This window comes from Stegostoma tigrinum, unplaced genomic scaffold (genome assembly GCF_030684315.1).
Source record: "Stegostoma tigrinum isolate sSteTig4 unplaced genomic scaffold, sSteTig4.hap1 scaffold_208, whole genome shotgun sequence".
Taxonomy (NCBI): Eukaryota; Metazoa; Chordata; class Chondrichthyes; order Orectolobiformes; family Stegostomatidae; genus Stegostoma; species Stegostoma tigrinum.
In genome coordinates, this window is record NW_026728146.1 from 390,752 (window position 1) to 456,608 (window position 65,857).

At 48.4% G+C, this 65,857-nt stretch overlaps 1 long non-coding RNA gene across 1 annotated transcript; it reads right to left on the bottom strand.

Moving 5' to 3' along the window:
- Positions 1-20,119: 20,119 nt before the first annotated feature.
- Positions 20,120-58,806, bottom strand: LOC132207923 (uncharacterized). The gene is made up of 4 exons (XR_009444003.1): positions 58,646-58,806; positions 35,800-35,936; positions 26,968-27,236; positions 20,120-21,642 (listed from the first exon to the last, which is right to left on the bottom strand). It is a non-coding gene; the product is annotated as an uncharacterized LOC132207923 (long non-coding RNA).
- Between the last annotated feature and the right edge of the window lie 7,051 nt (positions 58,807-65,857).

Below are 65,857 nucleotides of genomic sequence, written 5' to 3' on the forward strand. Positions count from 1 at the left end.
GGAACTCCCTCAATGCTGACCCTCTGACAGTGAGGTACTCCCACAGTACTGATTCTCTGACAGTGAGGTACTCCCTTAGTAGTGACCATCTGACAGTGAAGTACTCCCTCAGTACTGATTCTCTGACAGTGAGGTACTCCCTCAGTACTGACCGTCTGACAGTGACGTACTCCCTCAGTACTGATTCGCTGACAGTGAGGTACCCCCTCAGTACTGACCCTCTGACAGTGAGGTGCTCTCTCACTCCAGTACTCTCACAGTGCTGCAATAACCATCATCCAATGGTACTCCCTCAAATCTGACTCTTTGACAAAGAGGCCCTGCCTCAGAACTGACTTGCTGACTGAGGTACTAACTCAATCCGACTAATTCGCAGTGCTGCAGTGGGAGCTGTGTTTTTTCATGTTGATTTACAGTGGGCCTTCTGTTTTAGGCTTTATTAACTGGAGGTCCTGTGTTTTGGGGTTTGTTTACAGTCGCCTCTGCGAGTTTATTTGCAGGAGGCTTAGTTTAAGGGAGGATTTGCAGGGGGCACTGTGTTTCAGGATTTATTTACTCGGAGCTCTATGTTTTACACTTTATTTACAGGGACTCTGGCTTTTATGGTTTCTTTTACATTTTATTTCCTGAATGACCCTTCTTAGGATTTATTTAAAGGGGTGTCTGTGCTTGAGAGCATATTTACAGGGTTAACAAGGTGTAGAGCTGGATAAACACAGCAGGCCAAGCAGCAGCAAATGAGCAGGAAGGCTGGCGTTTTGGGCGAGACCCTTCTTCAGAAATGGTAGGGGGAGGGGGATCTGAAATAAATAGGGAGAGGGGGGGAGGCAGACAGAAAATGGATAGAGGAGAAGATCGGTGGAGAGGAGACAGACCAGCCAAAGAGGCAGGGATGGAGCCAGTACAGGTGAATGTAGGTGGGAGTTAGGGAGGAGATAGGTCAGCCCAGGGAGGATGGACAGGCCAAGGGGGCAGGATGAGGTTAGTAGGTAGGAGATGGGGCTGGGTTTTGAGGTGGGAGGAATGACAGGTTAGGGACCCTGTACCCCAATGGTGTCAATGTGGACTTGACAAACTTCAAAATCTCCCCTCCCCTGACCGCATTCCAAAACCAGCCCAGCTGGTCCCTGCCTCCCTAACCTGTCCTTCCTCCCACCTATCCCGTCCTCCCACTTAATTTCTCCTCTATCCGTCTTCTATCGGCCTCTCCTCTCTCCCTATTTATTTCACAACCCCCTTCCCCTCCCCCATTTCTGAAGAAGGCTCTCGGCCCGAAACGTCAGCTTTCCTGCTCCTCTGTTGCTGCTTTTCCTGCTGCGTTCATCCAGCTCTTCACCTTGTGACCACAGTCACAATGATCTTTAATTGTAAACTAATCTGTCATATTATTTGATCTGTTAAGGTTACAATGGTTCCCGTGCCTCCTATGGAATACACAGATGCTCTCCCTCAGCTCTGTCTCTGGGAATGCAAAGCTGCTTTCTTCTACGCTACCCTCAGAGATAACACCAGCTTTAAACCTAAGCCTAACCTCAGCCCTAATGTTCACACTTGCATAAACATGAAACCTAGCCTCAGCCCTAAATCTTATTTACTGGGGGCTGTGCGTTTATGGTTATGTACTTTATGTACTTGAGCTCTGTGCTTTAGGTTTTATCTAACGTGGGTTCTGTGTTTAATAAGAACCAAAAGAACTGTGGATGCTGTAAATCAGGAACAAAAACAAAGTTGCTGGAAAAGCTCAGCAGGTCTGGCAGCATCTGTGGAGGAGAAAAACGAGTTCACTTTTCAGGTCCAGCAACCCTTCCTCAGAATGGAAGGGTACCCAGGCTCGAAAAGTTAACTCATTTTTCTCCTCCACAGATGCTGTCAGACCTGCTGAGCTTTTCCAGCAACTTTGTTACTGTGTTTAATAGTTTATTTACAGAAGGTTCTGTGCTCTAGGTTTTATTTACAGGAGGTTCTGTGTTTTCGGGCTTTTTACAAGGGACTCTGTGTTTTAGGAAAATTTACGAGTGGCTCTTTGTTCTGAGTTTCTTTTTTACAGTGATCTCCGTGTTTTAGGGAATATTTACAGTGAGCTCTGATTTAGAGCTTGTTTACAGAGGGCACTGTGTTTTAGGGTTTATTTACAGCTAGCTTTGCGTTAGGGTTTACTTACAGGGAGCTCTCTGATTGAGGGTTTGTCGGTAGTGAGATCTGTGTTTAGGGTTAATTTACAGTGAGATCTGTGTTTTTAGAGTTTATTCACAGGGTTTTCTGTATTTCATGGTTTATTTACAGGGTTTTCTGTGTCTTTGGGTTTGTTTACAGTGATCTGTGTTTTAGGGTTTATTTACAGTGAACTCAGCGTTACAGGGCTTATCTTCAGGGCCCTCTCTTTTTTGGGCTGATTTACACGGTACTCTGTGTTTTAGGGCATATTTACCGGAAACTCTGTGTTTTAGGGTGTACATACATATGAGAGGGTCAGTATGGAGGGAGTGCCAGGCATCAGCCCTCACCCTAACCTCAGCCCAAACCCTCACCTTCACCATTGGCCTAACCCTAACCAGAACAGGAAAGAGCCTAAGGGGCCAAATTGTGGGTACGCACCCTTAAATGGAAGGAGAGGGGCACCTTCTTCCCCCTCTCCCCCAACCCGACCTACACCCCCACCCCCACCCCCACACCCTATCCCATCCCCCATCCCAAAACCCTATTCACACTCCCCCTCTACTTTTTATTCTAAAGAGGAATCCAAAATTAGCGGTGTGCACCCATAATCTCTATTTCTGCGGGTGCGGGAATGCTAGATAACCCCCAGATTAGGGTTGCGCCAAAATAAAAGCAGCCTCTGGCACCCTCTCGCCGTGCCCCCCCCACCCCGCAACCTGACCTTTCTGATAAGGGGTGGGTGCCTTCCGCCTTTAAAGGGTTGGTTTGTCGGGAGGGCGGAGATGGGGAACCGATGCTGCCTTTCGGGGACCGAGCCGGCAGATCGCAGCAAAGATGAGCACCACCACGGGCGGGCCGCCAGGGGGCTGCAGTCACAAGAAACAGCGCATGGGCCCAAGCTTTGCCTGCCTTTTTGTGGGTTGCATGGAACAGTCCCTCTTCCGTAGCGACACTGGCCCGAAACCCACCTCTTCCTCAATAACTTAACGACTGTATCGGCGTCGCCTCGTGCTCCCACCAGGAGCTTGAACAGTTCATCCACTTCACCAACACCTTCCACTCCAACCATAAGTTCACCTGGACTATTTCTAATACCTGTTCACCTGGACTATTTCTAATACCTGTTCACCTGGACTGTTTCTAATACCTGTTCACCTGGACTATTTCTAATACCTGTTCACCTGGACTGTTTCTAATACCTGTCTCACCTTCCTGAACCTCTCTGTTTCCATCGCCCGCAACCACCTAGAAACTGATATCTATTTCACCGATTCACACAGCTACCTAGAATACATCTCCTCCCACCCACCTTCCTGCAAAAATAACATCCCCTGTTCTCAATTCCTTCACCTCCACCACACCTGCTCCCAGGATGAGGCATTCCACTCCAATACATCTCAGGTTTCCTAATATTTCAAGGACCGCAAATCCTCCCCCCGACCCCCACAGTGGTCGAGAACGCCCTTGACCGCGTCTCCCACATTTCCCGTAATTCATGCCCCCTCTCCGCAATAACAACCAAAACACAATCCCCCTCATCCTCACGTACCATGCCACCAACCTCTGGATCTAACGTATCATCCTCCAACCATCATCTTCAATCCGACTCCACCAAAGACATATCTCCCTCCCCACCCTTATCTGCTTTCTGGAGGGACCACTGTCTCTGTGACTGCTTTGTCTGCTCCGCACTCCCCTCCAGCCCCAATACAGCTGGCACATTGTTCCCTGCAACTGCAAGAAGTGCTACACCTGCCCCTACACCACTCCCCTCACTCCCCATCCCAGGCCCTAAGAACACTTTCCACCTCAAGCAGATGTTCACTTGCACATCTGCCAATGTGGTCTCCTGCATCCACTGCTCGCGTTGTGGCATCCTCTACATTGGGGAAACCAAGTGGAGGCTTGGGGACCGCTTTGCAGAATACCTACACTTAGTTCGCACTGAAAACTGCGCCTCCCAGTCGCGAACTGTTTCAACACCCCCTCCCATTCCTCAGACGACATGTCCATCTTGAGCCTCCTGCAGTGCCACTACGATGTCTCCCAAAGGTTGCAGGAACAGCATCTCATATTCCGCTTGGGAACCCTGCGGCCCAATGGTGTCAATGTGGGCTTCATAAGCTTCAAAATCTCTCCTCCACCACCGCATCCCAAAACCAGCCCAGCTCTCCCTTGCCTCCCTACCCTTGTCCTTCCTCCTACCTCAAGCCCCAACCTCCGTCTCCTACCTACTAACCTCATCCCGCTCCCTTGACCTGTCCATCCTCCCTGGACTGACCCAGCTCCTTCCTACATCCCCATCTACCCTCACCTTTACTGGATCCATCCCCACCTCTTTGACCTGTCTGTCTCCTCTCCACCTATCTTCTCCTCTATGTATCTTCTATCTGTCTCCCCCTCTCTCTCGTTATCTCAGAACCTCCTTCCCCTTCCCAATTTCTGAAGAAGCATCTCGGCCTGAAACATCAATCTTCCTGCTCCTCTGATGCTTGACCTGCTGTGTTCATCCACCTCTACACCTTGTTATCTCAGATTCTCCAGCATCTGCTGTTCCTACTATCTCTGCTAATGCAGAAAACTTGTTTGATATCCTGCAAGCTATTCAAGTCCTGGGAGACGGTTGCTGAGGGCTGATTAATATTATGCTTCTTCAAACGATGACACGATGGTATTGTTCTGAATAGGTTAGAAAATTAACATGTACTCAGGGATAGACACTGATGTAGACACACGTTTTGCAGCTGTCAGCAAAATAAAGTCGTGAGGATTAAAACTGTGAAAGGGCTGTAAATGGGGTGGAAGGAGCATTTTAATTCAGTCTCCCTTTCATCGTGAAAGGTATGACAAGATGGCAATTTTATGAATGAAATGCGGTAATATTAAACAAGCTGTGCCAGTAAGAGGTCAGTAAAGTTATGAATGAATGAGAGCGTGAGAGCGCTAATATGTAGTGCTTGTGGGCGCATTGGTAAAGAGGACCTTTCGTACAACAGTATAGTAAAGAGGCTTGCACCAGTAATTATTTACCAAAATTCACTGGAATCTGGGCTGGTTCCCGCAGATTGTAAACTTCCTTTTTAAACAGTGGTGTCACATTGGCTGTTTTCCAAAAAGCACGTAACTATAGGTCAGTTAGCTTAATTTCGGTTGTTGGGAGAATGCGTGAATCCATCATTAAGGAAGATAATAGCAAGACAACTGGATATAAATTGTCTCATTGGGAACAGCCAGCATGGGCTCATGAAGGGGAGATCGTGTTTAATTACTTTGGTGGAATTCTTTGAGGACATACTTGCATGGTGGACAATGGGGAACCTGTGGATATCATGTATCTGGATTTCAAGAAGGCATTTGACTAGATGCCAAGGCTGCGACACGAGATAAAGTTGCATGACATTACAGGTAATGTATTGGCATGGACAGAGGATTGATTGACTAGCAGAAAACAAAGAGTAGGGGTAAATGGGTGTTTATCTGGTTGGCGGTCAGTGGCTCGTCGTGTGTCTCAGGGATCAGTGTTGGGACTGCAATTGTTTACAATTGATACATATGATTTATAGTCGGGGATGAAGTGCTGTGTGTCAACATTTGCAGATGACACTAAGATGAGCGGTAGAGCAAAGTGTGCAGAAGAACTGAAGGCCTGCAGATGGTTATACAGTCTAAGTGAGTGGGCAATGGTCTGGCAGATGGAGTTCAATGTCAATAAATGTGAGGTCATCCATTTTGATAGGAATAACAACAAAGTAGGCTATGGTTCAAATGGTAAAAACATTGCAGCATGTTACTGTGCAAAGTGACTTGGGTGTCGTTGTGCAGGAATCGCTCAAAGTAATATTGTAGCAGGTAATTATAAAGGCAAATAGAATTTTGTCTGTCATTGCGAGAAGGATGGAGTTTAAAAACAGGGAGGCTATGCTGCAGCTGTATAGGGTCCTGATGAAGCTCCACCTGGACTACTGTGTGCAGTTTTGGTCTCCTGAATTGAGAAGGGATATACTCTCACTGGAGGGGGCACAGAGGAGACTGACTTGGTTGATTCTAGACTTGAGAGGGTTGGAATATGAGGAGAGACTGAGTTGGCTGGGATGATACTCATTGGAATTCAGAAGAATGAGGGGAGAGTTTATAGAAACATACAAGATTATGAAGGGAATAGATAAGGTGGAGACAGGGAGGTTGTTTCCACTGGCAGGTGAAACGAGGAGGAGGCGGGTATAGCTCAAAATAAAAGGAAGCAGATGTCAGACTGAGGACAGGAGGAACTTCTTCACCCAAACGGTTGTGAATCTGTGGAATACCCTGCCCAGTGAAGCAGTTGAAACTACCTCGCTGAATGTGTTTAAGGCAAGACCAGATCACGTTATGAACATGAAAGGAATTTAGGTTGATGGTGAGCGAGTGGGTGAGTGGAGCTGAGTCTCAAAAAGATCAGCCAGGATCTTATTGAACAGCGGGGCAGTCTCGAGGGGCCGCATGGCCTACTCCTGCTTAGTTCTGATGTTTTTCTATTATAATGTTATAGAGCCTCACAGAAAAAGGATATTTTAAAGCAATTCACCCTGCATAACTGAAGACGCGCCAGCCAGAGGTTCTGAGGAAGGATCACCTGACCCAAAACGTTAACTCTTTCTTTTCCCTCACAGATGCTGTCAGACTTGCTGAGCTTTTCCAGCAACTTTGGATATTTTCCCTGATTTGCAGCATCCGCAGTTCTTCCGGTTTTTACTGTGTGTTTTGGTATTTATTTACAAGGGGCTCTTTACTTACAGCCAGCTCTGTCTTTTAGGGTTTATTTGTAAGGGGCCCTGTTTTACGGATAATGTACAGGTCGGCTCGATGTTGGGGTGTATTGACAGGTGCTCTGTGCCTTCGGCTTTGTTTCGAAGGAGCCCGGTATTTCACCTTTTACTTCCTGGGGGATATGTGTTCGTGTTCGTTTAAAGGGGTCTCTGTATTTGAGCGTATAATTACAGGGGGTGAAGTTGATATTGTAGAAGTTTGTTTAAACAGGACTCTGTGTTTTAGGGGTTATTTACAGTGAAGCCCGCTTTTTACGGATGAGAGAAAGGCGTTTGAGGGCCTCTGTGCAGGCGGCTCCGTGTGTGAGGGCGAGGAGTGCGGCTGAAGCTTGGTTTAGTTTGGGCCTGAGGCTCTGCTGAGTGCCGGATTGGGCTAGCGTGAGGGCTGAGCTTTTCCAGCAATTTTGTTTTTGTTCCTGATTTTACTGTATCCACAGTTCCTTTTAGTTTTTACTTTTTTTTAGTGTTTATCTACAGGGGGCTCTGAATGTCAGGGTTTATACACTGGGGTTCCTGTGTTTTCGGCTTTATTTCACGGGTGCTGCTTGTTTTAGGAGGCTCTATTCTTTAGTGTTCATTTACAGGGCCATCTGTGTTTGGGGTTTATTCACAGTGAGCTTCGTGTTTTAGGAGTAATTTCGTGGGTTCTGTGTGTTCGGACTTAGATACGGGGGCTCTGTTTTCGGGTTTAGTGAAAGGGGCCTTTTTTTTCAGGAGTTATTTACAGGGCGCTCCATGTTTTAGGGTTGGACATCAGCGACCATCTCACAATGATCACTCCCACAGATCTGACCCGCCGACAGTCCTGCAATCTGTTAGTCCTGAGCATCTAATCATGTAGCACTCCCATCAATTCTGACCCTCTGATAAAGAGGCACTTTCTCAGACCAACACAGTGACAATGCCACAATTCCTCACTACTGACAAAGTACGAACTTCTGACAGAGGTAATTCCTCAGTATTGAGCCTCCAATAGAAATGCAATACTTCCGTACTGACCTTGTGAATGTGTTGCTCACCATTAATTCTGAACCTGTTCCAATGAAGCTCCTCCTCTGTGATCAGTCTCTCATAATAATGCACTCTGGCTGTTCTGATCCTCTGACAATGCTGCAATTATGTATGAATTATTATCTTGTATTATCAGTACAGGACTCCCTCAATGCTTCCTCCATTACACTGAGGTCTATCCTTGAAATAGGCTCCAACAAACCTGCTCTTATTTAACGGGCCAGGCATTGCTTCACTTGTACAGATTTTGTCAAGTCCTGCTGATGTTTCTGGGAGGACTTTTTCTGACACCTCAGAATTGACCCCTGACAATGTTGCACTCCCCCCTCACGAATGACCGCACCTGAGCTGCAATACCTCGGGGCTAACCTCCTAATTATGTAGCACCCATGAATTCTAAGCCCCTAAAATGAGATGCTGCCTCAGTATTGACCCTCTGTTACTCATGCACCAAGTCAGAACAACCCTCCAGCAATGTGACCCTGCCTCAGAACTGACACTGAGAATGAGGCACTCCTTCAGCACTGCATCTTTAATCATACATTACATTGAGACATTCCTTGTGTACTGACCCTTTGAACAATCAGGCATTCCCTCAGTACTGACAGTCTGACGATTGTGCACTCCCTCGGTACTGGACCTCTAATAATGAGGCACTCCCGTAGTACTGACCTCTCATAGACCTGTAACACCTCAGCCCTTCTGCTCTGACAGTGCTGATCTCCTGACAATGAGGAGCTCCATCAGATTTGACCACCTGACAGAACTGCAAGACCTCAGTATTGCCCCCGTAATCAAGTGGCACTCCCTCAATTCTGACCCGATCACAATGAGGCTCTGCCTCGGTACGGAGTGCCTGAAAATGATGAAATCGCTCAGTGCAGACCCTGTGACAATGAGGCCCTCTCTCATTCTGACCATCTCACAATGCTGCAATACATCATTACTGATTGTGTAATGTGTGGGTCTCTCGCAATTCGAACCCATTTTTCATGAGGCACTGCGTCAGTTTTGACGCTGTGACAATAAAACAGCCCCACAGTTCTGATACGCTGACAGTGATTCAATACCTCCGTACTGACCCTCTGACAACGAGTCAGTGCCTCAGAACTGTCCCCCTGACAATAAGGGAAACCGTCATACTGACCCACTGCTTCTGAGGCCCTTCCTCCACACTGACATCCTAGTGAAAAACTATTTCAGTACTGGCCCTTGAAATGTGAGCAACTTCCTTAATTCTGTCCCCCTTAAATGGCAGCACTCCCTCAGCATTGACCCTTTGACAATAACGCACTCCCACATTTCTGACCCTGTGACAATGAGGCACTCCCTACCCCTGATGCTCAGACAGCGCTTCAATACCTCAGGACTGATACTCTGGCAATGAGGCACTCTGTCAGGACTGACCCCAGGATAGAACTGTAATATGTCACAACTGACTTGATAATTGTTTAGCAGCCTCTCAGTCTGACCCCACGACAATGAGGCACTGGATCAGTATGGATCGCCTCTGACAAATGCGCTCCATCAGAACGAAACCTCTCACAAAGAGGGACTGCCTCAAGACAATGCTGTGATTGAGTCAATCCCTCAGCCCTGAATCTCTGATCATGTGGCTCTGTCTCAGCTCTGTCACCATTACCTTGAGACTTACCCTCCGTAATGTTCCTCTAACAATGAGGCACTTCCTCAACACTGACCATCCAGCATGGAGTCACTGCCTCAGGACTGACCACTTGACAACGAGACACTGGTTAAGAACTGACCTGCTCACAGAGCTGCAATACCTCAGTTCTGACCCTCTCATCAAGGGACACTATCTGAATTCTGACACCTGCATAATGAGGCACTGCCTCAGCGTTCACCCTCTGGCAAACTCCTGAGGACCCCCTGTAAAGACTGACAGTCTCCCTGGACGTCCTATAAATACTGACAGTCTCTCCTGGACCCACAATGAACACTGACACACTCCCCAGGGACTCTTTGTAAATACCCACACACACACACACACACACACACACACACACATACACAGGGACACCCTGTAAATATTGACACACACACACAACCTGTGACACCCTGTAAATATTGACACACGACCTGGTAATCCCCTGTCAAGACCAACAGAGTCCCCGGGGACACACTGTCAATATTGACACATCTGTGTGACCCCCTGGAAATACTGACAAAGCCCCTGAAACTGACACACTCCGTGGGACCCCCTGTAAATATTGACACAGTCCCAGCAAATCCTGAAAATACTGACAGTCCCTGGGACCCTCTGCAAAGACTGACGCATTTCCCGGGGCCTCCTTTAAATACTGAAAAATTCCCGCGACCTACAGGGGTTCAGGGACTGTGTCAGTATTGACAGGGGCTCTTGGTGAGAGTGTCAGTATTTACAGGGTGTTCCGGGGAATTTGTAATTATTTACAGGTGCTCCCGGGAGTGTGTCAGTAGTTACAGGCGGTCCCATGGAGGGTCAGTATTTACAGGGCATCTCAGGGATTGTGTCAGGATTGACAGGGAGACTTGGGGAGAGCGTCAGTAGTTCCAGGGGGGCCCGTGGACTTTGTTTTTTCAGCGGGTGTTAGGGAGAGCTACAGTATTTCACGGTGGTCCCAGGGAGTGTGCCAGTGTTTACAGGGATTCCAGGGGATTGTGTCAGTATGCACCGAGCCCCTATAAATTCTGACACGCTCCGCAGGACTCCCTGTAAATACTGACATAGTACCTGAGAATCCCTGAAAATGCCACCACACTCCCAGGGACCCTCTGTAAACGCTGACACATTTCCCAGGGCCCGCTTTATACACTGAAAAATTCCCTCGGCCTCCTCTGTATACTGACACACATACCCGGACCCTTGTACGTGTAGACACACTCTACGCAACTAACCACAAATACTGGGATATCCCGTAAATACCGACACACACCTCACGACACACTGTAACTACTGTCACATTCCCTGGAATCCGCTGTAAATACTGAGAAACTCCCTGGGGCTGCATGTAAATACGGACACATTTCCCAGGGACCCCTCTAAACACGAACACATTCCCTGGGACTTCACCGAAACACTGACACATTCCACGGAACCCCCGTAAACACTGATAAACTCCCAGGACCCCCTGGAAATAATTACACATTCCCCATTCCCCCTGTAAATACCGATACACAGCCCGGAACTCCCGTAAACACTGACACACTCCACCCCCGGATACCGATTCTCTCCCTGGGACACCCTGCAAATACTGATGCAATCACCGGGACCCCTGTAAATTCTGTCACACTCCTCGGGAAGCCCTCTAAATACTGACATATTCCCTCGACACCCTTTAAATACTGGCAAAGTCGCAGAGAACACCTGAAAATACTGCCACACTCCCCAGGACCCTTTGTAAATACTGATATATTCCCCGGGACCAGCTGCAAATATTGACACATTCCCTGTCCCCGCTTTTAGTACTGAGAAACTCCCTGGGACTCCCTGTATATAATGACACATTTCCCAGGGTCCCCTCTAAACACTGACACATTCCCCAGGAGCTCCTCGAAATACGGACACACAGCCCCAGATCCCTGTACAGACAAACTCCCTGCGACCCACTGTAAGTCTTGACATACTCCCTGAGACCCCCTGGAAATACCGACACACCACCCCTCCCGGGACCCCCTGGAAATACCAAAATACTGTAGGGATTCTCTGATTCTATTCTATGATGCCCTTGTCCTGTGAATGAATAAATAAAGAAACCTGGTGAAGCCGCCAAACAGCATAGCCAGCAAGTGATAGACACAGCAAAGTGATCCCACCATCAATGGATCAAATCTGAGCTCTGCAGTCCGGCCACACCTCGTCATTTACTGTGGTGCACAATTAAACAACTGATTGGACGTGAAGACTCTGCACATATCCCCATCCTCAATGATGGAAGAGACCAGCACATCAGTGCAAAAGATAAGGCTGAAGTATTCATAGCAATCTTCAGCCAGAAGGGCCAAGTGGATGATTCATCTCGGGCTCCGCCAGCATCACAGATACCGGTCTTCAGTAAATTCAATTCACCCCACGTGATGTCAGGAAACACTTGGAGACACTGGATACTGCAAAGGTCACAGGCCCTGACAATATTCTGGCAATAATACTGAAGACTTGTGCTCCAGAACGTGCCGCTCCCCGTGCCAAGCTGTTGCAGTGCAGTTTCAACACTGGTATCTACCCGACAATGTGGAAAATTGCCCACGTATGTGCTGTATTTCAAACATAGGACAAATCCAACCTGGCCATATACTGCCCTATCAGGCTGTACTCAATCATCAGGAAAGTGATAGAAGGTGTCAGTAACATTGTTATCAAGCAGCATCTGCTCAGCGACGGCCAGTTTGGGTTACGTCAGGGCAGCTCAGCTCCTGACCTCATTACAGCCTTGGTTCAAACATGGACAATACAGCTGCATTCCAGAGAGGAAGTGAGAGCTCCAGCCCTTTACAACAAGACTACATTTGACCAAGTGTGGCATCAAGAAGCCCGAGCAAAACTGGACTCAATGGGTATAAGGGGACAAATTCTCCACTTGCTGGAGTCATACCTGGCACGCAGAAAAATGAATGATCGTATTGGAGGTCAGATATCTTCGCTCCAGGGGATCCCTGCAGGAGTTTCTCGTGGCAGTGTCCGATATATAACCATCTTCAGCTGCTTCATCAATGAACTTGCGTTCATCATAAGGCCAGAAGTTGGGATGTTCCTGATGATTGCACAATGTTCAGCATCATTCATGATTCCTCAGATCCTAAAGCAGTCCTTGTCCAAATGCAACTAGATCTGGGCAATACCCAGGCTTGGTCAGACAAGTGGAAGTTACATTCACACCACAGAAATACCAGGCAATAACCGTCACCAACAAGAGACAACCACCCCTTGACAAACAATTTGTTACATTCACTGCATCCCACACTGTCACCGTCATGGGGGTGAGCTTTGAACAAAAACTGAACCAGACGCACCACATAAACACAGTGACTACAAGGGCAGGTCAGAGGTGAGGAATGCTGCGGCGACTAACCCACCTCCTGATTCCCCAGAACGTGTCCACTGTCTGCAAGGCATAATTCAGGACTGTGATGGAACGCTCCCGATTTACCAGGATGGCTGCATCTGTAACAACATGCAAGAAGCTTGACTCCATCCAGGACAAAGCAGCCCAGTTGACTGGCACGATATCGACAATCATCCACTCCCTCCACCACCAATGACGAGCGGCCTCAGCAGCACTGTGTATGATCCACAAGATGCACGGCAGAAATTCGCCAAAGCTCCTCATGCAGTCCCTTCCAAACCCATGACAGCTTCCATCTCGAAGGACAAGGGCATCAAGTACACGGGAACACCTCCTTCAATCCCACTCCAAGCCACTCGTGATTCTGATTTAGAAATATATCCGGAATCCTTCACTGCGACTGTTCAAAAGATGGGAATTCCCTCCCTCATGGCACTGTGGGGGCAACCCACAACAGGCGAACTGCAGCGGTTCGAGAAGGCAGCTCACCACCAACATCTCCAGGGCAATTAGGGATGGGCAATAAATGCTGGACCAGTCAGTGACACACACATCCAACAAATAATTGAAGAAACAAACTCTTATTAATTAGTGATTTTTCACAGTCTCACAGCCAGCCATGCCTCATATACACACATCTTAGAGACAATGTGGTGACCGTAACCAGACCCACAGTGAGCCTGGGCTCATCCACACTCCTCCCAGTCACATTTCTGATTTGAAAAATACACCTTTTTCACAAGAAATCTCTTTGTTTCTGTGCAATGTCACAACTGCAGTTGCGTTCTGTCCAGCTGCATATCAAATAAACAAATAAAGCATTGGACTTTGGCTCCACCCAATGAACCAAAGACCTCTCTTAGACATACAACAAAAATATTTACATACATGTGAGACACGGGGAGGGTCCGACAACTGAATGGACCCTCATTTACCTTCAGCAGGAAAACCTCAGACAGTGGTCCTTCCCGACTGTGCCTCGGCAGCAGCAGCCCCATCGTCCCAGTTATGCCCCAAGCTTTTAGTGCATCCCAGTTATGCCTCGTGGACACACCACCTGGTTACTGACAGGGAGCCTGGCAGCATCTACACGCTTCCGCGTCATGATGCGGTGACTGTAAATGGTCTCACAGTGGCCCTGGCCTCATTCGCACAACTCACAGGAAGTCCTACTTGACTGTAAACAGTCTGACAATTGCCCTCACCTCATTGACACACCTCCAGTAATTATACAGGGACACAAAACAGTCTCACACCGATCATGGCCTTATTTACACTCCTCCCAGAAACTAAACAGTGATTGTAAACAGTATCACAGTGGGCCTGGCCTCATCTCCATGCTTCCGACTTACTATACAGTGACTGTGAACAGTCTCACAGCAAGTCTGTCCTCATCCGTGCACCTCCCAATAACTATATGCTGAAGGTAAACATTGAGCCTGGCCTCATCCACACACTCCCTGTAGCTATACGGTAACTGTAAAAGGTCTCACACTGAGCCGAGAGAGAGTAGGAACTGCTCATGCTGGAGTCTGCGATAACTGGGTGTGGGCTGGATGAACACAGCACGACAGCCGGCATCAGAGCAGCAGGAAAGCTGATGTTTCGGGTTTCACCCACAGCCACTTCCAGGGCAGTGGACTGTGGCACAGGCCAACAAGGCGCACATCCACAATTTGACAGGATTCTCACCACCCGCCAATCTATGTTTTGTTGTTTGTTGGAAAGTTCTGATGATGAGACATTGTACCAAATGACTTTGTCAGTCTGCTCTGGGAACCACACGACAGGATCCAGCCTCTCCTTTTCCCACGGGATCTCGAGCACGCTGCGTGCTGACCACTACCTGATGGACTGGCGGTCAGACGTTTGTTTCTTTGCAAATTTCACAACAAAGGATATATGTTATAGAACGGTCCAACTACTTGGAGCTTTCCGTGGCAGAGAGGCCAGTCCCTTCGTTCGCAACACTGGGATCAGGTCGTACCTCAGTACAGAGTGACACTTGGTCTTTGCGTACTGAGATAACACAGCTTAATGCACAACAAGGTGGACATCAGGATGAGGGTGACATTGGGTACGTTCTTCCCCCACTTAGCCAGAGCTTAGTACATGGAGTTGTTGCAGACACGGTCTATCTTAGGCTTCCAGTAGGAATGGAAGATGGCTCGGATGAGGGAAACAGTGCAGTGTGGGTGATGGGCCAGAACTGTGCCATGCACAACAACAGAGAGAGTGCCTCACACCTGATGACCAGGATTTTACCCACAATGTGCACCTCCCAAGGCTTTCTGCACGCCCCAGGCTCTCTGAACTGTGTGCCCAGCACTTTTGGGTAATCTGCCCTGACGGTGAAGGGAATGAAGGATCATTCAGGCCAGATCCCAAAGGACATGGCCTCACTCTTGTCTCGATTTACCGTGGCTCCCGAGGCCAGTTTGAAAGGGTCACAGCTGCTCATGAACCTGCGCACTGACACTGGGGCTGAGCAGAGATTGGTGACATCGTTATCTTACAGGGATGCTTTGACCTGTAGGCCCGCTCTACCTGGAATAATCACACTTCTCAGGCTCACATCCTTACTGATGGACTCAGCAAAGGGCTCGATAGAGTGGGCAGCCCTGCCAGACCCTGGATCTGATGGGTAAGCTCTGTGATTCCCATACGCAGATTGAGACTGCGCTAATGATGTCGGTGTAGATCTGTCGGGCCCAATTGCAGATTCTCTCCCCAAAGCCCATTTTATAAAGCACATCCCACATGTTGGTCTGCAATATCCTGCCAAAGGCCTTCTCTTGGTCCAGGCTGATGAAGCAGGTATCCACCCCTCTGTTCTGCCTGCCGGTGATCGTATCCCTAGGAGCGCGAGGCTCTCAGAGATCGTCCTCTCCCCTGCAGCACAGGTTTGGTCAGGGTCAATCACCAATCGCAGAGCAGACCTGACCCAGTTACACATGACTGAGACAGGATTTTGTAGGCTACACTCGCCAATTATCTTGGTCGCTGATTTCTAACTTCCTCCCTCAATCCCTTCCACTTGTAGGTCAGGGTGATGATACCATTCCTCATGGATTTGCGCATAGTACCTGACAGAAGCATACTGTCGTACAGCTCCAGCAGCCTGAAGGATGAACAGAGCTCGATACGTTTGTCTCAATCTGACATCCTGACAACACCAAGCTCCAGCAGGCCCTGGCCACTCAACCCCCAAAGAGCTGAATACAACTCAGCTGGAAAGGTATCATCTCCCACAGTTTTATTCTTTTCTAAGGACTCGAAGGCCTTCCCCAGCTCATCCAGAGATAATGGTCAGTCCAGGCTCTCCTGCTTGGTGTTGTAAAAGACCCCCAGGATCGAGGACAGGAATGACTGGGAGTCACGGCACTGTCTGTGGGCATAGTGTCATAGGGACTGGCTTAAAAGGATTTGCTGAGCTTCAGGATGTCAGATTGAGACAAACTTATCGAGCTATGTTCATCCTTCAGGCTACTGAGCACAGAGCTCTCCTTTAGCCTCTTCAAGAAGGAATGTGAACACATCTCATTCGGTCACATGCAGCTGTAAAGGACACTGATTAGGCCTCCATTGGAATACTGTTTCTAATTCCAGTCTCCCTGCTGTCGGAAAGATGTTGTGAAACCGGAAAGGATTCAGAAATGATTTACAAGGATGGTGACTGGGTTGGAGGGTTAAAGCTAAAGGACGAGGCTGAATAGACTGGGGCTATTTTCCCTGGAGCATCAAAGGCTGAGGAGACCTGATAGAGATGAGTAACCGCATGAGAGGCATGGATAGGGTTTATAGACATTGTCTTTTCCCGGGGGTGGGAGAGTCCATAACTGAAGGGCAGAGGTTTAAAGTAACAGGGGAAAGATCTAAAAGGGATTTAAGGTACATTATTTTCATGCAGAGGGTGGTGCATGCGTGCAATGAGCTTCTGTCAGGTACTATGCGCAAATCCATGAGGAATGGTATCATCACCCTGACCTACAAGTGGAAGGGATTGAGGGAGGAAGTTAGAAATCAGCGACCAAGATAATTGGCGAGTGTAGCCTACAAAATCCTGTCTCAGTCATGTGTAACTGGGTCAGGTCTGCTCTGCGATTGGTGATTGACCCTGACCAAACCTGTGCTGCAGGGGAGAGGACGATCTCTGAGAGCCTCGCGCTCCTAGGGATACGATGGGCTGGTTTTGGGATGCAGTTGGGGAGGGGGAGATTTTGAAGCTTGTGAAGTCCACATTGATACCATTGGGTTGCAGGGTTCCAAAGCGGATTATGAGTTGCTGTTCTTGCAACCTTCGGGTGGCATTATTGTGGCACTGCAGGAGGCCCATGATGGACATGTCGTCCAAGGAATGGGAGGGGGAGTTAAAATGGTTCGCGACTGGGAGGTGCAGTTGTTTGTTGCGAACCGAGTGGAGGTGTTCTGCAAAGCGGTCCCCAAGCCTCTGCTTGGTTTCCTCAATGTTGAGCGGGTCAGGAGTGAGGGGGCAGGTCACTGTGAGGGGGCCAGGACTGCAGGGGCAAGTCACTGTGAGCGGGTCAGCACGGAGGGGGCAGGTTGCTGTGAGGGGGTCAGCACGGAGGGGGCAGGTTGCTGTGAGGGGGTCAGGACTGAGGGGGCAAGTCGCTGTGAGCGGGTAAGGATGGAGAGGGCAAGTCCTTGTGATTGGGACAGGACTGAAGGGGCGAGTCGCTGAGAGGGGGCCAGGACTGCAGGGGCAAGTCGCAATGAGCGGGTCAGGACTGCAGGGGCGAGTCACTGTGAGCGGGTCAGGACTGCAGGCGCTCGTCGGTGTGAGCGGGTCAGGACTGCAGGCGCTAGTCGGTGTGAGCGGGTCACGACTGTAGGGGCAGGTCGCTGCGAGTGGGTCAGAACGGAGGGGACAATTCGCTGTCAGCGGGTCAGGACGGATGGGGAAAGTCGCTGTGAGCGGGGCAGGACGGAGGGGGCAAGTTGATGAGAGCGGGTCAGGACTGGAGGGGGCAATTCGTTGTGAGCATTTCACTGAGGCACTGTCTCCCATTTCCATCTGTCAGTGCATCCCATTTGTCTCAGTCACTGCATCCCTATTTCCCTCTCACACTGCATCCCTATTTCACTCAGTCACTGCATCCCATTTCACTCAGTCACTGCATCCCATTTCACTCAGTCACTGCATCCCATTTCACTCAGTCACTGCATCCCATTTCACTCAGTCACTGCATCCCATTTCACTCAGTCACTGCATCCATGCTGCATGGTCTATGCTATGTATAAATGTGGCATAAAATCCTGACTTGTATGTTCATTTCCTCTTGTAATAACATGTGGCATCATTAGCATCCTTAATCACTTGCATTTAATCGGAAAGCCTGGTACAAACACCAGATAACATGACAGTCCGAACAGAACGCATTTTCCAATGCTTTAAACATATAGTCATGTGTGTCTCAGTGAATAAAAATCCTCCTCATTTTACCGCAATTAAATCTCATAATAAAGGGTGTATGTCTGAAAGTCGTCTCATCCGAAGGAAACCAGACTTGCTCCAGGAAAGCTGCTAAAATATATCAAGAAAAATATATATGAAATGATTCTAGAAATTTCTGCAACACAAAGATCAAAGGAAACAATAGTTTGATGAACACACTGTTAAGTGTTGCACTTACACATCACATTTTGGAAAACAAACCACACTGATTTTCTACTTTATAAAAAAAATTGTTCCAAGTCTTCATTATGCAGCACTGCAGTGAACTGAAAAGGTGTAGAATTTTAACATGCATAGAAAGTATGTGCAGAAGTTAAAACAAACAAAAAAAAACTTCTGTCCTAAAAAGACAATATTATATTACAAAAAGGCAGGGAAGTTTGAGAACACAGCATCATGCTACCTGCAGAGATAGAGTTTTGCCTGCGTCATAGGGCCGATCAGGGATGGCATAGGGAACTTGTGTGTGGAGCCTGAGGAGGTAGGGGAAGCCCTAAATGAGTTTTTTGCTTCTGTCTTTACGAAAGAAACGAACTTTGTAGTGAATGAAACCTTTGAAGAGCAGGTGTGCATGCTGGAATGGATAGAGATAGACGAAGCTGATGTGCTGAAAATTTTGTCAAACATTAAGATTGACAAGTCGCCAGGCCCGGACCAGATTTGTCCTCGGCTGCTTTGGGAAGCGAGAAATGCAATTGCTTCGCCACTTGCGAAGATCTTTGCATCCTCGCTCTCCACTGGAGTCGTACCTGAGGACTGGAGAGAGGCAAATGTAATTCCTCTCTTCAAGAAAGGAAATAGGGAAATCCCCGGCAATTATAGACCGCTAAGTCTCACGTCTGTCGTCTGCAAGGTGTTAGAAAGGATTCTGAGGGATAAGATTTATGACCATCTGGAAGAGCATGGCTTGATCAAATACAGTCAACACTGCTTTGTGAGGGGTAGGTCATGCCTTACAAACCTTATCGAGTTTTTTGAGGATGTGACTAGAAAGGTTGATGAGGGTCGAGCTGTGGATGTGGTGTATATGGACTTCAGTAAGGCATTTGATAAGGTTCCCCATGGTAGGCTCATTCAGAAGGTCAGGAGGAATGGGATACAGGGGAACTTAGCTGCTTGGATACAGAATTGGCTGGCCAACAGAAGACAGCGAGTGGTAGTAGAAGGAAAATATTCTGCCTGGAAGTCAGTGGTGAGTGGAGTTCCACAGGGCTCTGTCCTTGGGCCTCTACTGTTTGTAATTTTTATTAGTGACTTGGACGAGGGAATTGAAGGATGGGTCAGCAAGTTTGCAGACGACACAAAGGTCGGAGGTGTCGTTGACAGTGTAGAGGGCTGCTGTAGGCTGCAGCGGGACATTGACAGGATGCAGAGATGGGCTGAGAGGTGGCAGATGGAGTTCAACCTGGATAAATGCGAGGTGATGCATTTTGGAAGGTCGAATTTGAAAGCTGAGTACAGGATTAAGGATAGGATTCTTGGCAGCGTGGAGGAACAGAGGGATCTTGGTGTGCAGATACATAGATCCCTTAAAATGGCCACCCAAGTGGACAGGGTTGTTAAGAAAGCATATGGTGTTTTGGCTTTCATTAACAGGGGGATTGAGTTTAAGAGTCGTGAGATCTTGTTGCAGCTCTATAAAACTTTGGTTAGACCGCACTTGGAATACTGCGTCCAGTTCTGGGCGCCCTATTATAGGAAAGATGTAGATGCTTTGGAGAGGGTTCAGAGGAGGTTTACCAGGATGCTGCCTGGACTGGAGGGCTTATCTTATGAAGAGAGGTTGACTGAGCTCGGTCTCTTTTCATTGGAGAAAAGGAGGAGGAGAGGGGACCTAATTGAGGTATACAAGATAATGAGAGGCATAGATAGAGTTGATAGCCAGAGACTATTTCCCAGAGCAGAAATGGCGAGCACGAGGGGTCATAGTTTTAAGCTGGTTGGTGGAAAGTATAGAGGGGATGTCAGAGGCAGGTTCTTTACGCAGAGAGTTGTGAGAGCATGGAATGCGTTGCCAGCAGCAGTTGTGGAAGCAAGGTCAATGGGGTCATTTGAGAGACTGCTGGACATGTATATGGTCACAGAAATTTGAGGGTGCATACATGAGGATCAATGGTCGGCACAACATTGTGGGCTGAAGGGCCTTTTCTGTGCTGTACTGTTCTATGTTCTAACTGTGGGCACTGTAAATCAGCAACAAAAGCAGAAGTTGCTGGAAAAGCTCAGCAGGTCTGGCAGCATCAGTGAAGAGTGAGATCTGAGGAAGGGTCACAGGACGCGAAACATTAACTCTGACATTGTCTATGTCATAGTGAGTTATGTCTATTGCTTCAGCAAAATCCAACCAACTCTGAATGAAAATCAATGCTTAAGGAATATCCAAAACATCCGCTGTCCCCGTTGTGGCTTCCTCCACATTGGGGAAACGATGCAGAGGCTTGGGGACCGCTTTTCAGAACACCTACGCTCAGTTTGCAATAAACAACTGCACCTCCCAGTCACGAACCATTTCAACTCCCCCTCCCATTCCTGACAGGACATGTCCAACCTGGACCTCCTGCAGTGCCATAATGACGCCACCCGAAGGTTGCAGGAACAGCAACTCATATTCTGCTTGGGAACCCTGCAGCCCAATGGTATCAGTGTGGATTTCACAAGCTTCCAAATCTCCTGTCCTGCCACTGCATCCCAAAACCAGCCCAGCTCGTCCCTGCCTCCCAAACCTATTCTTCCTCTCACCCATCCCCCCTCCCACCTCATGCCGCACCCCTATTTCCCCTCATCCCGCTCCCTTGACCTGTCCGGCCTCCCCAGACTGACCTATCCCCTCCCTGCCTCCCTACCCATACTCTCCTCTCCACCTATCTTCTCCTCCATCCATCTTCCATCCGCCTCCCCCTCTCTCCCTATTTATTCCAGAACCCGCACCCCCTCCCCATTTTCTAAAAAAGGTTCTCGGCCCGAAACGTCAGCTTTTGTGCTCCTGAGATGCTGCTTGGCCTGCTGTCTTCATCCAGTTCCACACGGTGTTATCTCGCGTTCTCCAGCATCTGCAGTTCCCATTATCTCTCCAAAACAAAGGCTGCTGTCTTTCAAAACCCAATCTCAGATTTTGCAGATAGTCCTCACCCTGAAAAAATACCAAATATGTATAAACAGGAAAACTGGAGGTGAAACCATTCAAAAAATTTTCATTGGCACAACAAATGTTCCAACTGTAAAAGCAGGTTAAGCACCTGTATATAAGGAAACTTTAAACAGACACTTACAGCCAACAAATGTGAGAAATTTCCATTTCTTGCTGGATTACCAATTTTGCTGTTGGGAAAATAGGCCTAGGCTTAGCAATGTAAATTCAAACAAGATAGCCCCCTCTCAGAACTCAACACTCAGTCGTAGAGTTCTGTTTTCACAGGTTGGCGTATAATAGCATCAAGCACAATACACCAAATCTTCTTTGGTACCTTTTCCTTCCATAAAACTGCTTTTAGTAGATGCGCACAGAAATCATTTTATACACGTTGAACAGTTGGTAAGTTCAAGAGGCCAGTTCCAGCACTTCGACTTGCATCTGCTTCATCATCAAAACAGAACAAAATAAAGACCCACTCTTTGTAAGTCACGTTTTCCATTTTTAGTGACAAGGTGAAGTGCGAGAACTGCTCACTTGATGTTAAAAACTCCTAAGTATGTACCTATATATTTCAATTCTGTGAAATATGTGGAATGAGTTCGAGAGAAGGATTAATTTTCTTGTGCTGGGAGAGAGCTGGGACAGATAAAATAGGTTGAATGGCCTCCTCCCATGCTAAAAATGTCCATAACTGTTCTTGGCCCTGCGAAATTGAAGTGGCCATCCTTTCATTCTGACTGTGAGACGCAGCATGTTACGATAGATGGCATAATGAAGAAATCTTTTGTTATTAATGAATTTTTCAGCACTAGGCATTCTTCCGAAGTCAAATGTTCGATATGTACCTGTTGCACTGACTTGGTTCCAAACAGTTATAATGTGGAGGTGTTGGTGTTGGACTAGGATAGACAAAGTCAGAGCTCACATGACATCAGGTTATAATCTGACAGGTTTATTTGAAATCACACAAGCTTTGGGAGTGCAGTCCCTTCATCAGGTGCGGTCAGGGAGGTAAACACACAGACACACAATTGATAAGCAGACAGATCAAAACATCCTACAACTGGTGTGAGTGGAGTGTCAGATAATAAGTCTTCATCCAGGATGTTTGTTTGTTTGCAGATATTTTGTTGAAGAAACACACAACTTGTAGTTACAGTCAGTGTGGTATCTTATAAATTCTTGCTTTTGAAATAAAGGTTAAAACTCTCAGACAGATTCTGAACACAAGCCTCTAAACTACAAGTCAGAGTCTGACCTGAGATGTCACCTTTTGTACATTCCTGTTGCGCTGCCTGATTATCATGACAACACAGCACTGACATGGACTTTATAAATGCTTTACTTGCCTCTAACACTCTTGGTCACCTGTATAGAGTTATTATCTGACACTCCACTCACGCCAATTCTATGATCTTTTGATCTCTCTGCTGATAAGCTGTGTCTCTCTGTGGACACCTCACGAACTGCACCTGATGAAGGGGCTGCACTCCAAAAGCTTGTGTGATTTCAAATGAACCTGTTGGACTATAAGCTGGTGTCATGTGACTTCTGACTTCAAACACTTATAGAATGTGTTTTCAATTCTACCGTGACTTGACAATAAGTCAACTTCTTAAAATTTATAAAATGAGAATGTCAAGTGAAGTATGTCTAACCTTGAGCGTTTAAAAAAGGAAATATTACAACCACAGTCCAGTCAGACAGTAAAGACAGAAGGAATGATTGAATCGACTGTGTCTGACACCACACAATTAATCCCCCTGATGGAAGAAAGGTTGGCTGCGTTCTCTTTCTTCAGGAACGTCCAGCTAATACCACCTTACTACTGCTTGTTTTATTCATCTGATGTTCCATCTAATTCCTTGCAGTCTTGGTCAAACCTTCATGTAATTTATTCAAATTTTCAATGAAATAAATTTAACTTTATATTCCACAATTTTAACATCTCCTTTTAAGGTTTGAACAGTTCAGTTCGTACAGTGCACATCTTGTGTTATTAACTGGAGAACATGGTGGAAAAATCAAGATATATTGACAAGTCAACAAATGGCTAACTTCTGTTTCCTTGTCAGTAATGCCTTTTGAACAGAACATTAAGTTGCGCAACTATGTAGAGATAACAATTTAAAACTGGGAAGACCACTTTGTGGTCCCCACACCAATCTCTATTCACTACCTACTGATTGCATTACTCCGCCTTGGCAACAATGTAATATTACGCTTGTCTCAGCACAACCTTGGCATCTTGTTTATCCCATGATGAACGTCCGACCACACATTCATGCAATCCCTAAAGCTGTCTCTTTACATCTTTTCAATCCTGCCTACCTGTCTCTTGTCTTGGCTCATTAGCAGTGAAACCTTCATCTGGAACTACTTCACTTCTGGACCTGACAATTCCAATGCATTCCCTGTTGGAGTCCCACATTTGCCCATTGAAAACTTGACGTCGTCTCAAACTCCACTGCCCGAGTCTCACCTTGAACCAAATCCTCTTCTCTGTACTTTCTACCTGACTGATACGATTAACAGTAATTTTATTAAATTCTCATTTTTGTTTACAAATCGTTCCTTGGCTACGCCTATCGCTATTTTCGTAATCTCCACCAGTCCAACTATACTTCAGGATATCTGCACTCGTCTAATTATGTCCTCTTGCCCACTCTTGATTTTAAACGGCCCACTACTAGTTGCCAAACATTTAATTGTGTCGGCTTCAAACCCAAGAAGAGACTTCCTACACCTTCAGCGAGCAAACTCACATCCCGAACCTCAACCCGAGCAACAAATCTTCTCAAAACTCGCTAACTTCCTACACCTCTTAGCCTCTGTACGTTTTCTCTTTTAAGGCACTTTTTAAAACAATCCTCTTTCATCAAGCTCTTGACCGTCAGAACTAACAACTTAATAAGGCTCAGTTGTATTCTGGGATTGTGAAGACTCCTTTCAGACGCCTTCAAAGTTTCCCTCCATTAAAGAGATTTTATAAGTGGTTCAAGTCATTGCCAAGCAGAGGGGGACGAATTGGGGAGTTACTTCAAAGAGCTATGATATGCCAAACGACCTCCTTCCACACTGGCCAACTCTGATTCTACAAAAACAAAAATGATTTTCAGACTTGGGAAGATCCCTCAAAAATGTCACAAGTAACCAGCTTATGGGCAGAGTCGAGCTGCTGAGATGATAGACCAGGATTTAGGGGTACCAGGAGTGATAATATGCTGAACACAATCAAATTTTGAGGTTGTAGAATGATGTGGTCTTCATCATTTTTGACACTTGGACCATTTTCCTTCCTTTCCACAGAACAAGTCAAATAGCGGCAGCACAATGTTGCATGGCTGCTCAAGCCTGCTCCACCGTCGATGATGATTGTGGCTGGTCTTCCACATCAATTAAACTTTTGCTCATATCTCATCCTCTTCTCAAAACATTGATCTATTCACGTGTAGTATCCCTCTCGCTACCTTCATGAGAATTCATTCCAATCACTGAACTCCTAACGCTGACCCACCCCAGGTCAAAAAATTCATAGAACATAGAACAGTCCAGCACAGAACAGGCCCTTCAGCCCACAATGTTGTGCCGACCATTGATCCTCATGTATGCACCCTCAAATTTCTGTGACCATATACATGTCCAGCAGTCTCTTAAATGACCCCAATGACCTTGCTTCCACAACTGCTGCTGGCAACGCATTCCATGCTCCCACAACTCTCTGCGTAAAGAATCTGCCTCTGACATCCCCTCTATACTTTCCACCAACCAGCTTAAAACTATGACCCCTCGTGCTAGCCATTTCTGCCCTGGGAAATAGTCTCTGGCTATCAACTCTATCTATGCCTCTCATTATCTTGTATACCTCAATTAGGTCCCCTCTCCTCCTCCTTTTCTCCAATGAAAAGAGACCGAGCTCAGTCAACCTCTCTTCATAAGATAAGCCCTCCAGTCCAGGCAGCATCCTGGTAAACCTCCTCTGAACCCTCTCCAAAGCATCCACATCTTTCCTATAATAGGGCGCCCAGAACTGGACGCAGTATTCCAAGTGCGGTCTAACCAAAGTTTTATAGAGCTGCAACAAGATCTCACGACTCTTAAACTCAATCCCTCTGTTAATGAAAGCCAAAACACCATATGCTTTCTTAACAACCCTGTCCACTTGGGTGGCCATTTTAAGGGATCTATGTATCTGCACACCAAGATCCCTCTGTTCCTCCACGCTGCCAAGAATCCTATCCTTAATCCTGTACTCAGCTTTCAAATTCGACCTTCCAAAATGCATCACCTCGCATTTATCCAGGTTGAACTCCATCTGCCACCTCTCAGCCCATCTCTGCATCCTGTCAATGTCCCGCTGCAGCCTACAACAGCCCTCTACACTGTCAATGACACCTCCGACCTTTGTGTCGTCTGCAAACTTGCTGACCCATCCTTCAATCCCCTCATCCAAGTCATTAATAAAAATTACAAACAGTAGAGGCCCAAGGACAGAGCCCTATGGAACTCCACTCACCACTGACTTCCAGGCAGAATATTTTCCTTCGAATACCACTCGCTGTCTTCTGTTGGCCAGCCAATTCTGTATCCAAGCAGCTAAGTTCCCCTGTATCCCATTCCTCCTGACCTTCTGAATGAGCCTACCATGGGGAACCTTATCAAATGCCTGACTGAAGTCCATATACACCACATCCACAGCTCGACCCTCATCAACCTTTCTAGTCACATCCTCAAAAAACTCGATAAGGTTTGTAACCTTAATAAGGAACTGATCTCGCCTGTATGGCTGAGCTGGCTTTTAAAAAGTTTGCCAGTGAGAGAGTCCCAGTGAGAAACATTCATTAAAAAAAATAATTGCATGGATTGCTCTCCAATCCTAAACTCTATTCAAATTCAGTTGGTTTGTGATGCAGAGTGATGCCCTGCAGAGAGGGCTCAATTGCCACACCAGTGAGCTTACCACAAAGGGTCTTCGCCTCAACCGCTCTACTTGACTGAGGCATGGTGATCTTCAGGTTAAATCATAACCAGTTGTCTCTCTCTAAGGAGTCGCCAAATGGCGTGCTAAGACTTTACCTTTAACCCTGATAACATGGCAACAAGCAGATAACTCAGCTGATGTCACTGACTAATAGAATCCTCAATTATACTGATATTCATGTTGTGATATCATCAGAAGGCATGCTCAACTAAGTTTTAATTTGCAAATTCAGTGAACAACCATTCAATCAATATTACTGAAGTACTCATATTACTGATCGTCTCGATACAACATTCTGGTTACATCTGTTCATAAGTGAAGTGTAATGTAATTGCACTTACTGTGGTTTTATCAATGTGATCCTGCAATGAGTCAATAAGCAGGTCACCCACAGGTTGCCAATCAGTGTGGACCCCCTCAGCTGTTATCACATGAGCCTCAAGATCATCCAGAGCTTTCTGCAGTTCTTAAAGTTTCTCCAACGCCTTTTCCACCTGTTTCTGCCAGTTGCTCGCACGGGTTTTCAATTGCTCCCAATTTTCCTTCACTTCTGTTGACTGTTTGCGGACAGCTTTGGCAATTCTCTGGGCTCTCTCTTCCGGGGTAGGTTCTGGAAATATGAAGTGCAAATAATTTATCAACTGTTCATGATTTTGATCGATAGATTTTCTTTCTAAACCCCTTTCCTTTCAAAGGTCTCTCTGGACTTTCTCCTGAAATTGGGATATATAAGACTGAAGCACATCAATGATAAATTCTGTAATTAGCTAGCAGATCGTGGAGCCATGAACAGAGAATCACAGACAACCAATACAAAGCCAAATAAAATTCCGCAGATATTTGAAATTTGTCACTACCAAGGAAGCTTGAAAAAAGGAAAAGGATTAGTGACTAAATGGGTACAATTCTCAACAAAAGATTTGAAAAATCCTTTCAGTGTATCTTTCGTAGCTATGAGACAAACATCCAACACAAACCAACTTTCATCTTTCAGGACTGGCAAGTTAGAATGATAAACCCAAAGTCTACCCTGCATAGTTCTCTCTCGAACTCACTTAATGAGGTTGTTAAGATATGTAGAGATAACAAAGTGTGCAGCTGGATGAACACAGCAGGCCAAGCAGCATCTGAGGAGCACAAAAGCTGACATGTTGGGCCGAGACCTTTCATCAGAAAAGGGGGAGGGGGAGAGAGTTCTGAAAGAAATAGTGAGAGAGGGGGAGGCGGATCAAAGATGGATAGAGGAGAAGATAGGTGGAGAGGAGACAGACAAGTTAAAGAGGTGGGGATGGAGCCAGCAGAGGTGAATGTCGGTGGGGAGGGAGGGAGGGGAGAGGTCAGTCCGGGGAGGACGAACAGGTCTCCGGGGCGGGAAGAGGTTAGGAGGCAGGAAATGGGGGTGGGGTTTGAGGTGGCAGGATGGGATAGGTGGGCTGGTTTTGGGATGCGGGAGGGGGAGGGGTGATTTTGAAGCTTGTGAAGTCCACATTGATACCATGGAGTGCAGGGTTCCCAAGCGCAATATGAGGTGCTGCTCCTGCAACCTTCAGGTGGCATCGTTGTGGCACTGCAGGAGGCCCAGGATGGACATGTTACCTGAGGATTGGTAGGGAGAGTCGAAACAGTTCACGACTGGGAGGTGCAGTTCTTTCGTGCAAACTGAGCACAGGTGAAGCGGTCCCCAAACCTCTGTTTGGTTTCCCCGATGTAGAGAAGGCCACAATGGCAACAGTGGATACAGTCTACCACATTAGCAGATGTGCAGGTAAACATCTGTTTGATGAGGAAATTCTTCCTGGGGCCTGGGATGGGGGGGAGGTATCGGGACCAGTGAATTTTCAACGTTGTGATGACAACATTTATGGATATGCAGGGAAAAGTGCTGGGTGCCGGGAGTGCTAGAGGGGAGTGTGGAGCGGATAAGGGGGTCACCTAAGGGTGGTGGGAAAAACGTCTTTGGTGGTGGGGTCGGATTGCGGATGGCAGAAGGGTCGGAGGACGACGCATTGAATCCAGATGTTGGTGGGGTGGTACGTGAGGGCGACGAGGACACTGTTTTGGTAGTTATTATGGGGTGCGGGTGAGAGGGATGAGTTGTGGGAAACGCGGGTGACACGGTCGAGGGTGTTTTTGACCACTGAGGAGGGGGAAGTTCCGGTCCTTGAACAACCCTCAACAGTTTCTCTTTCAATTCCTCCCACTTCCTACAGACAAAGAGGGTGGCCAGGGTAGCCAAATGGGCCCAAGCTATGCCTGCCTCTTTGTAGGTTACATGGAACGCTCCCTCTTCCGTACCTACACTGGCCCTCAACCCCACCTCTTCCTCCGTTACACTGATGACTGTATCGGCACCGCCTCGTGTTCCCACAAGGGGCTCTAACAGTTCATCCACTTCACCAACACCTTCCTCCCCAACTTGAAGTTAACCTGGACAATCTCTGATACCTCTCTCTCCTACCTGGACCACTCTATTTCCAACCACTGAGAAACAAATATCCATTTCAACTCCACCAATTCCCACAGCTACCAAGATTACACCTCCTCCCACCATATTCCTGCAACAATTCATCCCCTATTCCCCATTCCTTTGCCTCTGCATCTGCACTCCCAGGATGAGGTATTCTATTCCCGTATATCTCAGATGTCCTCATTTTTCAAGGACCACAACTTGCCCCGCTCTGTGGTTGATAACGCCCTCGACCGTGTCTCCAGCATTTCCTGCAACAAATCCCTCTCACCCCACCCCGCAACAACAACCAAAACAAAGTCTCCCTCGTCCTGACGTACCACCCCACCAACCTCCGGATACAACGCATCATCCTTCGAAACTTGCAGATTCTCTGGGAGGCTACGGAGGAGGTGGCGGAGCCTTGGGCCTTGATCTTTGAATCCTCATTGTCTACAGGTCTAGTACCAGAAGGCTGGAGGGTTGCAAATGTTGTGCCCTTGTTCAAAGAGGGCAGTAGAGATGACCCAGGTAATTATAAACCCAGTGAGCCTTCCGTCTGTTGCAGGAAAAGTTTTGGAAAGGATTATAAGAGATAGGATTTATAATCATCGAGCAAGCACCAATTTGATGGGAGATAGTCGACATGGATTTGTCAAGGGCAGGTCGTGTCTCACAAGCCTCATTGAGTAATTTTGGAAGGTGACCAAGCACGTGGATGAGGGTCGGGCAGTTGACGTGGTGGACATGGACTTCAGTAAAGCCTTCGATCGGGTTCCACATGGTAGGCTATTGGAGAAAACATGGAGACATGGGATTGGGGGAGATTTAGCAGGTTGGATTAGAAACTGGCTTTGGCTAAGGAGGCAACCAGTGGTGGTTGATAGAAAATATTCAGCCTGGAGTCTGGTTACTACTGGTTTGTCTCAAGGATCTGTTTTGGGACCACTGCTGTTTGTCATTTTAATAAATGACTTGGACGGAGGCATTGGTAGATCGGTTAGTAAGTTTGCAGATGACACTCAAGTCGGTGGAGTGGTGGACAATGTGGAAGAATGTTGCAGGTGACAGGTAGACTTGGATGAACTGCAGAATTGGGCGGAAAGGTGGCAGATGGAGTTCAATGCGGATAAATGTGAGGTGATTCACTTTGGGATGAATAATAGGAAGGCAGAATATTGGGTCAATGGAAAGATTCTTGGTGGTGTTGCTGTGCAGAGGGTGTCCATCTATGTCGATCCCTGAAAATTGCCATCCAGGTTGATAGTGCTGTGAAGGCGGCTTCCGGTGTTTTAGGTTTTATTGGCAGTGGGATTGAGATCCAGAGCAACTGTCCAAAAAACTGGTGCGGTCTCATTTGGAATATTGCGTACAGTTCTGGTCGCCCCATTACAGGAAGGATGTGGAAGCATTGGAAAAGGTGCAGAGGAGATGTTGCCTGGTCCGGAGTGAAGGTCTTCTGAAGAAAGGCTGAGGGACTTGGGTCTGTACTCATTGGAGAGAAGGTGGTTCAGAGGGGATTTAATAGAGACATACAAGATGATCAGTGGATGAGACAGGGTGGACAGTGTGGGTCTTTTTCCGAGGATGATGACGTCAGCTTGTATGAGGGGGCACAGCTAAACAGTGAGGGATAATAGATTTGAGATAGATATCAGAGGCAGGTTCTTTACTCAGAGAGTGGTAAGGATGTGGAACCCCCTGCCTGCCAATGCAGTTAGCTCAGCCACATTAGGGGCATTTCAACAGTCCGCGGATAAGCATATGGATGATAATGGGATCGTGTAGGGGGATGGGCTTAGATTAGTTCACTGGTCCATCCACATCATCGCAATGAGCAAAAAAGCACACCGTTGTCTCTACTTCACAGGAGGCAAAGGCAATTGCATGTGCCCACAAGGGCAACTTTCATTGATGTACCACAGAAAGCATCCTATCTGGATGCATATCACAGCACGGTTCCTCTAGCAAAACAATCCCTAATTATTATGGCTCCTGCCTTTCTTCTTCCAGGCAGAATTGGTTCTGCTTTGTCATAACTAATTTGGGAGAAAATCCACACTCAGTCTAAGTTAATTCTTCCAACAATTCAGATACCATGGAATACTGAGCAATGAGTTGGTGTGTGAGAAAAAGAGAGAGAGAGAGAGAGAGAGAGAGGGAGAGGGAGAGGGAAAGAGAGAGAGAAAGCCAGAGAGGTTGGGGGGTGGGGGAGGGAGAGAGAGCGCGCGAGAGAGAGAGCGCGCGAGAGAGAGAGACAGCGCGAGAGAGAGAGACAGCGCGAGAGAGAGAGACAGCGCGAGAGAGAGAGACAGCGCGAGAGAGACAGCGCGAGAGAGAGAGACAGCGCGAGAGAGACAGCGCGAGAGAGAGAGACAGCGCGAGAGAGAGAGACAGCGCGAGAGAGAGAGACAGCGCGAGAGAGAGAGACAGCGCGAGAGAGAGAGACAGCGCGAGAGAGAGAGCGAGAGACAGAGAGAGAGCGAGCGAGACAGAGAGATGGGCGATGAGGGAGAGACAGACAGACAGAATAGGTGACAGAATGTGAGTGTGTGAGCGCCTGCATCAGACACTGAGAGAGATGTTGCTGAGGTGGAGATAGTTGAGAGTGTCGATCACCAACAATCTCTCCTGGTCCACCCAGATCGTCGCAATGGGCAAAAAAGCACACCAAATGTCTCTATTTCCCCAGCAGGCGAAGGTAATTTGGAGTGTCCGCAAGGTCAACTTTCATTCATGTACCAGAGAAAGCATCCTATCTGGATGCATGTCACAGCATGGTTTGGCAACAGCTCTTCCGAAGACCACAAGAAACTGCAGAGTCATGAACACAGCATAGTCCATCATGCAAACCAGCCTTCCATTCGTTGATTCCACCTCTACTTCCCGCTGCCTCGGGAAAGAAACTGACATAATCAAAGGCCCTTCTCACCCGCCAATTACACTCTCTTCTCCCTTTTTCTGAAGGGAAGATGTAAAAAAAGTTTGTATACATGCGTGAAAAGATTCAAGAACAGCTTCTTCACCGCTGTTATTGGACATCTGAATAGGACACTGAAAAGCTTAAATCTAATTTTGATCTTGCTCTCTGTGCATCTTCTCTGTAGCTGTCACTATGTTCCGTTTCACTAATGCGCCTTGTTTGATATCACCTGTCTATACTGCATGCAGAAGAAAACTTTTCACTGTACCTGGGCACATGTGACAATGATGACTCAAATCAAGATAATAACACGTGAGGCTGGATGAACACAGCAGGCCAAGCAGCATCTCAGGAGCACAAAAGCTGACGTTTCGGGCCAAGACCCTTCATCAGAGATGCTGCTTGGCCTGCTGTGTTCATCCAGCCTCACATATTATTATCTTGGATTCTCCAGCATCTGCAGCTCCCATTATCTCTGACTCAAATCAAATTGACTGTGTGCAAGAGAGAGGTGAGCATATGATTGTGCTCAAGAGTGCAAAGGCAGTGCATGAAAGTGTGTGTGTGCGCATGACAGAATGTGTGTGCCAGTGACTGTGCTTGAGAGTGTGTGAAAGGGAGTTAGCACAAGAAGGGAGTGTTACAGCATGCATGAGGGAGTGAGTGTGTCTGTAAGTGTGAGTGAGCTTGACAGCAAGTGAATTTGCAAACCTTAGTGTGTGAGGGAGAGATTTGTGGTAGTATGTGTGTACTTGAGAGTGAGAGCATTGGCAAAAGATCCTGCGACAGTGCATGCAACTGTGCCACAGATTGTGTGCAAGACCGTGTACGACTGTGTGACGGTATGGAGTATGAATGAGTGAGAATGTGACAGAGTGTGTTCGTGAGAGACTGTGTTCCTGACTTTTTTGTGTGTGTGTGTAGTGTGTTTGTGCATGAGGGACAGAATATGCATGTGCAACATAGTGTGACTGTGAACCTCTGTTGGTGCCTGTGAGTGAAGTGATGGGGGAGAACAGGGAGAGGAGAGATAAAGACAGAGAGAGAGAGAGACAGAGAGAGAGTGACAGAGAGAGAGAGAGAGAGAGAGAGAGAGAGAGAGAGAGAGAGAGAGAGAGAGAGAGAGAGAGAGAGAGAGAGAGAGCGCATGAGAGAGAGAGAGAGAGAGAGAGTGCATGAGAGAGAGAGAGAGATGAGATGAGGAATTAGAAATGATGGGTGGTCAATACCTGGAGGAAAAAAAGAACAGTGTGTGAGTGTTAAGAGAAGCCGCTGGATGTAACATGGAGGCTATTTTTTTTTTATTGTACTAAATGAAAAGCAAGTGTCACCTCTCAGTGTTAGGGAACAGGAGATGTGCATTAGAGAAGGAGATATCGTCAGCCTTGTCAGAGACAGCAGACAAGTTGCAAATGCATAGAAACTGACATTAAAGCTTTCTTATCAATGTGTAAAGAGGTGAGACAAATATGACGAGTCAATATTGTACCTTTGCGCTCAGGAAAATCATGGAATCATGAATCAGAGAACCCTTACAGTGTGGAAACAGGTCGGTCAGCCCAACATGTCCACACTGCCCCTCACAGCATCCCACCCAGACCCATCCACCTATAACTCACCTAACCTACACATCACTGAACACCTTGGGAAATTTAGCATGGCCAATCCACCGACCTTGCACATCTTTTGACTGTGGGGGCAAACTCGAGCACCCGGAGAAAACCCATGCAGGCACATGGAGAATGTGCAAACTCCACACAGAAAGTCACCAAAGGGTGGAATTGAGACAGTGGTGTTAACCAGAGCCACTGTGCTCTATATTATGTGAATTCAGCTGCAAGCATTTTTTTTTTAAAGAAGGGAAACTTAACATCGTCACAGGATTAGAGTGCTTTCAATTTTCTATCAGCTTGGAAAACTTTATCCATATCTGCTTTCACAAGGGCAAGGTGATGGCAATGGTGTGAGACCGGTTAGTATGCAGCAGCTCGCCGTGCAAAACATTAACGGCACTTTCATTGCTTTTTTCCTAGGGGCATAACAGAAAGACAAGAACATGAAAAAATCCTGAAATCTTTCTCCAATTTCAATCTCAAAGGGACCATCCGTTCCTCAAAAGTCATAACCAAACTGAACATGGGCCTCCTGCAGTGCCACAAATGATGCCACCCCAAAGTTGCAGGAACAGCAACTCATATTCCGCTTGGGAACCCTGCAGCACAATGGACATGGCTGACAGCTCTGTCAACCACGAATGCAAGGAATGCTCAGTTGAGGAAGAATGCAGACATTTCGGAATCCCTCCAGCAGAAGATGATATCATTAGAACAAATGGATCTGTCTGGACAGTCCTGTTTGTAGATTTTGGGAAGTAAGACTCTATTGTTTGTCATCAAGGATATGGTTGAGTGATCATATTCAGACTGAAGAGACCAAGAATGTGAGGCTGGAGAATGGGTGCAGAACCACGCCTCTCGGAATTCCTGTACGTGTCTATGCTTGGCTTGGGCTACTATGGTTACCTTGTCGCAGTGTCCTCTGAGAGGCGTGATTCTCCATCCATAATGCAACCAACAAACAGATACAATTGGACCCCCACACACAAACCCATACAGATCAAAACCGGAAATGACAGTACTCATGGTAACAGACTGGACAGTGTCAATTCCAGACAGAGTAGAATAACATCGTTTCATTGGAGGCTGTCCCGATGATGTCACCGATCATGGTGACGAAACGTCTGAATGAGAAGAAGCCAGCTCGGCAAGCAAGTTCACAACCTCAATCAGAGAACTGGCTGTTTTGAACTACCTTGTTCAAGAGTTTCAGTTTTGATTTTGAATGTTAAATCTCTCCCACATAGGGATGGAGGATTACTGTTAACAGCTGCATTCCAACTAATTCATATCGAATCATTATTGTTTTGACCAGTCTTCGGGTCAGGCTCCCTCGGTGACTGAGTCTCCCAAATTGTTAAGTTCCCTCGTGAAAGACTCCCCTTCTTTACACACCCAACTAGATCCACCTCAGTTGGTATCAATTAAGCTGATTAAAAAGGATCTTTGTCTAGTGGATACCTTCCTATGTTTCAGAAGGAGTCAAGGTAACTCAGGGTGACACGGTGACTCAGTAGTTAGTAATGCTACCTCACAGCACCAGGGACCTGAGTTCCATTCCAGCCTCGGATGACTGTCTGTGTGGAGTTTGCACATTCTCCCCTTGTCTGTGTGGGTTTCTGCTGGGTGCTCTGGTTTCCTCCCACAGTCCAGAGATGTGCAGGTTAGGTGGATTGCCAATGCTGAATTACCCACAGTGCCCACGGATGTCTAGGTTAGGTACATTAGCCATGGGAAATGCAGGCTGACAGGGATAGAGTAGGGGAATGGGGATGGGTCTAGGTGGGATGCTCTTTGGAGGGTTGCTGTGGGCTTGTTGAACTGAGTGGCCTGTTTCCACACTGGGCATTCTATAAAACTAGCTTCTCCTGAACTCCTGAGAGAGTGAGTTTATCAATTGCTAAATGCAAGAAGTCATAAGGCACCACAAATATGCACAAGTTAGAAACAAGAAATCAGCTCAAAAACCATAAAAGGTAAGAGGGATACGGATACTTCAGCCTTTGGATTGTTTGTGAAGAATAGAAAGTGGGATGTTTTGGCCACTAAATTGGGCGATCCCCGTGATGTTGATCTGAATTCAGCAGTTAATTTTGAGATTCTTGTTGAAATTCTTTTGACCTTGTTTCCCTTTTGACATTGCCCAGGTTTGCAGAGCTCAGAGCAAGAGATTTTCTTTTCTTCTTACCTGCAGCATAGGGCGAGGAAACAGCTGTCCCAGAGCCGTGACCTCCGCAACTCCTGAGACCACACGAGCACGTTCGCCCAGGAATACACACGGACTGATATGAAAGAACTATCGGGATAACAACACTCAGCGTGGTCCTGGAAAAGACAGCATGTACAAACAGAAAACAGCTGTAAATAGTGTCAAGAGGTGAAATCAAGTGATAAAGCTAAATTCATGGCTCTTTGCTTGCGTGCTCATTGTATTCAGAACAAAATCAACAAATTAAAGCACATTTCTAGGTTGACGGGCATGATTTTATAGCTATTACAAAGACATGGTTACAAGGAGATCAACACTGGAGGTAAGTGCGCAGGGCTATACGGCATTCCAAAAAGACAGGCAGGAGGGAAAGTGACTGTAAGCGAAGAAATTAGTCTGAGAGCAAGAAACGATCTTGGGTCGGAAGATGTAGAATCCAATTTTATTTATTTGTTAATGGGAGGAGGACATCACTAGCTACGCAGTGTTTATTGTCCATCCCTAATTGCCCAGGGGACAGTTCAAAGTCAATCATATTGCTGTGGGTCTGCAGTCACATATAGACCAGATCATGTCAGGGTGGCAGTTTCCTTCCCGAAAGCACATCAGTGAACCAGGTGAGTTTTTCTGACATTTGGCAATGAATTCATGGTCATCATTATATTCTTAATTCATGATTTTCTTTTGTATTGAATTCAAATTCCACCATCTGCTGTGCTGGAATTTGAACACAGGTCCCCAGAATGTTATCTCAGTCTCTGAATTAACAGTCCAGCAATAATACCACTAGGCCATTTCCTCCCCCATCGTGGAACAAGAAAGCCTGTAGCTGATTCCCACTTGGGAAAAACAGTGAACCAGGAGCTTCTTAAATGGGCGATCGCATCTCCTTACATTTTAAGACAGCCATGGATAATCAGGACCTTGTGGGAAGGGACGAAATTGGGGGAGGGAAAATTACATCAGTGTTAGGTAGGAGCTGAGCAGTATTAATTGGGAGGAGCTTTTAGAACATAGAACATAGAACAGTACAGCACAGAACAGGCCCTTCAGCCCACAATGTTGTGCCGACCATTGATCCTCATGGATGCACCCTCAAATTTCTGTGACCATATGCATGTCCAGCAGTCTCTTAAATGACCCCAATGACCTTGCTTCCACAACTGCTGCTGGCAACGCATTCCATGCTCTCACAACTCTCTGCGTAAAGAACCTGCCTCTGACATCCCCTCTATACTTTCCACCAACCAGCTTAAAACTATGACCCCTCGTGCTAGCCATTTCTGCCCTGGGAAATAGTCTCTGGCTATCGACTCTATCTATGCCTCTCATTATCTTGTATACCTCAATTAGGTCCCCTCTCCTCCTCCTTTTCTCCAATGAAAAGAGACCGAGCTCAGTCAACCTCTCTTCATAAGATAAGCCCTCCAGTCCAGGCAGCATCCTGGTAAACCTCCTCTGAACCCTCTCCAAAGCATCCACATCTTTCCTATAATAGGGCGCCCAGAACTGGACGCAGTATTCCAAGTGCGGTCTAACCAAAGTTTTATAGAGCTGCAACAAGATCTCACGACTCTTAAACTCAATCCCCCTGTTAATGAAAGCCAAAACACCATATGCTTTCTTAACAACCCTGTCCACTTGGGTGGCCATTTTAAGGGATCTATGTATCTGCACACCAAGATCCCTCTGTTCCTCCACGCTGCCAAGAATCCTATCCTTAATCCTGTACTCAGCTTTCAAATTCGACCTTCCAAAATGCATCACCTCGCATTTATCCAGGTTGAACTCCATCTGCCACCTCTCAGCCCATCTCTGCATCCTGTCAATGTCCCGCTGCAGCCTACAACAGCCCTCTACACTGTCAACGACACCTCCGACCTTTGTGTCGTCTGCAAACTTGCTGACCCATCCTTCAATTCCCTCGTCCAAGTCATTAATAAAAATTACAAACAGTAGAGGCCCAAGGACAGAGCCCTGTGGAACTCCACTCACCACTGACTTCCAGGCAGAATATTTTCCTTCTACTACCACTCGCTGTCTTCTGTTGGCCAGCCAATTCTGTATCCAAGCAGCTAAGTTCCCCTGTATCCCATTCCTCCTGACCTTCTGAATGAGCCTTCCATGGGGAACCTTATCAAATGCCTTACTGAAGTCCATATACACCACATCCACAGCTTGACCCTCATCAACCTTACTAGTCACATCCTCAAAAAACTCGATAAGGTTTGTAAGGCATGACCTACCCCTCACAAAGCCGTGTTGACTGTATTTGATCAAGCCATGCTCTTCCAGATGGTCATAAATCTTATCCCTCAGAATCCTTTCTAACACCTTGCAGACGACAGACGTGAGACTTACCGGTCTATAATTGCCGGGGATTTCCCTATTTCCTTTCTTGAAGAGAGGAATTACATTTGCCTCTCTCCAGTCCTCAGGTACGACTCCAGTGGAGAGCGAGGATGCAAAGATCTTCGCAAGTGGCGAAGCAATTGCATTTCTCGCTTCCCAAAGCAGCCGAGGACAAATCTGATCCGGGCCTGGCGACTTGTCAATCTTAATGTTTGACAAAATTTTCAGTACATCAGCTTCCTCTATCTCTATCCATTCCAGCATGCACACCTGCTCTTCAAAGGTTTCATTCACTACACAGGTCGTTTCTTTCGTAAAGACAGAAGCAAAAAACTCATTTAGGGCTTCCCCTACCTCCTCAGGCTCCACACACAAGTTCCCTATGCTATCCCTGATCGGCCCTACTCTTTCTTTGACCATTCTCTTATTCCTCACGTAAGTGTAAAATGCCTTTGTGTTTTCCCGGATTCCTTCTGCCAAGCCTTTCTCGTGCCCCCTCCTGGCTCTCCTCAGACCATTTTTGAGCTCCTTCCTTGCCTGCATGTAATCCTCTCTAGCTGAACTTGACCCTAGCTTCCCCCACCTTATGTAAGCTACCTTCTTCCTTTTCACTAGAAGCTCCACCGCTCTCGTCATCCAAGGTTCCTTTATCTTACCCCGTCTTGCCTGTCTCAGAGGGACATATTTACTCATCACTCCCAACAACTGTTCCTTAAACCATCTCCACATGTCTATAGTTCCCTTACCATGGAACAACTGCTCCCAGTCCATGCTTCCTAACTCGTGTCTAATCGCATCATAGTTTCCTCTTCCCCAATTAAATATCCTCCCATTCTGCCTAATCCTCTCCTTCTCCATAGCTATGTAGAATGAGAGAGTGTTATGGTCACTATCACCAAAATGCTCTCCCACCACAAGATCTGATACCTGCCCCGGCTCGTTTCCGAGCACCAAGTCTAGAATGGCCTCTCCCCTCGTCGGCCTGTCAACGTACTGCGTTAGGAAACCCTCCTGAACACACCTTACAAAAACAGCTCCATTCAAATCTTCTGCTCGAAGGAGGTTCCAATCAATATTAGGAAAGTTAAAGTCACCCATTACAACAACCCTACTGCGTCCACACTTTTCCAAAATCTGTCGACCTATGCTTTCTACAATCTCCCTGCTGCTATTGGGGGGCCTGTAGTAAACCCCTAACGAGGTGACTACTCCCTTGCTGTTCCTAATTTCCACCCATACTGACTCAGTAGGCAGATCTTCCTCGACAATGGAAGCTTCTGTAGCTGTGATACCCTCTCTGATTAGTAGTGCTACACCCCCTCCTCTTTTTCCCCCCTCCCTATTCTTTTTAAATGTTCTAAACCCTGGAACATCCAGCAACCATTCCAGCCCATGAGAAACCCATGTCTCTGTTATGGCCACAACATCATAGCACCAGGTACTGATCCATGCTCTAAGTTCATCACTTTTATTCCTGATACTCCTTGCATTAAAGCAAACACACTTTAACCGATCCCTTGGTTCCTTCCCAGGAAAATCCTTCCCACTAGCTGGTCTACCTCTTGCTACTGCCTCACCTGCATCAACGCTCACCTCTGGTATACAGCTCAGGTTCCCACCCCCCTGCCATACTAGTTTAAACCCTCTCGAACTACTCGAGCAAACCTTCCACCCAGGACATTGGTCCCCTTCCAGTTCAGATGCAACCCATCCTTCTTGTACAGGTCCCACCTTCCCCAGAAGGCATCCCAATTATCAACATATCTGAAACCCTCCCTCCTACACCAGCTGCGTAGCCACGTGTTCAGCTGCGCCCGCTCCCTGTTCCTCACCTCGCTATCTCGTGGCACCGGTAGTAAACCAGAGAACACTACTCTGTTCGTCCTGCTCTGCAGCTTCCATCCTAACGCCCTGAAATCACTTTTTATATCCTCAAACCTATTTCTGGCTATATCATTTGTGCCAATATGTAAGCGGAGGCAAGACGGACCCGGAAGACTGCAGCTAAGGTAAAGCAGTTTATTTTTTAAAATTACTTACCGGTAGCGGGCAGCGGTGTTTTTTTTTCCTCTTTCAGAGAAGGAGCGGGAGCATCAGAGGAAGTGACGAGGACCAGAGGGGCAGCCGGGAAGGAAAGCAGTGAGTATAAATACTCACCCTTCGACGCCAACGGCCTTTTTGAGTGCGAGCAGCAGCGGAGGCAAGACGGACCCGGAAGACTGCAGCTAAGGTAAAGCAGTTTATTTTTAAAATTACTTACCGGTAGCGGGCAGCGGTGTTTTTTTTTCCTCTTTCAGAGAAGGAGCGGGAGCATCAGAGGAAGTGACGAGGACCAGAGGGGCAGCCGGGAAGGAAAGCAGTGAGTATAAATACTCACCCTTCGACGCCAACGGCCTTTTTGAGTGCGAGCAGCAGCGGAGGCAAGACGGACCCGGAAGACTGCAGCTAAGGTAAAGCAGTTTATTTTTAAAATTACTTACCGGTAGCGGGCAGCGGTGTTTTTTTTTCCTCTTTCAGAGAAGGAGCGGGAGCATCAGAGGAAGTGACGAGGACCAGAGGGGCAGCCGGGAAGGAAAGCAGTGAGTATAAATACTCACCCTTCGACGCCAACGGCCTTTTTGAGTGCGAGCAGCAGCGGAGGCAAGACGGACCCGGAAGACTGCAGCTAAGGTAAAGCAGTTTATTTTTAAAATTACTTACCGGTAGCGGGCAGCGGTGTTTTTTTTTCCTCTTTCAGAGAAGGAGCGGGAGCATCAGAGGAAGTGACGAGGACCAGAGGGGCAGCCGGGAAGGAAAGCAGTGAGTATAAATACTCAGATAATAAAATGTGAGGCTGGATGAACACAGCAGGCCAAGCAGCATCTCAGGAGCACAAAAGCTGACGTTTCGGGCCTAGACCCTTCATCCTTTTTTTTTTCCCAGTTCTTTGAATTTATTCAGGATTCAAGAGTAATTGAGTTTTTGACTGATTTTTCTTTCGCATTTCCCCTAATGGTGGACTCAACAGTGCCCTCAATGAAACTGACTGTTTGAGACCAGCTATCCAGGCAATTTCTTTTTTAGAGATAATGGGAACTGCAGATGCTGGAGATTCCAAGATAATAAAATGTGAGGCTGGATGAACACAGCAGGCCAAGCAGCATCTCAGGAGCACAAAAGCTGACGTTTCGGGCCTAGACCCTTCATCAGAGAGGGGGATGGGGGGAGGGAACTGGAATAAATAGGGAGAGAGGGGGAGGCGGACCGAAGATGGAGAGCAAAGAAGATAGGTGGAGAGGGTGTAGGTGGGGAGGTAGGGAGGGGATAGGTCAGTCCAGGGAAGACGGACAGGTCAAGGAGGTGGGATGAGGTTAGTAGGTAGCTGGGGGTGCGGCTGGGGGTGGGAGGAAGGGATGGGTGAGAGGAAGAACCGGTTAGGGAGGCAGAGACAGGTTGGACTGGTTTTGGGATGAAGGGTCTAGGCCCGAAACGTCAGCTTTTGTGCTCCTGAGATGCTGCTTGGCCTGCTGTGTTCATCCAGCCTCACATTTTATTATCTTGGAATCTCCAGCATCTGCAGTTCCCATTATCTCTGATAGTATAAATACTCACCCTTCGACGCCAACGGCCTTTTTGAGTGCGAGCAGCAGCGGAGGCAAGACGGACCCGGAAGACTGCAGCTAAGGTAAAGCAGTTTATTTTTAAAATTACTTACCGGTAGCGGGCAGCGGTGTTTTTTTTTCCTCTTTCAGAGAAGGAGCGGGAGCATCAGAGGAAGTGACGAGGACCAGAGGGGCAGCCGGGAAGGAAAGCAGTGACCATATATATCAGCAAGGCGGCTTAACCTGAGACTCTACAACTGTAGTGTCTCCCACCCGCCCTCCTCCTCTAACCTAGTTAATAAGGTAAGGTTCATTCTAAACTTTCTCTATTGAACATAAGTTTGTTATTAATTTGTTATTATTACTTGAAGTGAGCTTTCTGCTTTAGTATTGAGTGGGTGTTCAGATAAGTGGGGTATGGATGCTAGGGCAGTTGCTTGCTCCTCCTGCAAAATGTGGCAGTTGGGAGATGTGGCACACGTCTCCGCTGGCTACATCTGCGGGAAGTGCACCCAGCTACAGCTCCTTGAAAACCGTGTTAGGGAAATGGAGCTGGAGCTGGATGAACTACGGATCATTCGGGAGGCAGAGGGGGTAATTGAGAGGAGTTATCGGGAGTTGGTCACTCCTAAGGCTCAGGACGAGGATAGATGGGTTACAGTTAGGGGGAGGAAAGGGGACAGACAGACAGTGCAGAGATCCCCTGTGGGCATTCCCCTCAGCAATAAGTATACCGTTTTGGATACTGCTGGGGGGGTTGACCTACCAGAGGAAAGCCATAGTAGTCAGTTCTCTGGCACTGAGCCTGACACTGTGGCAAAGAAGGGAAGGGGGCAGCATAGAAAAGTACTCGTGGTAGGGGACTCGATAGTTAGGGGAATCGACAGGAGATTTTGTGGGCAAGATCGGGATTCCCGGAAGGTATGTTGCCTCCCTGGTGCCAGGGTCCGGGACGTCTCCGATCGGGTGTATAAAGTTCTGAAAGGGGAGGGTGAACAGCCAGAAATCGTGTTACATATTGGCAGGAGCTTTTATTGAACAAAAGCTCAATAGTGGGAGTTATTTAAAGACCTCCTCTTCAGTTCAGAACTGGCCTATTCCAGGGAAGGAGGAATGACAAGGATGGCAATCGAAGGACAAACGGACATAAGAAATAAAACAGGAGTAGGCCATCTGTCTCTTCCAGCTCGTTCCGCTGATCTTTTTTGCGGACTCAGCTCCACTTACCCTCCCATTCACCAGAACCCTCAATTCCTTTCCTGTTCAAAGATCTATCTGTTTTGGCTTTCAAAACATTCAACAAGGGAACCTCAACTGTTTCAGTGGGCAGAGAATTCCACAGATTCACAACCCTTTGGATGAAGAAGCTCATCCTCAACTCAGTTTTAAATCTGTTCACACTTATTTTGAGGCTGTGCCCCCGAGTTGGAATTTCGCCCATCAGTGGAAACAATTTCCGATCCATTTGTTTCATAATTTTGAAAGTTTCTATTAGATCACCCCTCATTCTTCTAAATTCCAGTGACTGCAATCCTAGTCTACTCAATCTCTCCCCATACAGCAACATTTTTAATTCTGGAATCAACCTCGTGAACCTCCTTTGCACCCCCTCCAGTGCAAGTACATCCTTTCTCAAGTGAGGAGACTAAAACTGTACAAACTACTCCACACCAAGCCTCACCAGCACCCTATACAACTGTAGCATACCCTCCCGATTTTTAAACTGCATCACTCTTGCAATGAAGGACACTATTCCATTTGCTGTCTCAATTACCAGCCGCATCTGCAAACTACCTGATTCAGACACAAGGCTGCCCAGCTCACTCTGCAGAGCAGCATGCTACAATTTTTCACCATTTAAGCAGGACTCCATTTTTCCATAATTGCTACCAAAATGGATACCCTCACATCTACCATCATTGGACTCCATCTGCTAGACCCTTGTCCATTCACTTCAACTTTCTTCATCCTTCCACAGATTTTCATTGTCCTCTTCAGACTTTATTCTCTCACTCATTTTAGTGTCATCTGCGAACATAGAAAAATACAGTGCAGAACAGGTCCTTCGGCCCTCCATGTTGCGCCAACCTGTGAACTAATCTAAGCCCATTCCCTCACACTATCCCATCATCATCTCTATGCTTATCCAAGGACTGTTTAAATGCCCTGAATGTGGCTGAGTTAACTGCATTGGCAGGCAGGGCATTCCACGCCCTTACCACTCTCTGGGTAAAGAGCCTGCCTCTGACATCTGTCTTCAATCCATCACCCCTCAATTTGTAGCTGAGCCCCCTCGTACAAGCCAACATCATCATCCTGGGAAAAAGACTCTCACCGTCCACCCTGACTCATCTTTCTCTGATCGTCTTGTATGTTTCTATTAAAGGCCCTCTTAGCCTTCTTCTCTCCAATGAGGACAGACTCGAGTCGCTCAGCCTTCTCTCATAAGACCTTCACTCCAGACCAGGCAACATCCTGGTAAATCTCCTCTGCTCCTTTTCCAATGCTTCCGAATTCGTCCCGCAATGGAGCGACCAGAACAGGTCGCACGAGCATTTTGTGCAGTTGCAGCATGACGTCACGCCTCTGGAACTCAATCCCTCTACCAATGAAGTCTAACACACCGTATGCCTTCTTCACAGCACTATCAACATGGGTGGCAACTTTCAGAGATCTATGTACATGGACGCCAAGGTCCCTCTGCACATCCGCACAACCAAGAATCTTTCCATTGGCCCAGTATTGTACCTTCCTATTATTCCTCCCAAAGCGAATCACCTCACATTGAACTCCATTTGCCACCTTTCCGCCCAATTTTGCACTTTATCCAAGTCTCCCTGCAACATGCGACATTCTTGCACATTGTCCACCACTCCACCGACTTTAGTGTCATTTGCAAACTCACTAACCCATCCACCTATGCCTGCGTCCAAGTCATTTATAAAAATGACAAACAGCAGTGGGCCAAAAACAGATCCTTGAGGCACACCACGAGTAACCGGACTCCAGGCTGAATATTTTCCATCAAACACCACTGGTTGCCTTTTTACCGAAAGCCAGTTTCTAATCCAAACTGCTAAATCTCCCTCAATCACATGGCTCCGTATTTTCTCCAATAGCCTACCATGTGGAACCTTATCAAAGGCTTTACTGAAGTCCACGTACACTACGTCAACTGGCCTTCTCTCATCCACATGCTTGGTCACCTCCTCAAAATCTCCATGAGGTTTGTGAGACACGACCTGCCCTTGACAAATCCATGTTGACTATCTCCAATCAAATTGTTGCTTCCGAGATGATTATTAACCCTATCTCTTATAACCCTTTCCAAAACTTTTCCTGCAACAACGTAAGGCTCACTGGCTGTAATTGCCTGGCTCATCTCTACTACCCTTCTTTAACAAGGGCACAACATTTGCAATCCTCCAGTCCTCTGGTGTTAAACCTGCAGACAATGAGGACTCAAAGATCAAAGCCAAGGGCTCCGCCACCTCCTCCCGAGCTTTCCAGAGAATTCTCGGAAAAATCCTCTCAGGCCCAGGGGATTTATCTAGCTTCACACCTTCTAGAATTGATAACATCTCCTCCTTACTAACCTGAATCCTTTCAAGTCTAATAGCACGTATCTCAGTCGTCTCCTCGATGATATTCTCCTCTTCCTCAGTGAAAACAGATGAGAAATATTCATTTAGCACCTCTCCGATCTCTACCCGGTCCACACACAACTTGCCACTTCTGTCTTTGATTGGCCCTATTCCTACCCCAGTCATCCTTATATTCCTCACATACCTTAAGAAAACTTTACAGATCTCCTTTATTCTACCTGCGAATGACTGCTCAGGACCCCTCCTTGCTCTTCTTAACTCTCTCTTTAAATCCTTCCTTGCTCATCTGTAACTCTCCATCGCATCAACTGATCCATCTCATCTCAACATCACATAAACCTCGCTCTTCTGCCTAACGCGAGATACAATTTCTTTAGTAAACCACGGTTCCCCTACCTTATCACTGACCCCTGCCTGACAGGGACGTACCTATCAAGGACACGCAATATCTGTTACTTAAACCAGCTCCCCATTTCGATTGTCCCCATCCCCTGCATTTTGCTACCCCATTCTTTGCCTCCTAAGTCTTGCCCAATTATAATTGCCTTCCCCCATCTGTCAGTCTTGCCCTGTGGCATGTTCCTCTCCCACTCCATCGCGAAACTAAACGTAACCGAATTATGGTCACTCTCTCCAACGTGCTCATCTACCACTAAATCAAACACCTGGCCTGGTTCACTGTCAAGTACCAGATCCAGTGTGGCCTCCCCTCTTGTCGGCCCTTCGACGTACCGTGTCGGGAAACGCTCCTGCGTGCATTGGACGAAAACTCATCCATCCGACGTACGAGAGTTACAGCATTTCCAGTCAATGTTTAGGAAGTTAAAGTCTCCCATAATGACCATCCTGTTCCTTTCACTCCTGCCCAGAATCGTTTTGCCAATCCTCTCCTTCAGATCCCTGGAACTTTGCAGAGGCCTATTAAAAAACACCCAGCAGCGTGGCCTCTCCTCTCCTGTTTCTGACATCAGCCCATACCACCTCAGTAGACCAGTCCTCCTCAAAACTTTTTTCAGCCTCCGTTATACTGTCCTCGACAAACAAAGCCACATCTCCCCCTCTTTTCCCACCTTACCCGATCTTACTCAAAGATCTGAACCCTGGAACCTGCAACATCCATTCCTGATCCTGCTCTATCCATGTCTCCGTAATGGCCACAACATCGAAGCCCCAGGTACCTATCCATGCTGCAAGCTCACCTCGCTTATTCCGGATACTCCTGGCAGTGAAGTAGACGCACTTCAATTCAGCTTGCTGTTTGCCAGCACACTCCTGTGACACTGAGATCCTGTCCATGTCCTCTCTATTCTCTTTCTCCTGTGTACTGAAACTACACCACAGTTTCCCATCCCCTTGCTAAGCTAGTTTAAACCCACCCAAAAAGCACTAGCAAATTTCCCGCCCAGGATATTAGTGCCCCTCTGGTTCAAGTGGATACCGTCCTGTTTGTACAGGTCCCACCTTCCCCTGAATGAGCCCCAATTGTCCATGTACCTGAAGCCCTCCCACCTGCAGCATCCCTGCAGCCACGTGTTCAGCTGAAATCTCTCCCTGTTCTTTGCCTCGCTATCACTTGGCACGGGTAACAAACCAGAGATAACCACTCCGTTTGTTTGAGCTCTCAGCTTCCAGCGGAGCTCCCTGAAATCCTGCCTGACATCCCTATCCCTCTTTCTACCTATGTCGTTGGTACCTATGTGGACCATGGCTTGGGGCTGGTCACCCTCTCCCTTCAGGACCCCAAAGACACTATCCGAGATAACACGGACCCTAGCACCTGGAGGCAACGCACCAATCGTGAGTCTCTTGGGTTCCAAACAAGCCTTCTATCTGTCCCTCTAACTATTCAGTCCCCAATGACTAACACTCTCCTCCTATACCCCCTTCCCTTCGTTGCAAGAGCGACAGACTCTGTGCCAGAGACCTGCACCCCAGTCAGTATTGAGGTAATGCCTCATCGTAAGGAGGTCAGAATTGACGGAGTGGCAGATATTTAGAGGGTCAGTACTGAGGCAGTGCACAACCGTCAGAGGGTCAGTACTTAAGGAGAACCCCATTATCAGAAGGTCAACACGAATGGAGAGTCACATCGTCAATGGTTCAGTCCTGAGGAACACTTCATTATCATAGGGTCAGTCCTGAGGCAGTGCTTCACTGTCAGAGTGTCAGTATTAAGGTTTAGAATTGAGGGAGTGCTATCTGATTATGTCACTCTGACAATGAGGCACTGCCTCAGGAATGAGCCTCTGACAATGAGGCACTTTCTCACTTCTGAATCTCTGACAAGGAAGCATTCCCTCAGTGCAAACCCTCTGTATGGACCCGATGTCAATGAGGCACTCGCTGAGTACTGACCCTCTGACAAAGTTCCAATAGCTTGCTACTGACCTTCTAATCATGTTTCCCCCTCCCCCATTTCTAAATCTGTTACATTGAGGGCACTGCCTCAGAACTGACACACTGGCTATAAGGCAGTCCGTAAAGACTGACCCGCTGATCGTGAGGCTGTCCCTCAGTTAATGACCCTCTAAATATGAGGCACTCCCGTAATTCTGACCGTCAGGAGCTACCTCAATGTTGACTCACTGATATAGAGGCACTGCCTCAGAATTGACATGCTGACGATGGGGCACTTGCTCAGGACAGACCCTCTGATAGAGCTGCAGGTTTGATATTAGAGCAGTGATGCACCGCGAGCAGGTCAGTATTAAGGGAGTGCCACACAGTCAGTGGACCAATATTAGGGGAGTGCCACACTGTCAGAGGATCACTCTTAATGGAGTGCTGCACTTGTGATGAGTGAGTACTGAGGCAGTGCAGCACTGCAAAGGGTCAGTCATGAGAGAAAGCTCCATTTTCAGAGGGTCAGCACAGAGGAAGTGCTTAATCAGAGAGTTATTTCAGAGAGAGTGCTGTATTGTCAGAGTTTCGCACTGAGGGAGTATCACACAATCAGAGGTCCAATATTAAGGAAACACTGCACTGTTGGAGGGTTGATATAAAGGGAGGGCTGCACTGTCAGACGGTTAATGATGTGGGAGTGCTGAAATATCACAGAATCAGTCCTGAGAAGTGCTGCACATTCAGAGAGTTAGTGCTGAGGGAGTGGTCTAATGTGAAAAGATTGATATCAAGGGGCACTGCCGAAGGATCAGGAGTGCAATACTGTCAGAAAAACAATATTGAGGGAGTTCTGCTGTGTCAGTGGGTCAATATTACAGGATTGCTACACGATCCACGTATCAATGTCAGACAGTCAGTCCTGAGGGAGTGCTGCACTGTTGGAGGGCCAATATTGAGTGTGTGCGACACTCAAGAGGATCATTTTGTTGGACTTGTGCACTGTCAGAAGTTCAATTGTAAGCAAGTGCCACACTGGTCGCGGGTTAATATGATGGGAGTGCTGCACTGTCAGACGGTTAAAGATGAGGGAAAGCTCATCATCTGACAGGGCATCACTCCCTTCAGACGAACCCTCAGGCGGTGCAGCACTCCAACAAGTTAGTTTCAGAGGCATGTTGTCCCATCAAATTGACCCTCTGAGACAGGAGCATGCACTAAATATCGACCCTCTCACAATGCTGCACTGCCTTAATATCGGCCCTCTGGCAGGGCGGCTCCCTTCCAGTACACACCTTCCAAGAGCACAGCACTCTCCCATCATTGACCCTCTGACAGTGCAGTACTCTCTTAATACCTAATGTGTCACACTGCTCTACACTGTTGGAAGGTCAATACTGAGAGTGTGCTGCACTGTTAGACAGTCAATGATGAGCGAGTGATGCATGTGCGACATTCCCTCAATTCTTATCCCATTACAATGAGGCACTGCATTAGTATGGCCCTCTGACAAAGTAGCACAGCTTTAGAACTGACCCATTGATCATGAAGCTTTCCCTCAGTACTGGACCTCAGAGTGCTCCTCAGCCACAACACTGACTCTCTAATCCTGTAGTACTGTCTCAATTCTGACCTCAGTCCTGACCCTGTTACATTGACATTGCAGTTCTTCCTTACCATGGACACTCTGGCCATGGGACAACACTGTTGGCCCTGTCGCAGTGCAGAATTCACTGACACTCACCCTCTCCCATACCTTCAATACTGAATGTCTGATAGGACTGCGGGCAGCTGACTCTGACAGTGCAGCATTCTCTCAGTATCGACCCTCTGACAGTAATTAGGGGACTGCTGCATTGTCAGAGAGTCAGGACTGAGGAAGAGCTGCACTATCAGAGGGCAAATATTAATGGAGTTGTGCACTGTCACAAATTCAATATTAACAGAGGGCTGCACTGTCAGAGAATCAATGATGACGGGGCAGTGCGTTGTGAAAAGACCTGTAATAAAAGGCATGCGGTCTGTCAGAGGGACTAAACGGAGAGCTTCACTGTGAGAGGGCCAACATTAGTAAATGTTCCAGTCTCAGAAGGTCAATGTGATGGGAGAACATCTCTCTGACATTATCTTGTTGGCGGGTCAGCGCTGACGTAGTGCTGCACCGTCCGAGGGGTCGGAGAAAGGGACTGATGCACGACCAGGTCATCAGGGAGTGCTGAAGTGAGGGGGTCGTCAGCGATAACTGGGTGAGCTCTGAGGGACAGTGTGGGGTCAGCACTGCGGGAGTGCTGTTCTGAGGGGGATCAGGACTGAAGGGGGTCAGCACTGAAGCAGGTCAGCGTTGAGGGAGTGCTGCACTGAGGGGTTCAGAATAAAGGGTATGCTACACTGAATGGGTCAGAAATGAGAGGGGGGTCAGCACTGAGGGAGAGCGGCACTTTAAGATGTTCAATATTAGTGTGTCCTGCACTGTGAAAGGGTCAGTATGAAGGCAGCACTGCAATATCAGAGAGGCAATGATGAGTGTGTGCTGCACTGCTGAAGGGTTAAATTTGAAGTGGTGTCCCACGGCCAGAGTGTCAATGGTAAGGGAGCATGGCATTCTCAGAGTGTTATTGCTGAGAGAATACCAGTATGACGGAGGGTTAATACTGTGGCAGAGATGCACCGTCAGAGAATCAGTCATCAGAGAGTACGCAGTGTTGGACGGTCAGTACTGAGGGAGTGTTTCACAATCAGAGCGTCAGTTGTCTGGCAGTGCTGGAAAAGCTCAGCAGGTCTGGCAGCATCTGTGGAGGCAAAAACAGAGCTAACATTTCGGGTCCAGTGACCCTTCCTCAGGACTGTTCTGAGGAAGATCCCCAGTTCTGAGGAAGGGTCAATGGACTCGAAACGTTGAATCTGTTTTCTCCTGCACAGATGCTGCCAGGCCTGCTGAGATTTTCCGGCAACTTTCTTTTTGTTCCCGACTTAACAGCATCCGCAGTTCTTTTGTTTTTTATGTCTGGCAGTGCTTGTTTGCTTGTGACCTTCTGAAAGCACAGCACACCCATAATCTTGGCCCTGTGACAGTCCAGCACTCCCTCAGTACTGATCCTCCAACAATGGAGCATTCCTTCAATACTGACCAGCAGCGCAGCACTTTATTTCTGAGAGTAGTCTGAAAGAAACTACCTTTGCTTACCGAGAGAGACAGGGAGAGCAAGTGCGTATTCTGTAGGTGACTCAGGATGTATTGTAACCTTAACAAGTCAAACAGTATTTCAGATTAGTTTATAATTAAAGATTATTCTAACTGTCTTCCTGGAAAAGTAGTCCCTACAACATGGGGCTGATACTAATACACTCACTCAGAAGTGACCCTCCAGCAAAGCAGCCCTGCCTCAGAACTGACCCTGTGACAATGAGCTACTCCATCAGCAGTGAATCTGTAATCACGTGGCACTCCCACAATTCTGAAAACATTACACTGAGGCACTCCTACAAAGGCCTCTGCGTTTTAGGGATTATTTACAGTCATCCCTGTGTTTTACAGGTTATTGAAAGGGGTCACTGTTTTCGGGTTTATTTTCACCCTCCAATCTTGCAGCACTCCCTCAATTCAGGCGTGTAGCAGTAATGTCTCCAGACTGAATCTTGACAAGTGTTGCAAACCCTCAATTCTGATCTGCTCAAAATGAGCCACTGACTGAGTATTGGCCTTCTGACAAAAAGTCACTTATTCAGAACTGGCCTTCTGACAATGTGACACTCGTCCACATCTGACCCTCCAGCAATGAGGTACTGCCTCAGAACTGATCCGCTGACAGTAAAGCACTGCCCCCTCAGTTCTGACCCTCTGACAGAGCTGCAATACTTCAGGACTGAACTTCTAATCATCTTGTACTCCATCAACTCTGAATCCAATGCACTGAGGTACTGACTCAGTATTTACAGTCTGCTCCTAATACACCCTCAGAATTGACCCTCAGGCAATGTGACCCTGCCTCAGAACTAACTCTGTGACAATGAGGCACTTACTCAGCGCTGAATCTCTAATTGTGTAGCACTCCCTCAGTTTTTAGGCACTCCTTCCAGACTGGCACACTCTCAAGGCTGATCCTGCAGCAATGAGGAATTGCCTTACAACACAGCCATGAACAACAAGGCCCTCTTTAGGACAGTGTCTGATAACGAGGCACTCACTTGGTTCTGAGCCTCTGACAATGAAGCACTTGCTCAAGTCTGACCACATTAAAATGAGGCACCCTCAAACTGATCTGAAACACCTCAGTTTCGACCTTCTGATGGCTCTGAAATGCCTCACTTTGTATCCTCTGACCGGTCTTTTAATTCTGACACAATTACAGTGAAGGTCAGCCTCCGTGCTGACACTCAGAATACATCACTCCCTCTGACAGTGTTGCACACCCTGAGCATCACTGACAGTTTCAGCGTTCCCTTCATATGGACCAACTCACAATGCAGCACTCCCCTAACATTATTATTTATATTGACGATCTGACAGTACAGCCCACCTCAGTGCTGACCCTCCGACAGCGCAGCATTCCCTCATTACTCACCCTTCGATACTGTAGCCCACCTTTGGTAATGACACTCTGACAGTGTCACACTCCCTTACTATCGGCCCTTCAACAGTGCAGCACTCCCTCAACAATGACACCGTAACGATGCAGGATTCCCTCAGTCCTGGCTCTGCAACAGTCAAGCATTCAATCAACACTGACCCTCTGTTAGTGCAGCACACCCCTAATATTGATCCTGTGACAGTGCAGCACTCCCTTAATATTGGCCTTCCGACAGAGTGGCACTTTCTTGACGAAGACACTCTGACAATACAGTTTTCCCTCATTGCTGATCCTCTGGCAGTGCAGCATTCTGTCATCATTGGCACCTTGCCAGTGGAGCTACATGCTTCTTATTGACCCTCCACAGTGCAGCACTGCCTCTCTACTGACTCTACAACATTAATATCGATCCCCGAACGGGTGGTTCTCTTTCATACCCACCCCCACAAAGAGAAGCCCTCCCTCATCTTTAACCCTCTGACAGTGCAGCACTCCCTTAATATTAACCCGCTGCCAGTGTGGCACTCCGTTACAGTGCAGAACTCCAACAAAGTGATCATCTGAGTGTCGCGCACACACTCAATATTGACCCTCCAACAGCGTAGCCCTCCCTCAGAACTGACCGTCTGACATCCAAACACTGATAGTGTCGCAATTCTGTCATGTCGACCCCCACTGACGCAGCAGAACTCTCTCAATATTAGCCTTCGGACAGTACTGCGCTACTGATCCTTCGGCGGTGCCTCTTGATATCAATCCTCTGACATTATAGCACTCCCTCAGTACTAACTCTCTGAACGTGCAGCACTCTCTCAGGTCTGATTCTGCGCTATTTCAGCACTCCCACGTCATTAACCCTCTGACAGTGCAGCACTCCCTTTATGTTATATTATATTTATCAACCCTCCAACAGTGCACTATTTCCTTAATATTGGACCTCTGATTGGACAAGCTGACAGCATCTCATGTTCTTTCTCGACAGAGAGTCAGTTCTGTGGTAGTACCTCATTGTAATGGGTCAGAGTGGGTCTAATCAGTCCAACCCCAAACCTAACCACGGCTTCAGGCCTAAGCCTAGCCTCAGGCCTAACACTCACCCTCAACCTAAGCAGAAGCCTCAGCCCCAAACCTAAATGTGGTCTGAGCTCTAACCCTAACCATAGACTCAGCCCTAAGCCTAACCTCAGCCTTAACCCAAAACCTCTCCCGAGCCCTACCCCGAACTCCAAACTTAACCTCATTAGTCACCCTAACACAAGTCTCATCCCTCACCCTAACTCTACCCTCATCCAAAACCTCGTCCAATCCTCACACCTAACCCCTAGCCTCGGTCCTAACCCAAACCCTCACCCTCGCCACCCTCTCACGCTAACCCTCATTGTTAATTAGTGAGTACTGAGGTATAGCAGCACTGTCAGAGCATCAGAATAGTGGGAGTGAACTATTGTCAGACTGTCGATACTGAGGCAGTGTCTCATTATAGAAGGGTCAGAATTGAAGCAGTGCCACACTAACAGAGACTCAGTACTGAGGTACTGCAACAGCGTCATAGAATCTGAACTGTGGGTGTGCATTATTGTCAGAGGGTCATGATCTGAGGCAATGTCTCCTTGTGAGAGGGTCAGTACTGACCGAGAGCCTTCCTTGCCTGACGGTCAGTACTGAGGCACTGCTTCTTTGTCAGGGGGTCTGGAGGGATAGTGTCTCATTGTTGGTCAGTCCAGTGTGAGGCAGTAGCTCATTGGTGGAGGGTCAGTCCTCAGGGTGGGCTGTTTGTAATTTTTATTAATGACTTGGACGAGGGAATTGAAGGATGGGTCAGCAAGTTTGCAGACGACACAAAGGTCGGAGGTGTCGTTGACAGTGTAGAGGGCTGTTGTAGGCTGCAGCGGGACATTGACAGGATGCAGAGATGGGCTGAGAGGTGGCAGATGGAGTTCAACCTGGATAAATGCGAGGTGATGCATTTTGGAAGGTCGAATTTGAAAGCTGAGTACAGGATTAAGGATAGGATTCTTGGCAGCGTGGAGGAACAGAGGGATCTTGGTGTGCAGATACATAGATCCCTTAAAATGGCCACCCAAGTGGACAGGGTTGTTAAGAAAGCATATGGTGTTTTGGCTTTCATTAACAGGGGGATTGAGTTTAAGAGTCGTGAGATCTTGTTGCAGCTCTATAAAACTTTGGTTAGACCGCACTTGGAATACTGCGTCCAGTTCTGGGCGCCCTATTATAGGAAAGATGTGGATGCTTTGGAGAGGGTTCAGAGGAGGTTTACCAGGATGCTGCCTGGACTGGAGGGCTTATCTTATGAAGAGAGGTTGACTGAGCTCGGTCTCTTTTCATTGGAGAAAAGGAGGAGGAGAGGGGACCTAATTGAGGTATACAAGATAATGAGAGGCATAGATAGAGTCGATAGCCAGAGACTATTTCCCAGGGCAGAAATGGCTAGCACGAGGGGTCATAGTTTTAAGCTGGTTGGTGGAAAGTATAGAGGGGATGTCAGAGGCAGGTTCTTTACGCAGAGAGTTGTGAGAGCATGGAATGCGTTGCCAGCAGCAGTTGTGGAAGCAAGGTCATTGGGGTCATTTAAGAGACTGCTGGACATGCATATGGTCACAGAAATTTGAGGGTGCATCCATGAGGATCAATGGTCGGCACAACATTGTGGGCTGAAGGGCCTGTTCTGTGCTGTACTGTTCTATGTTCTATGTTCTATGATGTGGAGGTGCTGGTGTTGGACTTGGGCGGACAAGGCTGAGTATTGACACTCTGCTACAAATGCACTCTCTCGTTCTGACCCTCTGATAAAGGCAAACTCCCTAATTGCTGACACTCTGCCAAGGAGGCACTGGCTCAAACAGACCCTCTGACAATAGGCCACTGACCCTCTGATAGAGCTGCAGTACCTCAGTGAGGCAGTGGCACTCCTTGAATTCTGATCCCATTACAATCAGGCACTGCGTCAGTACTGACGCTCTGCCAAAGAGGTACTGCCTGAAAACTGATCCAATGACAATGAAGCACTCCATCAGGACTTACCTCTGACAGTGCTAGATTACCTCTGTACTGACGTTCTAAAATGGGTGGCACTCCTTCAATTCTGACCCCCTTACAACATAGCCCTGCTGCAGTGCCGACCCTCTGACAACAATGCATTCTCTGAAGCCTGATCCCCTCAAGATGAGGTCATACTTCAGTATTAACACTGACAAAGAGTCACTTCCTCTATATTGACCCTCTCATGGTGCGGCACACCCTCAGTTCTGATCTTACGACAATGGGGCACTTTTGACCAGCTGACAATGGTGCTCTCCCTCAGTTCTGACACCTCCACAGTTCTGCACTACCTCTACTGACTCTCAGTACTGACCCTATTCTGATCCATTACAATGAGGCGCTGCCTCACTTGTGGCTGTATAACAATGATGCACTCCATCGATTCTGCGCCGCACACAGTGCTGTAATACTTCCGTCCTGCCCTGTAATTGTGTGGCACTCCCTTAATTTTGACCCCCTTACACTGAGGCTGTGCCTCAGTATTCACCTCTGAAAATAATGCACTCCTACAGATCTGGCCCTCTGATGCTACTGCAATAACTGAGTTTTTATCGGCTCGTCACGGGGTTAGCTTCAATGCTGATGCCATTACACGGAGGCAGTTTCTCAGAACTGACCTTCTAACAATGGCACTCCCTTCGGACTGTCAGATACAGCCACACTACCTCCGTTTTGACCCTCTCATCACGTGGCAGTCCCTCAATTCTGAACTCCTCACAATGAGTCGCTAACTCAGTATTGACCCTCTGACAAAGAAGCACTCCCTTAGGGCTGACCTTGCACCAATCAGATACTGCCTCACACCAAACCCTCTCGAATAATGAGGCACTGCTTCAGTACAGACCCTCTGACAAAGACGCACTGCCTCAGAACTGACTCTCCAGCGATGGCGACCGGCCACAAAACGGACCTGCTGACAATGAGGCACTTCCTACCATCTCCAATCATGTGGCATATCTCTAATCCTGTGGCCCTCTCTCAGTTCTGTCGCCATTGCATTGAGGCATGCCCTCTTCGTTGATCCTCTGAACTCCCTCAAGACTGACCATCCACCGTTGATGCACTACCTCAGATCTGACCCACCGACAGTCCTACAATCTGTCACCATTCCATGTAGCATTCCAGCAATTCTGACCCCATTTCAATGAGACGCTGTTTCAGATGGTCACTCTGAAAATGAAGCGCATTCTCAGGACTAAATCTCTGAAATTAAAGCACTTCCTCAGTACTAACTCTCTGGCAGGCAAGTGTTGGGGGTTAGGTTCGGGCTGAGGTTAGACTTGGAGCTTAGGCGAGGGTTGGGGTTGAGGCTAAGCGTTAATTGGGGCTTAGGGTTAGGGTTAGGGCTGAGGCCATAGCTAGTGGTAGGACTGAGGCTCACTGTAGGGCTGAGACTAGATGTTTGGTCTGAGGATCAGCATTAGGGCTGAGGGTAGGGAGGGTTTACGCTGAGGATAGGGTTAGGGTTAGGGTTAGGGTTAATGCTGAGGTGAGGGTTAGCCTGAGGCGAGCGTTTGTATGGGTTTAGGGCTGAGGCTGGGTTTAGAGTCAGGGTTCGGGCAAAGAGACGCTGCCTCAGAACTGACCTGCTGACAATTAGCCAGTACCTTAGGTACTGATGAGCTAATAAAAAGGCCGCTCTCAGCACTGACACTGCAGCAATGAAGTCTTGCCTCACAACTAACTCACAAAGGGCTCATAATTGAGGAAGTGCCGAATGATGAAAGGGTGCGGACTGAGGTGTTGCAGAATTAATACAGAGGAGGTGTCTCTTATTAGAGGGTCTGCCTGAACTCTTGGTTGAAGTGTTCAATAAATTGCTACAACCCGAAAGAAGTAATTCTTCCCTGAATTAATAGGCAACCAATTTGAAAATGTGGCCTCTGGTTGTAAAATCTTTCACAAATGGGAGTCATCTCTACAGATATACACTATCAAGACTCTTAAGAATCTTAAATGTCGAAAAAATAAGTTTTTTTTCAATCTTATAAACTCCAGTGAATGTAGCCCAACTTTCCTAAGCATAGCAATCCCCTCCGCCATTTCCAAAATCAACCCAGTCAACACGAGGTGTTCAGCCTCCGCAGCACTCGCTCTGTGGCCGTACATGACTTGTAAGTTACCATCCTGCTGCTACAACTCTACTTCTATTTACGATGCAGTCCTCCGTCCATCCGAACATACTACCCTTGAACACACGGGCTCTTTTCTTTTGAGACACCTTATGAGCTGTACCTTATCAAATGCTTTGTTGAAATCTCAATGTACTACATCAACTGGTGGTCCTTCGTCAGTAATGTTTGTTTCCTTCTCAAAGCACTGTAGCAAGTTTGTCAAGTATTATTTCCCCTTTATGAAAGGATGTTAACTCTGTAGGATGTTATAGCACACTCAGTACCCTGTTATTTCATCTTTCATTGCCGGCATGAACATCTCCCCAGGTTGACCTAAATTGGCAATACTTGCTTACTATTTTGTCCAAGTATCTTTGTAATAATGGTGTTATGTTCACAATCTTTCAATCCTCTGAGAATTTTCCACAATCTAAGGATTCTTGGAAGATTATCATCAGTGCCTCCATTGTATCTGGAGCTGCGTTGTTCAACATGAGAGGATACAACTCATCATACCCCTTGGATATTTTCTGTACTGATTGGAGTTATGTTTGGAATTCTGTGCAGTGACATTCACTTTTAACAGTTTGCTAAATACTACCACGAACAGAAATTGTCATCCAGCTGCAACTAAACTAAAGCTTTCAGCACACAAGGAAGTGTTTCAATTCAATATGAACCTCTTAACTCCTGAAAAGGGTAATACGATTTTCCTCAGTCCATAAATATTCTTTCTCCAACATCCTGAGATGCATTATCCGTATTTCTTCAAATTTACCACAGAATCTGTTTCACTCACCCTTTCAGCAATACGCATGACAACAATTCGGCATTTTTAGTCCCTCTGTAGCCTCCGTTGCACACGTGCATTGTTAGATGATTATTTATTTGTGTGCCTGCTTTTTTGCTCGAATGGAGAAAGGTAAATTTCTGTTCTTAAGTCATCAGAACTATTGCCTCCTCACTCTCATCTTCCTTGTTTTATCCTGTGCTGGAATATTTAATTTGTTGACAGATCTGAAATATGTTGTTGAATGGATCGGGTTTTGTAACATTGCATTCCCCATAGCCCATCTACCGATGCTGTTGCTTGTTCTAACAGTTATTATCTCACAGAGTGGAAAATGCAGTTTGAAAGCAATGGAACGTTATCGATGAAGAAGTTGATGCATAAATTGCTGCGATCTTCCGAACTACAAACTCACCTTCAATTCTTTCTCGGTCAGAGCATTTTGCCGGCGCAAATGAATCGTGTTCTCAATGGGACTTCCAAAACCAAGGAATTGAATTTGCACATTGCATTTCTGAAGAGGGAAGAAGAAATCAAAGTAGTATCGTGATGAAGCTTCCAAGGCGATGATTGTGTCCTTCAATGAACGGAAAAGTGACTCTTAGATTCATGGAAATATTTCACGACTTCTATAGACATCAAAGGCAAACATTCTCCCTGCATATGACCCAGTCTCATTTTATCGTATCTTTCTGATTTTACATGCCACGGGATAATCATTGCAGTGTAACAGAAATGTTGATCATGGAAATTTATCACTGTTTTCATAAATAATGGCAAATTTTCAACATCTTGCAATTGTATTAAGGCTCAGTCTCATCACACCTCGCCTGCTGCACAAAGACATTCTTACACTGCTTTCCATGTTAGGGCTGAAACAAAACACAATCATGACACAAATGCATCAACACACCACTTTCAATAGGATCTGATATCCTTGCCAGGCACTGGAGGGGTTGCGGAGACTGGAGAGTGGATAAAGTTGTTCCTCTGTTCAAGCAGGAAAACAGGGACTTTCCAGGAAACTGCAGACTGGTGAGTGTCTCATGTCTCAAAAGTATGGGCTAATAAGGGACAGCCAGCATGGCATTATGCGGGGCAGGTTATGTCTTACCAAGTCAGTTGAAGTTTTCACGGAGGTGACAAGGGTGATCAATTCGGGTAGAACAGTTGATAACATATACATGGATTTTACGAACGTTTTAACACGGTTCCTCATGGTATGCTCATACAGAAGATTAGGATCCATGAGATCCATGGTGACTTGGCCTGCCCATATAAGGCAGACGGTCGCGGTGGAAGGCTAACAAAGATAACACAGTGTAGGGCTGGAGGAACACAGCAGGCCAGGCAGCATCAACAATGTCAGCTTTCCTGTTCCTCTGATGCTGCCTGACCTGCTGCGTTCCTCCAGCTCCACACTTGGTTAACTCTGATTCCAGCATCTACAGTTCTTGCCGTCTCAGTGGTGGAAAGCTGTTTTTCTGGCTGCAGCTCAGTGACGAGTGGTGTTCCGCATCGATGTGACTTCTGCTGTTTGTGATATATGTAAATGACTTGGTGGCAAATGTAGACGGGGGATTAGTAAGTTTGCAGATGATATAAGGACCAGTGGACTTGTGGGCAGCATGGAAGGTTGTCAAAGGACACAGCAAGATACAGACCAATTGCAAACTCGAGCAGAGAAATGGCCGATGGAATTTAATCTGGGCAGGCATGAGGTGTTGCATTTTAGGAGACCAAGTGTTAAGGAAAGGGATACACAGTTAATGGCAGGACTCCAAACAGCAGTGAAGTCCAGAGGGATCTTGGGGTCCTAGACCATAACTCCCTGACAGTAGCCACACAAGTAGATAGGGTGGTCAAAAAGGCATATCGCATGCTTGCCTTTATTCATAGGGGAACTCAGTGCAAGAGTCAGGATGTCACATTGCAGCTTTACAAGACTTTGTTGAGTCCACACAGAGTATTGCATCCAATTCTGGCCACCACATTACACTAAGGATGTGCAGGCTTCAGACAGGGTGCAGAAGAGATTTACCAGCATGCTGACTGGAATACAGGGTATGAACGAGGAGGAGGAGCTGGAAAAACTCTTCGTTTTCTCTGGGGCAGTAGAAGCTGAGGGCAGGCTTGATAGAAGTCTATAAAATTAGGACATACATAAATACAGCTAACGGTCAGAAAATTTCTCCCCCGGAGTTGAAGTGTCCACTATTAGGGGGCATGCATTTAAGCTGAGAGGGGGGGGGGGGGTAGTTCAAAAGAGATGTGAGGGGCAAATATTTCACACTGAGCATGTTGTAAGTGTGGAATACATTGCCCGGGGTGGTAGTGGATGCAGATACGATGAAAGCATTTAAAAGGGTCTTTTAGTTAAGTGCACGAATATGCAAGGAATGGAGGACTATGGATCAAGGACAGGCAGAAGGGATTATTTCATTTGTTGTCATGTTTGGCCCAACATGGTGGGCCAAAGGGCACATTCCTGTTGCTGTCGTGTTCCAAGTTTTATGCTCACTTGTATCATGATTACAAAAAGTAGGATTGGGAAGAATTTTTGAGAAGCGTTTGAGAACATTATTTCATGTAAGGACAAACGGGATAAGGATTAGGTGACACAGCACTAACAGATTTTGGAGCCCATGATGAATCAGAGGGACCTCACAAGCACCAATGATCAGAGGGATCTCAGGATCTTGATGTGCATGCCTGTTGATCCCCCAATGTAATGGACGAGGTCGTTGAAGTGGTTTGGAAGGCACATTGGATACTTGTCTTTATTGGACTTAATATTAAGTGACAGAGTTTCAGAATAGGCAGGGTATGTACAAAATGTTGGTTAGACCCAACAGTGAAGTCAACGATGAGAAAATACAGTGAGACTTGGACAACGATCAGGCTTGGCCTGATAAAGGTTAAGTTACATTTGCACCAGACAAGTGCTCAGCAGCAATCAGCTCCAACAAGAGAGAATATGACCATATCCAAAAAATTCCATGTCCTTACACTCACATCATCCTTACATTGATTTTTTTTAAAATGTGCAAGTGCTATGCAAGCCATGCAAGGCTATGGGCCAGGTGTTGGAAATCAGGTTAGAACAATTCAGTGCTTGTCCTTGACTGTCACAGAATCCGTGAGCTTAAGAATGTATTTCTCCTGTATTGTAGACTACTGAGGTGCTTGGCTATCCACTAAACCAAGGTTAACACTGATCTAAAACTAAACTGGGTCAGTTCTCGAACCAGCAGTAGCCAGGTCCATGGTACAAACCACCCTGCTGTGGGACAGGGTCAGGCAAATCCAAGTGAGCGAGCGTGGTTGGAGACTCATTCATTGGGGGCATAGATTCTGTCGCCACATTTGAGACACCAGGGCTGTGTGTTGCTTCCCTGGTGCCAAGGTCAAGGACATCTCTGAGTGGTTGCAACAAATTCTTAAGGTGGAGCGTGAGCAGCCAAAGGCCACCGTGCACGTTGGTACCAATGGCATAGGCAGAAAGAGGGAAGACATTCTGCGGACTATGGACAAGGAGTTAGCAAAGAGGCTGAAAGGCAGGACCCAGAGGGTAATAATTTATGGGTTGCCACAAGTGCCACATGTTAGAGAGTTGTCATAGAAAGATAGGTGAGATGAATGTATGGTTAAGGAGCTGGCACAGGGGGCAGGGTTTGCGGCTCATGGATAATTGGGACCGTTTCTGAGCAAGGGGCGACCTGTGCAAGAGGGATGGGAGGCAAGACGCTGTGAGCGGGACAGGACAGAGGGGACAAGTCGTTGTGAGCGGGTTACGACGGAGGGGACAAGTGCCTGTGAGCAGATCAGGAAGGAGGGGCAAGTCGCTGTCAGCGGGACAGGATTGCAGGGGGCAAATCACTGTCAGCAGGACAGGGCTGCAGGGGCAAATCGCTGTCAGCGGGTCAGAGCTGTGGGGGCAAGTCCCTGGGAGCGGGTCAGGGTGCGGGGGCAAGACCCTGTGAGCGGGTCAGGGCTGGGGGGGGGCCAGTCCCTGTGAGCGCGACAGGACTGCAGGGGGCAAATCGCTGTGAGCGGGACAGGGCTGTGGGGGCCAGTCCCTGTGAGCGGGTCAGGACTGAGGGGGCAAGTCCCCGTGAGCGGGACAGGGCTGCGGGGGCCAGTACCTGTAAGCCAGTCAGGACTGAGGGGGCAAATCGCTGTCAGCGGGACAGGGCTGCGGGGGGAAATCGCTGTCAGCGGGACAGGGCTGCGGGGGCCAGTACCTGTGAGCCGGTCAGGACTGAGGGGGCAAATCGATGTCAGCGGGACAGGGCTGCGGGGGCCGGTACCTGTCAGCCGGTCAGGACTGAGGGGGCAAATCGCTGTCAGCAGGACAGGGCTGCAGGGGCAAATCGCTGTCAGCGGGACAGGGCTGCGGGGGCAAGTCGCTGTGAGCGGGTCAGGACTGAGGGGCCAAGTCGCTGTCAGCGGGGCAGGGCTGCGGGGGCCAGTCCCTGTGAGCGGGTCAGGACTGCAGGGGGCCAGTCCCTGTGAGCGGGTCAGGGCTGTGGGGGTGAGAGGGGAGGATGGTGGGAGTGGAGGAGGAGGAGGAGGAGGAGGAGGAGGATGTGGGGAGTGGAGGAGGAGGGTGGGTGGAGTGGAGGAGGATGGGGGGAGTGGAGGAGGAGGAGGAGGGTGGGTGGAGTGGAGGAGGAGGAGGAGGAGTGGAGGAGGAGGATGAGGATGAGGAGGAGGATGGGTGGAGTGGAGGAGGAGGAGGAGGAGAGTGGGGGGAGTGGAGGAGGAGGAGGAGGAGGAGGAGGGTGGGGAGAGTGGAGGAGGAGGAAGGTGGGGGGAGTGGAGGAGGAGGAGGAGGGGGAGGAGGGTGGGGGGAGTGGAGGAGGAGGAGGATGGGGAGTGGAGGAGGAGGAGGAGGAGGAGGATGGGGGAGTGGTGGAGGAGGAGGAGGAGGAGGAGGAGGAGGGTGGGGGGAGTGGAGGAGGATGAGGAGGAGGAGGAGGAGGGTGGGGGGAGTGGAGGAGAGTGGAGGAGTGGAGGAGGAGGAGGAGGATGTGGGGAGTGGAGGAGGAGGAGGATGTGGGGAGTGGAGGAGGAGGAGGATGGGGGAGTGGAGGAGGAGGAGGAGGAGGAGGGTGGGGGGAGTGGAGGAGGAGGACGAGGGGGGAGTGGAGGAGGAGGAGGAGGGGGAGTGGAGGAGGAGGAGGATGGGGAGTGGAGGAGGAGGGGGAGAGGGTAAGGAGGAGGATGAGGAGGAGGGTGGTCGGGGGGGAAGAGATAACGTGAACTGCAGATGCTGGAGAATCCTGTTTAACAAAGTGTGGAGCTGGATGAACACAACAGGCCAAGCAGCATCTCAGGAGCACAAAGGCTGACGTTTCGGGCCCAGACCCTCTATCACAGACGGGGATGGGGTGGAGGAACTGGAATAAATAGGGAGAGAGGGGGAGGCGGACCAAAGATGGAGAGAAAACAAGCTTCAAAATCTCCCCTCCCACCACTGCATCCCAAAACCAGCTCAGCTCGCCCCCTCCCCCCACTGCATCCCAAAACCAGCTCAGCTCGCCCCCTCCCCCCACTGCATCCCAAAACCAGCTCAGCTCATCCCCTCCGCCCACTGCATTCCACACCTGTTCTTCCTCTCACCCATACCTCTGTCCCACCTCAAGCCACACCTCCATTTCCTCCCTCTCCCTCATCCTACCTCCTTGACCTATCCATCTTCCCTGGACTGACCTATCCTCACCCGACCTCACCTATACTCTCCTCAATACCTGTCTTGTTTTCTCTCCTTCTTCGGTCCGCCTCTCCCTCTCTCCCTATTTATTCCAGTTCCCTCTCCCCATCCCCGTCTCCGAAGAATGGTCCAAGCCCGAAACGTCAGCTTTTCGCTCCTGAGATGCTGCTTGGCCTGCTGTGTTCATCCAGCTCCACACTTTGTTCACGTGGATTCTCCAGCATCTGCAGTTCCCCTTATCTCTCCTCCTCCTCCTCCTCAACTCCTCCATTGCCCCCCAGCCCACTCCTCCTCCTTCCACCCCACCCTCCTCCTGCTCCGTGATAACAAAGGAGGAGCAAGAGGAGGGTTGGGGGGGAAGGAGGAGGGTGGGGGGGAATGAGGAGGAGGGTGGTAGGGGGGGGAGGAGGGGGGTTGGGGGGGGGGAAAGGAGGAGGAGGGGGGTTGGGGGAATGGAGGAGGAGGGGGGTGGGGGGTGGAAGGAGGAAGAGGGTAGGGGGTGGAAGGAGGAGGGGGGTCGGGGAAAGGGGGGTCGGGGAGGAAAGGGGGGTCGGGGGGAGAAAGGAGGGGGGTCGGGGGGAGAAAGGAGGGGGGTCGGGGGGGAGAAAGGAGGGGGGGTCGGGGGGAGAAAGGAGGGGGGTTGGGGGGAGAAAGGAAGAGGAGGGTGGGGGGAAAGGAGGAGAAGGGTGGGGGAAAGGAGGAGGGGGTAGGGGCTGGAAGGAGGAGGGGAGTAGGGGGTGGAAGGAGGAGGAGGGTGGGGGGAGGAAGAGGAGGGTGGTGAGGGGGGAGGTGGAGGGTGGGGGCAAAGGAGGTTGTGGAGAACGGTGGTGGGGAAAGGAAGAGGAGGGTGGGGGGGTGGAAGGAGGAGGAGGGTGGGGGGTGCAAGGAGGAGGAGGGTGGGGGGGTGGAAAGAGGAGGGGATCGGGGTGGAAGGAGGAGGGGAGTCGGGGATGGGAGGAGGAGGAGGGTTGGGGGGAGGAAGAGGAGGGTGGGGGGAAGGAGGAGGAGGATGGGGGGGGGGAGGTGGAGGGTGGGGACAAAGGAGGTTGTGGAGGAGGGTGGGGGGATGGAAGGAAGAGGAGTGTGGAGGGGGGCGGATTCAGGAAGAGGGTCGGGGGGGAGAGAAGGAGGAGGAGGAGGGTGGGGTGTTTGAGAGCGGGTCAGGTCTGCAGGGGCCAGTCGCTGTGAGCGGGTCAGGTCTGCAGGGGCCAGTCGCTGTGAGCGGGTCAGGTCTGCAGGGGCCAGTCGCTGTGAGCGGGTCAGGTCTGCAGGGGCCAGTCGCTGTGAGCGGGTCAGGACAGAGGGGGCCAGTCGCTGTGAGCGGGTCAGGACAGAGGGGGCAAGTCGCTGTGAGCGGCTAAGGGCAGAGGAGGCAGGTCCCCGTGGGCGGGACGGGGCCGGTCCCCGTGGGCGGGACGGGGCCGGTCCCCGTGGGCGGGTCCGGGTGCGGGGGCAAGACCCTGTGAGCGGTTCAGGGCTGCGGTGGCAAATAGCTGTCCGCGGGTCAGGGGTGCGGGGGAGACGGTCCCCGTCAGCGCGACGGGGCTGCCGGGGGCCGGTCCCCGTCAGCGCGACGGGGGCTGCCGGGGGCCGGTCCCCGTCAGCGCGACGGGGCTGCCGGGGCCGGTCCCCGTCAGCGCGACGGGGCTGCCGGGGGCCGGTCCCCGTCAGCGCGACGGGGCTGCCGGGGGCCGGTCCCCGTCAGCGCGACGGGGCTGCCGGGGGCCGGTCCCCGTCAGCGCGACGGGGCTGCCGGGGGCCGGTCCCCGTCAGCGCGACGGGGCTGCGGGGGACGGTCCCCGTGAGCGGGTCAGGGCTGCGGGGGACGGTCCCCGTGAGCGGGTCAGGGCTGCAGGGGCAAATCGCTGTGAGCAGGACAGGACTGCAGGGGGCCAGTCCGTGTGAGCGGGT